The sequence below is a fragment of the Catharus ustulatus genome, chromosome 3, assembly GCF_009819885.2.
Source record: "Catharus ustulatus isolate bCatUst1 chromosome 3, bCatUst1.pri.v2, whole genome shotgun sequence".
NCBI classification, from domain to species: Eukaryota; Metazoa; Chordata; class Aves; order Passeriformes; family Turdidae; genus Catharus; species Catharus ustulatus.
The window spans coordinates 56,963,188-57,018,283 of record NC_046223.1 but is presented as its reverse complement, the minus strand read 5'-3'; the positions used below and the strand labels follow the sequence as shown (position 1 = coordinate 57,018,283).

Here is a 55,096-nt window from a genome sequence, read left to right as displayed (position 1 = left end):
TTTTGCCAAATTTACAAAAACACAGTTTAGCTCTGATTTTCCAAGGACCATTCAATTTTTTTTTCAGTGACCTACTTCTGCATTACTTGATTTTTTCAGAACTATGTTTTTAAGATCATGTTCTCTTGAATGACTTTTTGTACAAACAAACTGAAAGACGTTCTTTCAGTTTTTGCTTTGCACAAACATTTTCTTCAACGTGTAGGATCAAAGTGATGACTTTCGTGTCAGGACTGTTAACTGCTTGGAAAATATATCATCTGGGAATTGCCAGTACTGAAATTTCCAAACCAGCACTTTACTTTCTATCCAGCTCCCAATTTGACCAGCTGCTGTTTCTCCTGATCTTTTTAAAATTTCCTCTTGATTTGTGGTTCCATGTACTACATTTTCTCAAATAAAGTAAAGGCAAAAGTGCTTTGACTTTCATATATTTTTGGTTGAATTTTTTACCTGACACAGGATCATATTCTTCTCTTTTCCCCCCACCCCCCAGCCCCTTCTAGATTTCCAACAACTAGTTGTTTTCTTTTGAATTTTTCAAAGAAGCAATATATTTGTGAATAAGATGCAGTTTAGTTCAGGATCATCTGAATTCTCTCTCACTTCTTACCAATTCTGAGAACGTACATATTCAAGCCTCTTATATTAAATGTTTGCTTGATTTACTCAGTAGTGCAGAGATGATACAGGCTGTTCAAATGTAATTGCTTTTTTTTGTATTCCTTCACTGGGATATTTTCTTGTATCTGATGTTCCAGAGAAATGAAGACAAAAGAACAGGGAACTGGCAGGCTCCAGGCATACACTGTTCACATGTAAATGATGCATCACGTTGTTTCTGCACATCAATTTACTCTCACAGTCTCTTTCTGTAAATATCTATTTTATTTTTCCCTTGTAATGCTGTCAGTAGGCAGGATCAGAAGAACTGTACATTGAGTCAGAGGGATAAATACAACCTGGAAGATCCAAATGTGATAAGGGGTGTGATGATGAAGGGCAGGCAAAATGTCTTGCTCTGAAAGATTTATAGATCAAGATTGCTTCCATGTATCATAATGCAATTAGATAAAAACAGAGAATGGTAGCGTTATAACACTGACTAACACAGAAGTTATTATACAACATTTATGAGACTTTTATTTTCAAGAGAGGATCAGACCGTATCATAGTATTCACTTATGATGGGTCAAAATTTCACACATTTACATTAATTCTTGGTAATGGAGATGATGAATCTCATCACCAGATGAACTCTGAATGGGAGGCCTCCCATTGGTGTTGCTAATAACTATAACCTCCCTCTGTGCTGATGGTCTCTGGCTTAATGCAGTTCATTACAGAGCAACAGAAGATTAATTTTTTTAAGTGTTTGATAGAGAATTTATATTGCCTTTTATACTGCCATCATCATCTCTGTAATTTGGAAGTTGGATATGGGATAATTGTAGGAAAATTTTTCTTCTCTCCCAAGAAAACCATGCACGAGATGTGGCAGAGAAACCCTGTGTTAACAGTGTGAAAGTAGAAGTAGCAGTGGAATTAGACATGTAACTGTACACAATACCTGTACTTCTGCATATTGGTCCAGCTGAAGTAGAATCGCAGAATCGTTTAGCTGGGAAAAGAGCTCTAAGACCATCAAGTCCAACCATTAACCCAGCAGTCCCAAGCCCTCCACTAAATCACATCCCCAAGGGCTGTATCTACACATCTTTTAAATACCCCCAGAGATCAGAACTCAACCACTTTCCTGGATAGCCTTTTCCAGTGCTTGACAAGCACGAATGGAACAAGTTTTCCTAATATACAATCTAAACCTCTCCTGGCACAACTTGAGGCCATTTCCTCTCATCCCACCATTTGTTACCTGGGAGAAGAGGCCAACCCTCACCCAGCCACAACCTCCTGTCAGGTAGTCGTAGAGAGCAATAAGGTCTCCTGTGAGCCTCCTTTTCTCCAGGCTGAACACCCACAACTGCCTCAGGCACTTCTCCTAAGACGTGTGCTCCAGACCCTTCACCAGCTGGAAATTTTAGTCCTTTTAATAGCAGAGGGTCTTTAAACAGTCAGAAAAATAATTGTAATCAGTAGGAAGTGAAGCAATGGCAAATTCAGGTGGTTCCCCTGTATACATATGTACTAGAGACATTTTAGACAGAAGCATCATGAAGGTATAATGGGATTTCAACTTATTGAACTAAGAATACCCTCCCTCCACACTTTTGTTAAAGCAAAACATCATGCATTGGGATCACTTGGACTTGGTGAAAGACCAGTAGGATGCTTGTGTAGAAAGTCTGACCAAGGTTGTAGCATCTAAAGAAATCTTCACATGTTTTGGTTTAAAAGTAATAATGCAGGTAACCAGTTGCAGTAGATTTTAAGTAACAATGGCAAAACTTCAGCAAATCTCTTCCAGGCCCTAAACTAACATACATCAATAATAAAATACAGTCTAGAAGTGAGTAGACAGAAGAAAGCAAACAGCATAAGTAAATTTATTGTTCAGGAAAATTCAGTGAAATCAGTATTACCTATAACAGAGTAAAACTTAGAGTAAAATTTAAATGTCACACAGGTGATTACCTCCGTAGGCTGTCTTACTAAGGTTTTCCCTTTCCACTCCTCCACTCCTTTCCCTTTAACATTACTGCCTCTGCATTGTAGCTGCTATTTTACCTTCTTCCTGGTGTAAGTTCAGTGGAACTACTGCTGTCTCTTCTCCAACACAGCAGCAATCCTCTTTCTTGTCCTATTCTTTGGTAGTGATTCCTCCTTTTAAGTGCATAGTTTCTAATAATGTATTTGATGGTTGCTGCTGGGCTTTTGGCAGAGATATCAATGAGAGTGTTAGAAGGAGTATTATTTTTTTAAGTTCATGATGAAAAGAACAGCGAAATAAAATGTTATATTAAAAAGTGTTATGAAGAAAAAAGGAATTGTGAGTGTTTAGTAGTGTACAGGCTTTCTTCAAGCTCAAGGTGTTTTGTTGCAACCAACATAAGCACCTCTACTTGTGAATCTGTGGGTATGTGCAAATTCAGGTGTCCTCCAGAAAAGGCTGCTGGATTAGAAAGGATTAATTGGAGCAATACAGAATAAATGCCTCTCTTTCATCTTGATCTGTATTGCTTTTATATTCCTCACTAATGTAGCACTTAGGAATTTAGCCTGATACTGCAGCTACTTATTATTCCAAAACTTACACTGAATCAAAGAAAAAACTATATCTCTTTCTTCAGCTAATGCCAAAGGTGAATTTGGTGCAATGGAATTAATTGGATGCTACATTATGAACGGAATACAGGTTTTTGTGTAGTTATTTTTCTGATGTTTGTGGTAAATTTTGACAGACAAAATAGGAGGACAAAATTGTTGCAGAGATTCTCATCCAAAGTCATTATACTGTGAAAATCTGGGAGACTGCTGATAAAATCCCAGTGATAGATACATCTTTCTAGGCAGTTGTGCAGTGCCTTTATAGCTTCTCTTGAATTATAAACAGAATTTGTCACTGTTTCCTATCCAGGAGGTAGAGAGTATATCAGAGAAGGTGCAAACTCACACAGTAGGATTTCATATCTTCCAAAGAAACAAAATCACTGGAAGACTGAAGGCTGGAGAAACTGAATTGTGAGCATTGCCAAAAGTGGTATCATGGTTCAGGCCACACTCCAAAGCTCACGGTCAGGGTGCTGACCTATTGCATCTGCCTCTCACCTACAAACATGTCTTTGGGAATTGAACCTGCTGTGGTTTCCCTCGTATCACCTTCCCATCCTGTCTTGACACTAAGATATGGTTTACCATATCTGGATGCTCTGCTCACCTTACCAGCTGGTGTTGATGAAACAAATGGAACTTGGGAACTAAGGCAGTTTTGCATCCTGTTTTTTCTCTCCATGGGATCCTCTTGTCATTAAGCTAGTTTCAAATGTCAGATGATGTGTTGTCCAGTCCTGCCTGGGCTGTGGCCCAACCAGGTCACCCTACAATCCTCCAGAGCAGCCATGCTGCTAAACCAGTCCATCCCTTCCTGCAGCTGAACTTTATTCCCAGGGTTTACTTCACACACTGATTTTCTCTATGAACAGCATCATCACACAAACTCTGCCTTCATCATTTCTCTGATTCCTTATGTGATAGGCTTCCTTTCTCTCTTTAATTAGTGAAATTCCCACACTCTCTTTTAAAGATGCCATTTGTGTCACTGTCTCCAAAGTTCTGAGCTTTGTTTGCTGCCTCAGTCCTGAAGCTCTGATCTGCTTCTTCCAAATAGTATCAGCACTATAAGTCATTATTTTTCTTGTGTTAGAAAACACATTTCAGAAACAACACAGGCGCCTGAATTGCCTCATGTCATCAGTAGCAAGACGAACAGAATAAATTGTTTCACAGAAAAAAAATTATGTTCATGATGAAATATCACATCTGTCTGGGAAGTTGATATGTGTGTTCTACAACAGTATGAAATCTGATTTGGAGCTCCTCCTGACATTTGCAGAGCAAAATTTCCAAATTTCACAGCAAATGACACCACTATCAGAGTCATCTTCATAGCTGCTGTAATATATGAACTTAAGTGCTAAGCAAGGTGAACTGAATTTACTGTCTATAAAAAATAAGATTTAGGAAAATACACCTTAGAAAGAAAGATTCTACTTCAGCAACAGGACTGCAAGAGCACAGGCAGGCCTGTCAATTACCAGCACATGGCTGCCATTGCAAGGGCTGAGGGCATTGGAAATGCCTCTGACTTTTCAGCTATTTTCTTGTGACAAACCATGATAGTGGCTTTGGGGTTTCACTAGGCAGGCACAGAACATTTCACAGGGGTCAGAAACACATCATGGGCCTTAAATGCATTTTCCACAAAATAATCTCTGACATCTGAACCCTCAACTTTTAGGGTGCTCTGCAAAACAGCTTTCATAAATTGCTGGATGAGACACATGGATATGAAATAACCAGACACTAAAAATCTTCCCCATCCATTGTGTGGCCAAATGGAGTATTCCACTAATCTCATGCCATCCATTTTTCATCAGACAATAACTACCCCTTTCCCACACCCCTTAATTTAACAGCTCTTTTTTCTTTGTGTCTGCTGCTCAGGTGCTCACAGAGCATCTTTATCTCTAGACTGACCTGGGTTTAATTTTACTGTTTCTGTTTCAGGTCTGGAGAGGGTCTGTGTCCCAGACAGCATCTCCATTTTCACACTTGCAGTAAATGCTGTCACCTCCCTGCAAAACTTCCTCAAATGTAGGCTGAGACCATCACAAACTTGTACACATGCAGAAGAGGGGAAGACAAAAATCCAAAACAGTACTGAGGATAATGAAGCCAAAAAATCATGATCCTGCAGCAAACTCTCTGATTTTTTTTCCCCTCTTACACACAAACCTGTGATTTCCTCCCTTGCTTGTGCTGCCAGCAGCCAGCAGGCTGTGCTGAGGGATCAGTTTTCTCCTTCAGTAAGTTGCTGAGGTCCGTTTGCAGAAGCTGTTTTCCCACCGGCAGTACAAGAACTTGTTTGTCTGCCCAAGACTGAAAGCACTTTGCCAAGAAGTGGAAAGGGGAAAGATACGGTTTCCCCATCAAAATAACAGAGCAGTTTGTCACTGTACACAGCATCCCATGTACTGCCAAGGCTTCTATTAGACAATTTGAAACAGCCCCTAGTGACAACGAGGTTATTTCTGAGAACAGGAAGATAACACAGGAACTTTCTCACTGACAGTAGGCACCTTCTTCCAGCAATAAGAAAAAGCCACGATAATAAGAAGAGTGATGATGGAGCCATTCCAAAGAAGCAGTGATGAAATAGTGTCAGATGCCAGGGACCACACCTTTGCCCTCTGTGTTGCCTGCGATGATGCTCGTCGCAAGCTCTCACAAAGCAAGCCCAATAAAACCCAACAGGTTTTTTTAAGCAGACAAAAGACAAATGTCCAAATAATAATGAGTAACTCAATGATATCTTTATAAAACATTGGAACAGCTTATGTTCTGTACCACCACAAGAGGGTGTAAAGCAAAATCAAGAGCCAAACAAGAGGCAGGCCAAGCCAGTGAGGTGAGGTGAGGTGTCACAGCAGGTATAAGGGTAGACATATGGTGTCTCACTGCCTTTCCTGTCAGCATTCCCTCAGCAAGCATGCCAGGAAGGATCCTAAAGAAAGATATCATTGGATGCTTTTTTGTAGAGTCTTGTTTTCAGGTCCAGAAACCAAATGTTTGGCTGCACATTAGGCACTGAAAGCAAGAGCACAGGTTGAGATCACATGAAAACTGTTTGCTCAGGTTGTCTTCATGACTCCCTGTCTAGCAGGGGAAAAAAGAGAAATCATTGCTTGGTGGAAGCAAAGGTATAACTTTGTGGGAAACTGAACCAAGCTAATGTTCTGCTTCTGAAAGGAAACTGTCTCCCTCCTCCCTCCCACTTACGCAGATCTTCTTCCTTCTGCTTCTGCCTACAGAATCCAGCTGCATCCCTTCTGAGGGGCACTGAGCCTCTCCATAAGGCAATTTCAGTTATCATCACTGCCGATGAGTATCCAGTTTGCTGTGTCTGTTCCCTGCTGCCTGACTTGGTTGAGCAGACAGAGGTTCCAAATGATGATCTGATTAGCCCAAGGCAAGTAGAAGAAGCATGTAGGAGGCTGGGGGAAGAGAGATGACAAAGACAGGGACATTCTTTTTTCAGCTGAGCCCTTAGGACAAGCTCATTTCCTAGGAAACACACCTTCACCATACTGCTACCTGGCTAGCCTATCCAGTTAAACTGAAATCCTTTTGACAAAAATATCTGTCTTCTTTTAATTGAAACAGGCTGCTCTGTGACCTTAAAAAAAACCTAGTAATAGTCAATACCTGTCAGAAGAGACTACAGTAATTTCATGATTATAAGCCGCACCATTTTGACTAAAATTTTGCTCCCACTCCGGAAATGCAGCTTACACTCAGGAGCGGCTAATATGTGAAAAAATTTCTGACATTTCCAACCCCGGAAGTGCAGACGAGGTGCTGAGCTGAGCATCTGTTGGTAATACCCAGGATTTCACAATTGTTACAAATTGGTTACTCTGTTGCACGGCGGGTGGAGGCGGGCTTAGTGCTGGCAGCGCGGGGTGGGGGAGGGAGGCGGGGGAGCTCCCTCCTTCGGCAGTGCAGCCTGGGGGAGAGGCGGGGGGCTCCGTGTTGCCATCCCTGTGGTCCAGGTGGGAAGTGGGGTGTTCCTGCCCGCTCTGTCCCCGCCTGCCGCTGCCGCCATGGGAGCAGGGGGGCTCCTTCCCCTCCTGCCGCCCGCTGCCACGGGTGCCGGCAGGCTCTGTGCCCCCCTGTCACCGTGGGGTAGCACCAGGCCGGGGCAAGCGAGCCTGGCGGCAGCGGCGGCTGGCCCTGAGCGGCCCCGCCGAGTGGTAGCGCCGGGCTGGGCCACCTGGCCCCATCAGCAGCCCCTAGCAGGCCGAGCCTGCACAGCCCGAGCCAGTAAACCCCGCCATCCCGCGATTCTGTTACTATTTGGCAACTTTGTTGCACGCGGGTCCTCGCTGTGAACGACAGAGCAGTTTATAATCAGGTGCGGCTTATTTATGGACAAAGAACGAAACGTTGCCAGCACCTGGAGATGTGGCATATAGTCCATGCGGCTTGTAATCGTGAAATTACTGTAATCTTCCTAAAGGGTACCTACAATAATCAATTAAATTTAAAAGCAGTTTTAAATATCACATTGTGAACTAGTAGAGGGCATTCCTCAGTCAAAACATTCATTGACTCTTCCTGGTTCCAGATTATACAACTTAATAATAATATTAGTCCCATAGGGAAATTCCTTGTTTAAAGAACCAGCAAAATTTTATTTTATAGCAGTAAACTGAAAAATCTGCAGTGAAAATAAAAAAAAATTAAAAGGCTGAGCAAAATATTCTCTCATTTCAGTGTTTAATTGACAAGTGCAAACATAAGGCCCTCATTCTGCAAGATGTGTGTATCATTCCATGAAAATCAATTCACACGTGTAGGCAACAAGCAGTAAAAAGGCAGCGCTGAACGCCAACATTGTGCTGCGAGTTTTAAACCAATGAAGGAAAAAAAAATACTCAGCAAATAAAATACCGAATTTGGATTCCATGTACTTTCATGGTGCTGCAGGCTCTGCCACTGCTTAACAGAAGTCCTTGGAAATATAGATAGTCCAGGGGAAATATTCCTGTGTGCATGACCTTTCCTCTCTACACAGAACACAGTGGGACAGACACACCCATTCTTCCTTTGGGCCAGACCTCAGCACTGAAAGCTGAAAGTACAAGAGTACTGCTATTTGCATGCACAATTGGATTTTCACCAGGTGAGTTATTTTGCTAAACACTCATAAATAATGTGACTTACATTAATCTCTGCTAGACTAGAGCTAGTTTTTATTCATGTGCGAGTGGGAGATGTGTTTTCATATCCTCTTTTTTATTTTTACTTGGTAGAAGATAAAACTGTCCCAAGCAACTTCAAGAGTCAGAATAATTTGGGCAGGTCCTAAGGCATCTAGGACAAAGAGAGTGGTTCCTAAGCTATGGTATGATGACACAAACTATTTGCCCTATAGAATGGTCATTCACCTACATCTTCAAAATGGACCTCGTGGACCAGATGGAGTGAATCAGCTTCAGACACTGGTAGCTACAACACTTTCCCAATGAAATGGATTTTCTGTGTTACAGGCTGAGTAATCTAAAGTCAACCATTTCCAGATCATACATCAAGGCTGTTGAGCTATCAATGAATTACATGCACATTTCATCTTTAACTTGCTGCCATCTTATAAACTACTCCCTTTGGATTTTTATCCAGAGGAAATAAATTAGGAAAATATTAAATTTTCCAGAGCAGACAGGTCTTGGAACTTCTCCCATAGCAAATTTCAAGGAATGTAGTACTCTTTTCAACACCTTACAATCATTTTTCAGTGCTGAAATGCTTAGCTTTTGGCAAGCTCAGCTCCTACTACCCTATGCAGAGATGTGAATTTCAGCATGATCTTAGCTTCAAGATTGTTCAGTTCTATTTTCCTTTTCCCACCTCAAATTTTGTTTCAGTTCAGAATGAAGGCAGTTTTTAAAAAATGCAATAATGTTGCAGCTTGAAGCAAGCCAAAATGGGATAAATCTTCAAACATCGAGGAAATGCTCACTGACATCTTAAAATGTCTGCTGCTTTGAAATGCCCCACACAAAACAGGAAATTCCACTTTGGCTCTACTACTGTAAGAAAACCACTTTGGCTTCCTGTTAGCAGAAAGACATGTCTCATATAAATGAACTCAGGCCCTCACTTGGTTACAATTTGTTGCTTTTGTATGACTAAAGAGGCAAAAAAGTGAAAAAAAAGTCCAAAATCCAATCACGGTACATGGAGTTCCCCTCATAAAAGTAAGCTTACATGGGCTCCTTTGCTACATGAAAAGTTTAAAAACACAGGTTTTGGTATCAAATCTGTAACAGACATGTAAGCTTACAGGCTCACACAAATAGACATAATACACACATAATTTTTCTAAGTTAGAAATCATTTTAAATTCTGAAATTCCACAGCATTTTAAATCAAACACCAAGTTTTTTCTTTCCCTTCCTCCTTGACTTCTCAAACCAGCCTTTTCTCTCAATAGGATGGATTCCTCCAAAACTCAAACTATTTAAAAAAAAGAGAAGTAGCACATTATTTATTCCTGTTTATTCCTGGTATCAGCTAGGGTGGAGTTAATTTCTTCTTCAGTAGCTGTTACAGTGCTGTGTTTTGGATTCAGAATGAGAATGGTATTGATAACACACTGAAGTTTTGGGTTTTTGATAAGATGTGCTTTTACTAAGTCAAGGACATTTTTCCTTGTCTCATTCTCATGTGAGGAAATACACAAAAACCCACACTGCAGGGAGCATAGCTGGGACAGGTGACTCAAACTGACCAAAGGGATATTCCACACCACAGAACATCATGCCAGGTACACAAACCAGAGAGAGCTACCTGGAAGTGGGGGTTGACAAGGGTTTGGGAAGAGGGGTCTGGCAGGTCAGTGGGCTCATCACTTGTTTGGGTTTCTTTCCTTTTTATTATCATTGCTATGATTTACCATTATTGTTGCTGTATTTTATTTTATTTTAAATTATAAAACCATTCTTGTCACAGCATATAAGTTTTACTTCAATTCTGCTCCCCATTACACAGGGATGGGGAAAGAAAAGAGAGGGGGGCTGAGCAAGCAACTGCATGGCGTTTCATCTCCAGCTGCACTCAAAACCATGACAAGGTGAAACCCTAGTATTGATTGAATCATCAGAGATACATGTAAAAATTATTCACAATCCCCACATGAAATCTCTTCCATCATAGGAAAGGAAATGTGACCCCACCTCATTCTGGTATCTCATGAGATGTACACCACCAGAACAGAGAGATTTGATATCCAGAAAAGTTGCAGAAACAGTTGGAATTAGATATTGTTACCAGGAATTCCAAAATCTCCATTGCTTGACTTGCTGCACCAACTGCTTTACAGAGGAAAAATTGTGCATGTGCACATATCCACACACACATACTTTCACCCAAAAAAAGTATATAAAACATGTCCCTTGAGGCAGATGGTTAAAGACTTCTTGACATTCACACACTAGGGATGCACAGCTCCCTATGCTACGAGTCAATAGTGCAGGTCTTCCAAATCCAGACCAAGAAATAGCAGTTACTCCAAGCATCACTGAGCAGAGCACAGACTTGTCCAAATTTCTCCTGTAGAGGTGGCTCCCTGCTGTAGCTGCCAGCTTGTGCGTAATTCTGTCTCTGATTATGGCTTTCACGCTGCTGATAAACCCAGGCAAAAACTGTCACTGTAATTAGCAATGCCAGAAAATTAATCCTGTTTCACTGCAATTTTCACTTTGCATTTTCCACGCTTTCCATTATTTTGAGTCTAAATAGTAGCTGAAGAGAGTGGAGTTAGACTTCCTGCACATTACTTGCATAAATCCCACACATTTGTTTTCCTGAACAAAAAATAATCGTTAAATTTATAGCTGGGACGACAGTAACCCCATTCAAGAATTTTCTGTTCTTTTCCAACTGGTGATAGAGCCCACTCTCAGCAGGTCTTCAAAACCTCAATAGTTCAACAATAAGTATCTACTGACCATCTGAAAGACAGTAATTTAAAAGCAATTTTGGGCTCTGTAAACTGTCAGAACCAATAGTAGAGTTTGAAGGCAGAGTTGAGTAGAGTCCAAGGGCATCTCTTTGTCTCTAGATTTGAGGAAGCTGTTTTGTATATGCTTATACCAGTGCAGTGTGAAAAGAGACAACACAGCATGTACAGACCACATGGGCTTTTTTCTGTATACTGCAAATCTACCTCAGATAATGGAATTGACTCGGACTTTGCTCAGAACTGCAAGGCACTGACTTGCCTGGCCCACCTCCACAGGCCGCTTAAGCATGTGCTTCTTTTCAACATCTAAGTGAAGATGCTTTTGAAGGAAAATGGTGTTTACGTGCTTTGTTTTGCGAGAAACTCATATGTGTGATAGAAAATGTACATGCAATTTGACCTTCAATATTTCTCAATTACTTAGCACCAGGTAGTTAAAAATGAAAAGGACCAAGCAGATTAATCCCTACACTCCTAATTTTCAGTGAATTGACAGCATTTCAACGGAAATAGTGGAAGAATTATTTAAAAAAAAAAAACCAACAAAAAAAAAAGCATAACAAAAAAAGTAAGCTAAAAATGGGTTCAATTTTTAAGATGCAAAGTTTGGAGTTGATTACTCCAAACCAAATTGCACCAGGCATTAAGCTTGCTTAACTTTTAGTTAGAATTAGTGAAGTGATTAAATCACCACTCATATGATGATTTCCTGAAAAGAATAGCTTTTTAACCATCCATGGTTTTGTGTCTGCTTCCCCATTTAGTCATTTTCATCTATTTCCTTGCCTCTATCTAAAAAGAAAAGCTTCTGAGTATTAAAAATGTAACATCAATGGACAAACCAATCACTACAGAGGTGGAAAAGATTTCATATGTTTCCCGCTAATATCCTTATCTTTTGTTTTCTCAATCAAGCTATGATAAAACATAAAATGTATAAAGACAGATGAATATGGCTGCATCTCTATAGAGTATTTTTCTTTAAAATATAAACCGTATTGAAAACTAATGGCAAAGAATATCTTTATGAAATAGCAACAGAAGTGCAGATTGTCACAGATCCTGTACTGGCATTAATTTGGAAATGGTGGACTAATTTTTGCTTTTCAAAATTCAGCACTTTGCAAAATTCTTTACACTGCAGAAGAGGGGAAGACAAAAGCCCAAAACCTTGTACTGAGGACAATGAAGCCAAAAAATCCTAATCCTGCAGCAAAACCTCTTATTTTTTTCCCCAAATGGAAATTTTGAAACTTTCTAGAAAACTTTTTTAAGGTCCTAAGTCATACAGATTTTCTTCATCTAAAACTCAAAGCTAGAAAAGCACAAGAAAAAGTCACAGCAGATATCTCAGGGTAGTCTCAGCTCTAGAGCCACTACTGTGCTCTACAATGGGGGAACACAAAATAAAGAGGCATTTCAAGTCAATCTCTAAGTGCTTGCAGCTAGGCTTGGTCCACATGGGCATATTTATATTAGGAAATTCAGCATATATAAATATATAAATAAAACATCTATACAGTACATAGTCACATTCATATAAGCCATAAAATTACGTATATTTACAAAAATACTTGCAGCTTTGTTTTAAACTTCCAGGTCCACATTAGGAGTTTAGTTATTTAGCTTCTGGTTTGTCAATATGATCACCTTCCTCAAGTTGGACTCTGGGATGAACTTGTACCTTATACACTCCCAATTGTCAAAAATAAGAAAGAAGAACATAATCTTCCAAGGAATTCTTCCAAATCCATAAGAAAAGTTGAAACTTGTCTCACTGAAGAGTAAATTACATGTTAGCAAAAACTGAGACCTCTTCTTCATGTAGAAAGACAGTACCTTCTTGGTCTGGACCATAAATAAATTTGAAACTCATAAAACATCAGGCAGAGCCCAAACTGGATGCCTGGCAGCTGTCTACAGTATGAACTCATGCATAATTACTCTTCCATTTGTTGCGGCTTAAACTGGTAGAGTGGTGAAAGTAAATGGGTGCAGAGACAAAAATGTATACGTTGGGTTACCTTAGAGGGCAAAAAGGTACAGTAGGCTACATCCTGTTGGTATCAGTTTAGCTTCATTTCAAGGTAAGTTGTATGGTTAAAGCAATTCCAAGGATTTCATATTTATACAGTATATATTACATAGTTCTGTGTCCTCCAGGATATGGACACTTCTAATTTTCTTCAGAAACTGAAAAACGTTTCTTTGCTGCTTTTTTAAATAGTCTTCTTACATATGCAGGCCGTGTTTAGGCATGCTTTTTTGGGGAACTTGGGCAAGCTCGGGGAAGTTGCCCTTTTGAGAATAAACGAGTTGTGCAAGACCATTCAAAACTTTGGAGAATGGGTTGTTTTCCTTTTGAAACACACTTGTGAAAAACAAACCCCAAGATACAGCAGCTTAAATTGCTCACACATGAAGACCCGTGAAGAAAAATCTTGCCATGTGCCATTGATCAAATTGCACTTTCAGTGATTGGCTGTGGAGTCATCTCTTGCTCCTCACTATTCCCTGTGGACACATCCCGGGCCTCCTGCTGTTGATAAATATCTTGGACCAGCATGATGTTTGTGCTCCTCCACTCTCTGTACTTCACTGCTGTCAACTTTGGGTCCTCTAGCAACTGGTTAATTGTGGCCAGGTCATGTTCCTTACACTAGGAAGAGAGCAAGTGGTTATTTTCACAGAAAATGTCGAGACAATTGTCCCTAACAAAAACGCTCTGGGAACATTAGACTCATGTCACAAGGAGACGGTAAATTACCCATCCTCCTGGTAGCTTGTTCCCATTTTCAGAGCATAGGTCATCAAAGTTATGTCTACAGCAAAAATTCTTCCCTGTTAAAGGCAAGTTATGATTTCATGTGGATTCTTCTATAAACTTCTTAACAAAACTTGATGAGAGAAGATGCATGTGAAAATTACACATTGTTATGCTGTCTCTCAACAAGACAGTACTTGCATGAAACTAGACACAACAGCCTTTATTTCTGTAATTCACAGTCATTCTAGCTTTCTCAAAAAACACTTATTCCATGCAATAAATGTCTCTTCTCTGAGAGCTGGACTGAACATAACCTTGGATATAATTTGTGCATAGGCAGTAGAGTGGCTATAGTACATGTGGTTGTCATCTACCACCAGCTACTGCTAATAAATCTGGTATCTACTTTTAGGCAAGAGCAGCTCAGACCATATATTGCAGGCACCCTGATTCATTCGTAAGATGTGAGCAGTGATTGATGCAGGGACACTGAGACACTGTATGTCACAGAACTACAGAATGGTTCAGCTTGGAAGGGACCTCTGGAAGTCATTTGGTCCAAAAACCTTCCTCAAACAGAGCCTCCCACTGCAGGCTGCCTAGGACTCTGTGGAATTAACTCTTGAATATCTCCAAAGGTAGAGACTCAACAGCTTCCCTGGACAACCTAGGTTTGGTCACCCTCACAGCAAAAAAGTGTTTCTTGATATCCAGGGAAAACCTTCTGTGTTTTAGTTTGAACCAATCACTTCAGGTCCTATTGCTGGGCACCACTGAAAATAGCCTGGCTCTGTCTTCATTACACCCTCCTTTCACACACTGATGTTCTCTGATGTCCTCACACATTGTGGCATAAACCGTTTTGCTTTTCCAACCCACATTGCCTATCCATGCAATGGACCACAGAATAGAGAAGCCCCAGCTAGCAGGTATCATTTCTTAATGAAGGCACCATGCTGCACTAACAAAATTTGACTGCTTTTGCCAGGCTCCATCCTCCAGTCTGTATGTGAAAGTGATGGAATAGTTCTATCTCACTACCACCCTAATGAACCTTCAACTGCTCCAATCTCTGTGAAGTCTTCGCTGCTTTTTAAACCCAAAAGCTCATTCAATTGTATTTTACACATGTCCTACCCTCAAGATCCAGTGCCAGTCCCTTTAAGAAGACTTCTGGCTTTGATGCAGGGACATGTGCAGCTAGCTTAAAAGAAGAAGAGAGGAGATAGGGAGGTGGAAGGGAGAGGAGTGTTTCTATTGGACAAATTTGGTAGCAAAAAGCCATATCATGAAATTTCTCCTGTAGCACTAAAACCATTTCCCACATTCACTAAGACTGTGATGCATTCCCACATAGTTTCCCTCTCTTTCCAAGTATTCCAAGCATGTTTTGTTAATGAGATATTGTGGCAGCAACATTAATCTGTTGTTAAATACTTGGAGTCAAAAGTCTAAAATTAAAATTGCATTGAGACTTACATAAATCACTTCTCAAACTAATACGGTTTTAATTAAAGCAGAGTACATATGGATCAGAAGCAAAAAAAATCCTGATTTTTAAATTTCCATTAGATTATTTCAAATTATCTTATGTCTTATATTACACATTGAGAAAATTGACTTTAAAAGCCTGTAATTCCACTGATGTAAAGAATATGACACTTTCCCACTGTAGACACTTGACTTTCAGACAGGTTAACTTAAATACTGCTGTGTACAGAGCTCTGTTTGTGTCTATGAGGAAGTGTCTGTGCTTTCTTTATTTGTCTTGTCAATACTCCAGTTTCTTAGTTTGAAGAGAGGGGAAAAAAACCCAAAAAACCAAAACCCAAAGAGATCAACACATTTTATATGTTATGAACACTCCAAAACTTATTTTTTCATATTAAATAAAAGTGTTAGACAAGCCTAAGTTAATCACAACTTATATAATCCTCCCATGCTAAATCAATGCACCATTGTCCTTCTTGCTCATGTCTAACATTAAAGCTTTCCTTCATCTCCATACTAATGAAAGTGATTGTTCCACAAAATACAACTCCATTTTGCACAAACTGGTACTTAGATTTATTAGTGAGGCTCCTGTCAGGGAAAACGCTGCAGAATGTTTCTGTACGTAGCTTCCTATCCTATAAAATAAGCATACTTTTTAAACTTTGTGTGGGGGACTCACTTTATTGCTGATACAAATGAATACTTCTGTAGTCACTGCCACATCACTGAAAACTCTTCAAGGATACTAAGGAAAGACTTCACCAGGTCTCATATGAAGCTGTGAAGAGTGCCTCTCTTCCCAATTCCCTTTACAATTGTACTTTTCAGGAATTTCAATACAGGCTGAGGTGCCAAACCCAAGCCTCCCACTACAATTAATATTCAAACCCATGATTGTGTTGACACAATAATTTCTTAGAATCATAGATCTGCTAAGGTTGGAAAAGAACTCTAAGACCATCAAGTCCAACCATTTTACATGGATTTCTCCAGCTTACAGTGCCTGAAGCCAAATACATCCATTTGAAACAAGATATTCAATTCCTGCTTCTAATGCGTATGAAAAGAAACAAGTGAAACCCCAAGTTTGCATTTATTCTTTCTTTTCCTTACGATGTAAATGCTATGGTTAAGCTTTTTGTTTCCCTCAGTACCATTCAGAAGCAGGCTTTGAAATCCCGTGACACTTGATGCTGGCAAGTAAACTGCTTAATAAATTCCCGTATTGCAGACAGATTTACCAGCCCTTTCATGTAACATATCCTGAACCCCTGTACCCCTCCAGTTCGTGATATATTTCCAACATAAAAGCAGGATGCTTTTGCTATTAAAAATATTTTAGTTACAGGAGGTCTTTACAATAGCTTTGGCATATCCTGTACATTCTCTGATAATCACATAAGGAAAACTTTTTTTGGCTCAGGGTCATTTTCATGTCCTTTATCATCAATGTACTTTGTCTGCTCTTCCTTTTTTAAGGCTCCCCTGTTTCGTGTGCTTAGCTGAGCTTGCAAGTTTTCCAGTTAACTAAGAGTTTTCTTTATTAAATTTTCCAAATGGGCTGGAATTTCTGCAAGAAGAGTCCCTCCTGAGCTATTACCTCTGCTTCCAGTTCAAACTGAACAACGCAATGCAGATCAGTATTCACAATGAAGCAGAAAAAAAGAATTCAAAAACTTAACAAAATTCTCTGGGGCTTTCAGCAGATATGTAATTAGAGTTTGGCTGAAGTCTATACTGCTTCTTTTTCAGCCAAACTGTTTTTTACTCTTAAGTTTTCCTTGGCAAGATCTGCATACTCACCTTTAATGTACTGTTCAGCATTCGAATTTTGTGGAGTTTCTCATTAATGGAGGGGTTTTTGCTGCGCTTGATAAATGACTTCCTAAGCTCCTTCTTAGTTGACAGCCGACGATCACCAATGGGAGACAGGCTTGCTTGCTCCAATGACTTGTAAAGTCGCTCCATCTCATCATCATCATCACATTTTTCCTGGTCTGCAAAGAAAAGAATAAATTCTTTATTATGTATGAGAACGTGAATGGGGCAGCAGATAACAGAAAAGTTATTGTCAGCCATCAGGAGGGCTCTGAACCAACTCCAAAAAAAAAGGTATTACAGTTAAAACTAAGGGCAATTAGGGTAATTTCTAGGGTAATAACGCCTATGAGACAGAAAAACTTCCAAACTCACATGTTGTTAAGAATCAGGTAATGTTCCAAACAGATGTGAGCCTGTACCTCCACTAATAGAGTACTGCCTTAATGCTCTGAATATACCACAGACTTTGAACTGTCAGTAGCTCTATGTTTGAATGAAACAACTCTGATAGCATCTACACCCATTCACCCCTCCCTGCATGCTACACATGGTGAATTATGCTTCTACCTGGCAACTCACAGGGCAAATTCTCTTTGGTGTGCTGATTCATCACCAGATTTTGTCAATTATTGAAAACAGAGCTTGAAAAAAATGAGCAATTAAAAGAAACACAGAAACATTTCAGGGGCCCCAAGAGAAGGTCCCTAGAAAACAGATTAAAGCAAGAACCCTTGGGGCATCCAGTGTCTTGTCTCTGAGTTTCACAGATTGCAGCAGAGAATTTGCTTGTAATGCCTCACAACAAAGCCTTGATTATCCCCACCTTAATTATTCTGATGGCTCCCATGCTACAGGACCATTTTCCAAGATACAAAGTACACAAAAGGAAAAGCAAGTAAACAGCTGAGAATAGCATAAAATAAGATGAAAATTGAAGCAAAGGCTTCTCAGAATAAAACAACTTTAAAATGAACAGACAGGAACTAAAAATGTGCCAGGCATATGTAGGGATATTTTAGCAGAAGGCCATTTTTAGCAGCAGACTCACTTCTTGTCCTTCAGTCCACACAGCCTCAGTGATCTCTAAAGGAAAATCTTACAGCTATTGCTGTTTTCAGGGTGCTAATGAATCCCTCAAGATGCACTTTGGATACTGCTTGGTCTTTTATCACTAGGGGCAGTGGTGTTAATTCCTCTCAGTTGCAGTCTTTCCTATTCCATTGAACTGGCTGGGCACTTTCTCGCTTAAAGTTAAGCATTTACTTTTCTAAATCATCTGCAGTCAGCAAATATATTCCGAACAAAAGGAACAAGTCCTTCTGCTCACTCATGCTGCTGCAAAGACTTCTGCAATATGTCAGCATGCTAAGGAGGTGCTTCTTATCTTTTCCATGTTTTATAAAGTACAGCATCCTCCTACATCTCTGTTCTTTCTAAATATTTAGGTTACGAGAAAGGTTTATGATATGCTGCAAATATTTGCCTTCACTGTGTTTCTGGCCTATTCTTCCCTACTGTGTGATTATAAAAAGCCTACCATAACTTGACAAAAACTAAATATAACTTCCAACATTGGTACATTGCTGGGGGAGGAAAAGGAGAACTGTTGTATATTTAACAAGCTGCAGGAAACAGGAAAAAAAAATGGAAGTGTAAGGCATAATACAGGGCATTAGTATTTCCTGAAAGCTGTTGGCACATGCCATGAGGCTCGTAATGACTAGTTTCCTGCCTTCTTTCTTGGGATGAAGCAGCTGTTTGTTTCATTAGCCAGCTTCTCATAGGACTGGCTCAGCTCTGCTGTAGATATCACCCATCAGGACTATGCACAGTAATACTCTGAGAGATGAATTAATTTTTATCAGTTATCCAAGAAAGACTGTGTAAGAAGAAATAAAAAAAAAAAAAAGTTACTTCAATCCCATTCAGCAACTTTTAGATAAAGTCAACCCACAGGGGACTTAAGGTCCCTGCTGTGGACACCTTTTGAGGCTAACTACTTTCTTCAGTATCCTTTAAGGGTTACAAAGCAGCAAGCATGAGACAACACCCTCACTGAACACTCTTCTTCCATGCTAAATATTCTGATATCTTCCATTCACTTGTGAGAAATTGTGAGGAGCACAGTAACATTCAGCACAGAAAAAGATGGAGCCAAACTCAGAAAAGCCCAGGAGAAGGCTCCCAGACGATGCACTTGCCCAGCAAAGCGTACTTAGCTCCTGCAGACTTTCAAGACTGCTACTTTGAAACTCCTTTCCTATTTCTTATTCTTCCACCATTCTCATCCTCCAAGGCATTAATCAAGGTCTGGCAATTTCAAAGGGAAAGGCACGTGTCAGATTCTTCATATCAGGTGAGTAAAGGAAGTGACAGTGAAGCAACTAAATAGAATTCCAGCAAACTGCTGGAGAACAAGAGTGACTGGAACTTATGGGTTGTGTAAAGCCAGTAAGAGTTACATAACACTTTTGTCTCCATCTCTGATTAATTTCAACTACAGTCAAAAAACAAGAGTATCCTAATGTTGTGTGTTTGTGTAGAATGCTGTTGCTTTCTGTCAGCATATAGAAGGATATGTCTGCCAACAAACCTCTATAAACTGAGGCCAGACTATCTGTTACCTACCTGGAATTTTACCTTCAGTGTACTGAGTACCCCTGAGCCAAGCTCAGAAAGAAAAAGCCCATGTTTTGCAGGCTTGAAGCTGCCACTGAATGCACTAGATTGATGCTGTAAATCTGAAAGGGGGAGAGGTAATGGATGAACTGAAAAAATCTGATTTAGTGGAACTAAAACACAATTCTGAGGCTTGATGCCATTTATCTGGAATTTCTCTCTAACAGGAGGTATCACAGACAGAACAATCTCCCAGAGGTTCAACATGCCTATTCTTCACCTCCTCAATTTTCAGCTTCTGCTCTCCTGTCAGCCAACTTGCCACAGGCTGGAGACATTAGGTTATTGAGACTCCCCATCTTGGAGCATCAGTACAGGAGCCTGTCTGAAATCTCAGCTATATAAGTGAAATTATCCAGAACTTTCAAAAAGCAGCTGTGAAAGTTGATTGTTTCCCAGTGTAAAGATGAAGAAATTGGAAATATTTGGCAGAAAGAGCATTTTGCACTGAAAACCTCCAACAAAATATATCTGACTAAATTTATCTGAAATGTAAATATTTGTTCTCCCATTCTGCAACTGACATCTCACAGACCCCCAGTTGTGTATTAATCACAGGGGGAAAAAAACTCTGCTTCTTCCTCCTGTTCTTGCTACTTTTATGAGCTTCTTGTAGTTTTGCCAGCATCCCTGTTCCTGATTCTACTAAAATTTTTGATGGTGTCAGGAGAGAACATATACACACAAGTCTGGGAAGAGCAAGGAAAAAAAAGTCATAAGTGATTTTTTGCCCTTTCCTACCTATCCAGCCCATAGCCCTTCTCCATAGTGGTAGTGGACTTTTCAGTGGGAGTATGAAGTCATCTCAAGGAAATCACATTTCCCACATAATTATGGAATAGAAAATATAGAAAAAATTCAATTAGCTGGGCATAACTCAGGCAAACTCCTCACTGGCAAATGCAGAAATAAGGGAGGAAAGATTGGAAGAAAATAATAGGAAAACTTGTTACCACAATTAGATGCTATTGCCTGACAGTATAGTAGACTCAGCAGTGAGGGGTGGAATTTTAATAGACTGACTGAACTGGAAACAACATAAGTAAGTATCTCTTTTTCAGAGGGTTCAGAAAACCATAGCACCATAATTTTCACTGTGATTTCTAAAGCTTTTTTTGATGAGAAACAAAACAATTTTTCAAGTTGTTTCTGTACGCAGTTGTTCTCACCATAGGCACATTTCCTCAGCTAGTTGCAGCCATGATCTAGCTATTTTCTATAACTTTTGCAGAAGGAACAAAGGGGCCAGAGCACACCAGAGGATCTGTTCTGGCTATTACTGGCACAGGCAGACTCCAGAGAGGAAGAGGATGTCAGTAGCGAGAACAGAAGGAATTGAATTAATCCAGCTCCTATTTAACCAACTCCTTCCCACAAAACCAACCCAGATAAAATCCAAGATGTATTTGAAAAGTTGTCCAGGTTTAAAAATATCAGCACACACCAGATTTTTCACAGCTACCGTGAACTAAGGTAAAATGAACAAGAAGTTATGAAGTAAGAATACCTTTCCAAGACGAGTTAACTTCATATGATCATGAAACCCTCAGAAAATGCAAGGAAGAATGATCTTACTGCTAAAATAAACTTATTCCCTAAATAAATAGAAACACACATTCCTATTTTCATGTATAACCTCTCAGTTGCTGTGGGCTCCTTTAGCTGTTACAGTTTTTTATCATAATGGTGGTGCATCAGTCATATACTTTTTCTTCCTGTGGCTGCCAGAAGAAATTCAAAAGATGGAGCTTGGCTGGGGAGTGTATCTAGCCATCATAGAGGGGTCAAGGCCAGCTTCTGGATACAGTGCACGTAGTCAGACAGCTGTTTGTATTCTCAGTTGTTCCTTGTTTACCTTCCAGTTTCTTTCCATCACAGGCAGCTTAGAATCCTTTGTCACTGTGCATGTAGCAAGCTGCATCACCAAAGTCTCAAATATTCCCAAAAAGTAAATGGATGCATAATGGTCTCCTTTCAAAAAAGAAAACTGATAAACTCCCCTTCCATGTATCACTCTCTGGTAGTTAACATCTCCCCAGTAACTGGCGCAGAGAATTAATGCTGACAATGTTCATAATGCCACTAGGAGTGGTCAGAAAGACTGTTAAAAATAGCATATGTCAGGCCCCTTGCACCAGATACTCACAGCTGCTTAGCAGAGTTCATTAAAAAATTCTGTTGAAAAAATAATCAATTGTCATTTAGTTGAATCTGTAGCTTTTCTTATGGAGATTCATCCATTTATTTTTGAAAAATATTTATTTCATTGTTTAGGCCATCACTAAGGTTTCTTCACTATTTTTGTATTTTTTCATGGTAAGCTCTTCCCACAAAACCACAGCTACTCTTTCTTCCTTCTAGGTATCAACTTTTATCAGATTGGTCTCCATTCCTAGACTTTGTCCAGCAAAACTGCTCTTCAGTTCTAGAAAATTTTCTCCTCAACTCTAGACTCTTATCAGCTGCCACAAAAAATTCAACTTACGGTTTTACCTTGAAAAATGTGGCCAGAAAACAGTGTGGCAGGGGGTTTTTTATCCTCACCAGAGAGCACAGACACACCTGTAGGTTCTGTGGGGGACTGGGATGAAAGACTATCAAACAACATAGCTGTTCTGATGACAGCAGGGCCATCTTTACACACAGGGAACATGTGCTTTCAGGACAAATTCTGACAAAAGACAGAATTGTCTCCTCCCGGATGAAGACTCATGACTGAAATGTGTCAGAAATGCACTGCAAAGTAAATAATACTGACTACACCTGGGGTATGCCTTCTTGTTTTGCACCAGGTAACATAAAAGTGTGCTCTTACTAGTATTGCAAATAAGTAGAATTTGCAGCTAGATTTTACCCAACAACTTGAATTCATCTCACAGTATTTGTACACATGCTCATCAACTAGATGGAGAGGGAAATTCTTGGGGAATAAGCCACAGAGCCAGAATTGCATCCTTTTCAGTAAATTTCATTTGGAACTGAATTGTTACTTTACATTAATCCTTCTTTTCCTACCTCATTCTCAAATTGCAGTAGCTTAATCTCCTTGCAAAATATTTCCTTAATGTTTTCAGTGCCCATTGCAGGAGAGGGCCCCACACAGCAGCCCTCTCCACACCCAGCCCATAATATGCAGACTGATACAGGAAAGACAAACCTGTGTATGGTGTACATTTACTTGTCAAGCAATGGGTTATGATGCAGACAAGGACTAGCGAGGTTATACAGTTTCCATAGTGACTGTCTTGGCAAAATAACCTATTTCTGGAATTCTGTCAGTGATCACTGCTGTGGTTAGGAAAAGAGTGTCCTCAGTTTGGCCATCAGGGCTGCCCATCAACTAAGCAGTGAGCAACAAAAGAATTAATTTCCCCAGGAATAATCTAATCAAAATTAAACTATCTTGCACACTGTAGGAGTGTATATCAAAATATGCCTTGATTAACATTTTAGTCCCATTTTATTGGTTAATATGATTGAGCCAAACTATACTTTAAGTGATCATGCATGTGTTATTATGCTAATTCTGTGACATCCATAAAATATTTGTCACCCTTACACTACAGTGGAAAGCAGTAACCTATGCATTATTGCAGGATTTCTGACAATACCAGAGGAATATATTCTAAGCAAAAGTTTAGACTTAGAAGAGCAACCTTAGAAGAGCAACCACTGAATCTTTGTCAACAGGATCTATAAGCCACTATGCCATTTATGAGCTACATTCCAACAATCAACTTTAATGTCCCTAGTAATGTTTTCCAAAGACATTACTTTATCAAATTTAACCCAGAAGTTAAAGTTAAGGAAAACAATATATTTAATATGTCTTCGTGACATTTTAGTTAAGGTCTCCATTTCTGCCAGCCCCAGCCCTTCCACAGTTTGCAAAATCAGAATTAGGGGAATTAGATTCCACAGTAACTGAAAGCACAGCACTCTTTTCCAATACATAGAAACAGCACATATGCTCACTCTGGATTTTAAATCTTTCTGATCTTCATTGCTACAGAATTTTCTGGCAGAGGAGCCTACAAAATGGATAAGGTAGGTGAGCATAAACACTGAGTTAATTTTCGCTTTTTATGAAAACTGTTCTTTTCTTAATGTTCTTTTGTTGTGTGTAAAATCAGAAAAGGTATGACAACATAAAGCTTTCTAAGCTTAGGTAAGTGTAGCCAGCTTTCTAAGTGCTGTTGTTTGCAGAACATAGGGGCACTGACAAGGTAATTGGTGTGCCTCATAGTATCATCTTTCAGTGTCAAGTTGACCTACAGAGAAATACCCTGAGCTCCTAACAACTCCAGTGCTGTTTCTTTCCACCATTGCATTACTTTCAGCCTAAGCTCTTAGAATGGTACATACCTTTCTTTTGCATTGTAATGAGACAATCCTTCTCTTTCGGCAGTAAAGTACTCACTTTAAATCTTCAAGGATTTGGAATCATGGGAAGAGCTGAGGCACAGGAATGTTCTTGTTCCCTTATGTATTACCCCTCTACGGAGAATAATTGTATGCCAGGAACAACTCTTAGGCTTCAACTGCCTTTAATTCAGAAAGATGCTTTGCGTAAACAGCAGGAGATATTTCCTCGCTACACAGGAGAGTTATGAACAGTAACAATGACCAAATTCTGGAACCATGCCACCTTTTTTTCCAATTAGCAGTATATTTCAGTAGGAGGATACTGTGAAGATACCTATTTACTTAAACAAAATCCAGTCTTAATAGACTTTCTGATTCAGGATTTCGGTTGTTTTCTCTTGATTACCATGAAACTTAATGAAGCAAATAGGGAGTATGTACTTTGAGTAAATACAACAGCACATATTTGTAAAATTGGACTGACTTAACCCCATGTTCACCATTACCTACATAATACAGTTTTGTTATAGTGCCCATTCTGTGACACACTTTGCTAATAAAATTATGTCAATGCTAAATTTATACACAGAGGTTATGATTTAACTTACAGATACAATTTGAGAAAAGTTGTAAAGGTACCTATCAACCAGACACCAGGTTATATATTTTATGTGCAATAAATTAAATGTTATAAATGATGTGCCACTGAAAAAACTCTTCAGTGAAGAATGCAGAGAAAGCAAGGGGAAAAGAAGTTAAGGAAACCTGTAACTCTTATATTGTATGGCTCTGCAGCAAAAATCTCCCCTCTCATTAGCTCACCTTTGGCTAGTGATCGCTGTCCTGCTGCATCTGGCACAGCTAGAAAATGTGTATCCGCACTTAGGTAAGAGGTTTGGGATCCACCATTGGGTTCAGAGAGTCTGACTTCCTGGCCTTCTGATGCATCTCCACAGACCACTTCTGGGGGCTCATCAGAATGGATCTGTACGCAGAACGTTAAAGGCTGATCACCCTCCTCTGTGGCAGAGCTGCTAACCAGGTCAAGCCAGGACTGCCTCTCAGAATAAACCACTTTGGATGCCAAGGAAGACGATGATTCCTGGGAGTTGAAAGTGCTTTCAGGAGAGGAGAGAGAACAAGATGCTTCACTTGACAGAGTTGAGGTGAATGATGACTTCTGCTGATCCTGCTTTCCAGAAACAAAAGTGGGGCGTGGGGGGGGAAGAAAAAATAAAAATTATTTGCTAATTATTCTTGTTACTAGGTTCTACATGATATATAGATATGTAGCTGAAATGCTAAATGACCAAAAATTAATGGAATCTTGTTACTTATTCATCCAAACAAGCCTGTGGTGTTGCAATCAATCTCCTTTCCTTCAGAAACCAAGCCACCAGGAAGCCAAAAGCAAAAGAGATATAAACCTGACAATGCCTATAAACAAAGACCAAGGAAAACTATTATGCTGAATGTAGCCTTCCATGGTAAGTCTCACACTCTTTCTTAATTTGTCTTCACTTTAGTGGCCTAATCAAGAGTGAAGAAGAAAAACTCCAAATTAGCCATTGAACATGAAGCACTCAGCAGTTCCACCAATGCAATAACCAGAGATGGAGAGAAGGGGTCCCAAGCACTGAAGTACAGTAAAGAAGTATTTTTCCTAGTCCATTCAAGGGATAATTGTTCACCAGGGCAAGAAGGCTTGGCAGAAACTATCAGAAATTGGGATGAGATCATCATGATATGAAAGTCAGATTTCTTGCTACTGAGAAGGTGTTGCTAGGGAAACCTGGAAAAGCTGAAAACAGGTAAAGGGGCCAGCCTGGAATACCTATTTATAACCCAGTAAACCAGAAATAAGTTTTTAAATAAACCAAACCAAGAGTAACAATTTTTTTATTATTCTTTTTAAACTCCAATTCAGTGTTGTATACCACAATGTATACAACTTCCTTCTTATATTAAAAACAGCAAAGCCTTCTTGTGCTTCTTATACAGCTGTATGATGTAAAAAAATAGTCAAATCAGAGGATGAGGAGGACCTATATCAGGAGGACTGTGAGCACTATTTGTTTATAGCAGCTTTTTCACTTTTGTAAATTTTCAAAGCCATTCATAGAATCGTAGAATTGTCAAGGTTGGAAGAGGCTCTCAAGATCATGCAGTCCAGCCAAGCACTCAGCATTCCCACTGCAGCCCCTAAACCATCATCCAGGACCAGATCCAGACACCTCTTGAACACTTCCAGGGATTGTGACTCCACCACCTCCCTGGGTAACCTATTCCAATCCCTGATCAACCTAATGGTGAAAAAACTTGTCCAATATCTATTCTGAATCTGCCCTGTCCCAATTTAAGGCCATTTCCTCCAGTCCTGTCACTGCAGGCATGGCCCCTACCTGGCTACAACCTCCTTTCAGGGAATTTTAGAAGGCAATGAGGTCTCCCCAGAGCCTTCTCTTCCTGAGACTGAGCAAATCCAGCTCTCTCAGCTATTCCTTGTAAGACATGTTTTCTGATCCTTTCATGACTCCTATAAGGCTGTGCCAAATATTGCAGGACCTATGGATACTCCCCTATGGAAAGTACAGCACTGTGTTTCAGGTGTGGTTTTGTTTCTAAAATAGAAACTTTCACATATGCATCCTCAGGCAAAGGACAAGGAGATGCTATAGAGTGCTAAAAATGCCCTTGGGAACACAGGTGATGTGAAGTATTTCATCTAAGAGCTCCTATCACAACGACAAATGGTTGAAGCATTTATAAAGCCAAGCAGAACAATTGAACGGTAACAGCTCTTGCACACATCTTGTAGTTGGTCTAATTTCAATTGTTCGAAGCTGGAAAATGACGATGTTAGATCTCACCTCTATTTTTATGGCATTTGTCCACACACACACCAAAAAAAAAGTGTTATTGAAATGAAGATCGCGCTTCACTGAGGGGAATACATTTTTGTTTTCATTTCCATCATGTGTTAATTAAAAAATATGAGTGAGAAAAAATATGACTGCTAGAAGGTGTTTCTTTTTCTCTGCATATGTGTTGTTTTGTTTTTTCTTTGGCATGACAAATGCTTACCTGACATAAGTTATTTGAGTGACTCCTTTGGAAGTTTTCAATCATCCATATGATAATAAATTTCCATTTGGGGATGTTTTAAAAAGTAGATCATAAGGATTTCACTGGAGATTAATGAGTCTCTAGATATGTTTTAGTGAAAAATTATGATCATTAAACTCTTCAACTGCTCTTTTGGCTGCTGCTGCAATCTATTGTCTCAACATATCTGCTGATTTTTTAACTGTATATCCATTCACATGGACAAATTGATGCAGGTGGTCAGTTTAACTTTTGTCCTACAGATGTTATAATTTACTTGTTCCTCTCTTGCTTTTTTCCTCCACCATACCTAAACCCATGCATACATATGGAACCTTATGACCACTCATGATTTACTTCTGCAAATTTCAAAATGGTTTGAGTCAGCAGAGAATAAAACAGCAAGTACAAACTTTGTGCTAGAAGTACAGCAAAGTGTTTGCTGCTCTAATACGTAACAGAGCCTACACCTGGGTTTCTATTAGTTTCCGGACTAATAGTTTTTGTTTTGGAGTTAATGTCAAGTAGTTTGGAGACCTTTCTGCTTGAAATAATAAAAAGAATTAACACCAGTCAATGCCTGGGACATTCTCGACGCTGAGCTGAGTTGACAGGATAAGTGTCACTTCCAGTAGCAGTTTGAGAAAATTGAAGTAGGCCAAGTGCTGCACCCACAGAATATGAACCCAAATCGACCATATTTTTGAGACTTCACAGTTTGGTTCAAGTACTTTGCAAGAAATAAACTAAAGAGCCACATTTAACCAGCTCTCCCTGAGACAACTGCAGGCTCCAAACCTAGAATTCAGTTTTTAGTAGAAGCTGCGCTTTCCCTATCATTCCAGTGTTTCTGTTGTTTCAGCACTTGTCCAGAAGTGAAAGGGGTATTAAATACAGTATTTAAAAGAGGACTCTGACTTGCAGTCAAACAGAACTGTTCCTACTCTCTATGTAAGCAAGTTAAACACAGGGCAGACCCACATCAAGTGGAGCTTATTCCAGTGGCCAGTTCTGGGGTGAAAAGATGACACTTTGCTCAGGAGACACCAACCTTTGTCCACAAGGGAAGGGATTTTAAGGGATAAGAAGAAGGGAAATCAGCTGTCAAAGGTAAAGGCTGAAGGGAAGATACACTTTAAGGGAAAGCTTGAGAAAGCAGGATCCCTCAGCATACGCACCACTGCCTGCCTCCCACATGCTCCCTGCCAAAACGTGGGGGCCAGCACTCAAGAGTGCTTCCCTTCATATGGGAAGGAGACAACCAGCTATCGCCTCTGCAGCAACAGACCAACAAGCAGCAGGAAACCAGTAAAACAGAAAACTAAAAACAGCACCTGTTTAAAACTCATCATCTGGAAAAACGCAGGCATTCACTCAGAGGTGAGCAGACGGAAAACACATCTACAGCCTCCTAAAGGCAAGCCACTGAAGTATAAAAATTCAAGACGCTTCCTTAACTGATCCATGGCCCTGAATAACTGTGGAGACATACTGCCAGAGTTCTTCTCCGATATTTATAGCCCCTCAGTCACATTTAACTTCCAGTTAATGCAGGCAATAAAGAATCACGCTCTACAGCAGTGAATGCCTCACACCCCCGAGTGCCGGGCGGGTTGTTCCAGTGATAAACGCTACATGTGTCAGGAGAGGAAGTGAAGATTGACTTATCTGACTGAAAATGAGGGGGGCAAGTGGGTGAAATCCACTCCCAGCTTCATGTGAGCTAATTAGGGATTGTCAGACAGGCAACCCTGTCCGTGACATCTCCTTTCATTAATGCCTCTGGTTGCACAAGCTCCTCTAGCTCATCTGTATATTCCAGATATTTCCTGCTCTGCTGCTCCTGTGCCCACCCCAGCTCCTGGGGATAGCCACAGAGGAACTTGTACCACAGCAGGGAGTACAGAGCAGACACTTCCCTTCCGACAGATGCCACTAGAATATTTAGTACTAAGTGTATTACCGTACACCACTCAGTGCTTACTTTGCGATAGTGAAGAGGAAGGCTTGAATCAGGATTCCTTATTACCAGTCCAAACCAAATCACTTATTTCTAAACAGGGAATTAAATAAATTTGGCCTTCCATTTTAATGGAAAATACTTTAAAAATGTGGTGACTAAAGACTCTCACAAGGCTGCTCTATAGTTTTCAAAGCATGATATGAACAAGCTGTTTACTCCAAAACTGCAGCCAAACACCTAATGCCTGTTGCTAGCTCCAGGAAAACTTACTGGTTACAGGGATTAAGGGATTGCCTCTGCTACTTGCAAGAGCTCTCCTGACTTCTACTACAAATGAAACTTTTCTTTTAAAGGTTGCAAAGAGAGGGAAAAAAAACCCACCCAAAACCTACTAGTGAAGCTACCTGTCACAGCAAATTAACAACTTTTCTTTCTTTACTTAAAAAAAATCTAAAAATGGAAAAACTAAAAAAATTAAAATAATTTTTTTAAAAATTCATTTAAATTGCGTGTAAGAGCAATGAGATCACTGGGAAAAACAATTATATAGAAACAAGATTAATAGGGCAAGAAGTAGATAATATAATAATTAGACAAGTCAATTTGATTAGACTCATGAGGGTTCATAGTGCTTATTTTAATTTATTAAATGAAGTGAGACAGGAAGGAATATTCTGGGACAATATGCTACATAGATTTTGGAAGAATGCCTATTTTCTTTCTTCATAGTCTATTTTTCAGAGGTAGAGGAAAAAGAACATATTTTTATCCCTATGTGAAGAAGCCTCTTTCCCTTCACCTCTCTTCACTGCCACAAAAGCAGCTTCAAATTCAACAGTCTTAAAAACAGCTCACTCAAATAAATAAATACTAAGCTTTTGGGTATGTTACCAAGGTCACAAAAAGAGAGAGGTTTCAGGATGGATTTTTTTTAAAAAAGAGATTAATATGAAAAAAACAGCTTATAGTGATGTGTTAAAAATCTTGTAAAGGAAAGACACAGTTTGTGTATGAGGTAGAACAACACCTTCCTTTCTCCAGCAAGATAAATAGGAAAGAGTTGATCTTTGACAGTGCAAAGCTCCCTGCCGTGCAGGATGTGCCAACTGTGTGCTCTGCCACGTGGCAGGCAGTCTGTGCATGAAGGTTTCACAGGAACACAGTGTGGACATTTCCAGACAAGGTTTTAGGCTATTCCTAGAGGTCCTCCACCTCAGAAGAGTTTTTTTCAACCTGCTTGCACCAGAAACAAGGTAATAACTGGAGCACTTACCGAAGGAGGAGGTGGTGTCTGGGCTCTGTAGGGTGGAGGTGGCGTGTCTGTTATTTCTGGATCCTCGTGCTCGCTTTCACTGTAGCATTCTGAGGTAGATATGGAAAATGAGCAAAAAGAAAGAGTGAGACCAACATATTGCTCTTTGCAGCAGTATGGCAATGAAAGATCACCAAGTAGGATGTTCTGGATTTAGGACTACACTTTAACAAGTCAGTGTCACCTAATCCACTGGTGGTGATGCTGGAGAGCTCTTGCAAGTAGCGGAGGCAACCCTTTAATCCATGTAACCATTAAGTTTACCTGGAGCTAGCAACAGACCTTGGGGGTTTGGCTGCAATTTTGGAGTAAATAGATTGTTCCTATCATGCTTTGGAAACTATAGAGCAGCCTTGTGAGAGTCTTTTGTCACACATGGTATCTCGTACAGACACACCCTACAGCATGGTAGTATATATGAACAGGTAATGCCAAAAGTAAACACAGTACTCTAGGACTACCCTACTTGTCCCTCTCTCTTTTTTCTTTTTTTTCTTCTTTTTTTTTAACAAAAACCAACTCATAGGAGCCTCAATATCTTTTGACATATGGCAGAGGCAGTCATGCTGTTATTTCTTTCAACTATCTGTGCAGCAGGTGAAACATTTTCCAAAGATTTTTTTAAAGGTGGATTAAATGAAGTGATAACCATTGGTAGAATTAGACATAGATAAAGGGAAACAGAATGTTGCTGGTTCTTATGTCCAGGACCTGGCAACAGTAAACATTGGACAAGATCATAGAATCATAGAATAGTTTGGTTTGGGAGAGACCTTAAAAGGTCATGTTGTCCAACTTCTCTGCAATAAGCAGCATCATCTTCAACTAGACCAAGCTGCTTGGAGCCTTGTCCAGCCTGACCTTGAATGTTTCCAGTGATGGAGCTTCTGCCACCTCTCTGGGCCACCTGTTTCAATGTTTGCCAACTTCACTGTAAAAAATTACATCTTTATATCTAATCTAAACTGGCCCTTTCTTTGTGTAAAAAAACTGTCCCATCTCCAGGATACCCTGCTAAAATGTTTGCCCTCATCTTCCTTACAGGTCCTCTTTGTGCACTGAAAGGCCACACAGATGACTTTTGCTAAATCTCACAACACAAATGCAACCTTTGCAGGAGTAAGTGCTTGCATCCTGCCCTGAACCGCATGTGCAGGGAGACAGCACTGACCTCCATCCCACTGAGCTGGGAACATGAGAGTTTGCAAAGACAAAGCCGGAGCTTGATGAGGACAACTTGAGTGCCAAGAACAGAGGCTGCCCCTGCTGTGTCCACGGGATCCAGCACCGCCCTTTGCTGGCCACATGCACTCAGCAGCCTGGGCTGTCCAAGAGCCTCTGTCCAGCCCTGCCCCAGAGAGCAGGGGTTGCTTACGTCCAGCTCTGATTCCTCATCAGAGATGAGACGATTTCATCTAAAATGAACTCATTTAATACCCATGTGCTTTATTTTTAAGCATGTCAATGTGGGGGGAAGGTGGGTGTTAATAAGCACAGAGTGAGGGGAATAAACTTGTAAGAGAGAAAAATTTTGTGTGTGAGAAAGAATTTTCTAACATATTAACAAAGAGAAACTTGAAGAGGTACATTTTTTTCCCTGCATTGTTTGCAGAACCATAGGGTATTGATAGCATAGATGCTATCCTGTTTACTGGAAATGCTGGCACATCTAAGCATAAAGAACTGAAACTGGCTGCAATGAGGCCTATACCAAATTCTAAGACTCTATTAGTTCCTTTTGAGTAAGTCAGTAAAAAGCTTATGCTTTCTACAGGTCCCCTTTTAGGCACACAGAAGAACTGAAAAAGAATCAACAGCTGTTTCTGATACTCCAAACAGGCAATTGGTGGGGGGGGGCGACATTAAAAGGCACAGAAGTATCTGAATACAGAAGAAATGTCATAAAAAGAGCCAAGATTTCTGAAGAATTTTGGTGCGTGATACAGAGAGGAAGAAGTCATCTGCAGGAAGAGAAGTGAGTGGGTAGGGACAGTGTTTTAAGGAAACATAGCAATATTTCTGTCCAGCCAGGCACCAGTAGGTGCTGCACCCATGCTGAAGGCAGCTGCTGGATTACCTGTGAACAAGACATACATGAAAAGACAAGGAGGTGTTTGACAGCAGAATCAGAAGGCTTTTTTCTGAGGGGGAAATGGATGACTATCTTTAAAAGCTGAAGAAATCTTGGCTATGTTACGCTATTGCAAAGTTATTCGATAACCTGTTCCACAGGTTATTGAGATGATTATTGTATACCATTTGGTATATACTTTTAATTTTAGATTAAGATTGGTGGGATGACTAATTTTTTCATAATTCTTGATTCAACTAATAAAACCTGTATCACTTTTTTTTTGATGCTTAAAAAATTAGTTTAATGTATAAAATTTTGGCCATTCCCATTTTCCATCAAATTCTTCCATTCATGAAAAGATGGTCAACATATTTGAACACTTCCTCCCTGAGTACAAGTATATTGCAGTTCTTGCTACACAACCTAATATTCAATGTAGCCCTTTATCCTCTAGTGTTTTGATAAAGTTGGCTTCAAACAGAATACAGGCTTCTTACAGGAATTAGATGGTGTGAAAATTAACAAATTTCCTGACAAGAAACAAATGTGAACAAAAAAACTGATGAGACTTGCTGAATTCTCCAGGCATCAGTAGTATCTGTGCTTGCCCACCCTAAAGCTGCTTTTAATGGTAGAGCATAAATGGAGCCAGATCAAATTAATCAATAATGTAATTGCATGTCCCAAGCCTGGACATAAACCACAATCTTGAATTTTATGGTAAAGCAGAAGGGATGCAGAGAGGAACACTTCATTGCTTAGACAAAACAGGCTGCATCAACTAAGGTTCATACTACTGCAAATACCAGTTATTTTTCATAATGACAGTTCCTTCACCAGCTCAGCAGTTCTAAAAAGGGCACTGGGTACCAATACTCTAAAAATGGAGATTTAAAAGCCCAGATGATGACACATATGTGTCATCAGATATGTGATGACATATTCCTCAGGTTCCTGTACATTTAGAGACCATTCCAGGCTCGGTAACATAATATTACCCAGAGCACTTCTCATTCTAAACCAGCTCCTCTGCTCAAATTTGTGATTTGAGTGCTGGTATCTTCCCATCAAAGAGTTGTATTAGGTTGGTGTGCAAATTAAGACAATAAATAAATTGTTTAGAACTTGTAAAGTTTCTCATTCCATAATGAACTCGGGCTTGGTTTTGAAACAAACTGTAGGCTCCAGAATAGCAGTACCACCCCCTCATTCCCAGCATTGGTTGAAACCCCCGGGACTGGAGGATGGTAGGGATGGGTCTGCAGAGCTCAAGTTGTTCTCATGCAAGCTGCCATGCTGCAGCACAGCTCCTGTCATGTAACTCACCAGCTCAAAACCTGAGCAGCACAGCTGCTCCTCTTCACACTTGGTAGGCTTAGCAAGCCAGCAAACTGCCAGAAAGTAGTTACACATCTCTCACAAGATCACCTAGTGTCTCTCACTCACAGTTTCTCACCATTTTTTCTCTTCCTGTGATTACCCAGTACCGTGACAATGTGGTTTCTCTGAGCTCAGACAGTAGACAAACCCAAGATGACAGTTCGAAAGACAGAAAATAGCTGACAAAAATTTGGCCAAGGAAACACTGTGAAGAACACAATGCAGTTACACATTGAAACCACTTAGGAGCATACCTTCCTCATTCCTCCTGTTTGGTGCCTGAGGGTCTACAGCCATTCCCAGCTTACTTAGCCACCTGTGTTTGAAACAGAGGGAACACAGAGTCAGGGACACTCACACACTCTTCAGACTGAGTTTTGCTCTTTTCAGTTGTCTTCTACATCACCACATCTGTTTTCATTAGCCTGGAGACTAAATGTCAAAGTTTCAATTTCTTAGATCATCTGCTAGAAAGGCACCAGTTACCTCTTCATTAATATTCCTTGTAGTGAGCAGGATTAAATGCCTGGAACATCTTTCCCTGACACTGAAAAAAGAGATACTACTGATGACCCAGGAGTCACACTTGTGTAAGCTGAAGAAAAAGTCTTTGTGCTGTAACACCATGTCAGTGTATTAGTCCAATTGTTGAGGTGTCATCCTTCATCTGAGATGGAGAAAAAGGCATGAGAGCCATAGAAGATGATGTCAGCTGCCCTGGTCAAACCTATTGCAGCACAGTCTCTGCCACTTGAAACCAAACTTTTTGATCATAACATATCACATTTTTCAATGTTGCTATGTACTTTTGGTTTTAGTACGTCTCATTTCCTGTGTTGTCTTAAGCTATTAACCAGGGTGTTTTTCATTTATCTTCCTAGGTGGTTGCATTTTTCCACTGCTAGAAATATTCCCTCGTTATACTTTTTGTATATTATGTTTGCCTGTAGGTCTCTCAGGGCTATCCACATTTTAAGCAACTATCAAACTGAAAAAGCTCAAGCTTTTAGGATTAAAACACAAGGCATATATAGAAAGTATGAAGGGCAGGAATTTATTATTGGAAAAAAATCCGTTTTGTTTGATTTTGTTTCTACTAAAGCTAGTAGATCAGCATCAAAGTAACTTTTTTAAAAATGTACTTTTAGGTTTCAGTATGAGGAATAGAGCCACAAACAATTCAGAAAAACAAAGTGCCATTTCTCTAAGTGTGGTCCATTGACTCTTTTCTGACAGCTAATCCTAATAGAATGATTTCTAAATGAAAATCCAACTTAACAAGGAAAAGATTTGCTAAAAAATTCTAGGACTTAATTAATGATGAGGGCAGACAAGTCATGTAATAACTATGTACAATTGGTCAGCTAAATGCATGCAGCTAGTCAGCATGCCTTTACTTTTCATGTGTTCATGACAATAGCAAATACATGATAAATTAGTGAAAAAAATGACTGTGTTAATAAATGTACTGTTGATTTAATAGATATGTATATATATACAGGTATATGCATCTACCGATATATGCATGAAGAGTTACAAAAGGTCATGATCCATCAAGCATTTATGCACACCAGGAACTTGACACACACAAATGCTCCAGTGAGTTCAGTGAAACCATTCAAATGTGTGTTTGCAGGACTGGAGCCAAGAGAACAGATGTCTTTCAGTCTGTTTCGACATATGCGTGACTATGCGTGTACTTCATGTATTAAATGCATGTATTTTATACTTTGCCAAGGAAAACATCATTGGTTGCAACACTGGGGAGTTAGTACAGCATAGTGCAGGCTGCTCTAACACTAGGCTACCTAGCTTTAAGCCAAAATTAAATTTACTCAAGAAGTGGAGTCTGAACAAAATCATTCTGAGGCCATAAGAGCTAAGACACCTGCATAGATTTCAATCACTCACTCACAGGAGACTAAATATTTTTCACATGAGAATTTCCAGCTGGGCTCCAAACTGTCTGTTAGCACTTACTAATATCCTCCATTAGCTCTAATTTTCCTTCTCCATATGTCCTTCCATCTCTTCTCTCTTAACCAGGGTTACCCTCTCTACTGAAATATTCCTGTCCAGCTGTTCCTCATTCTCAGTCCTTCTCATCCTATCTGCATCAGGAACTTGTCATTCCATTCATTCCAGCTCTGGTGGGAAGTGCAGGAACACCAAAATGGATGGTTATCTACCCACCAGAATGTTCCGTGATGCTCCAACTTGGAAAGGGCAACAGAGTCTTTTCATCTATATTTACTTGTGGGCATCTGTAGAGTACAGATGTATTAATACATATCTATGCACATACACTACTGTAAAATTGTACATTTCTATAACTCTAGATCTCTCAGAAGCCCACACACATTCTCTCAACTGCTCTCTTTTTCTATTGTGGTAAGTATGTAAAGGGTCTCCCATTTATAGAGGGATTGATAGTCATTGCCTGTGAAAAATCACACAAAGATCGCCAGTAGAGCAATGATTAAAATCCTGGCCTGACTATTGTAGGATCTCTCCTCCCATTTAAATTGTACTGCTTTGCATCCAGTATTTGGCCATTTAATGCAATAGCATAGAGAACAGACCGCAATCTGAAGTAAAAAGGGCAAAGTTGTGAGATATTTCTAAAGCAGCCAAAATTGGATGAGCAGAAAATAATATCTTTCTGATAGCCCAGTGGTTTCCAAAATGGCAGCCTTTACATCCATTTTTACTTCTTCCATTGAGAACCATTTGGTTGCTAATCTTCTGGACATTTCTGGAAAGAAAATTTCTGACTGTCATTACGATCATTCAACTACAGCATAGTTTGATGCTAGTTTACATTAAAGAAACAGACCTTTCTATCCCTCTAACCCTCCTTGTTAGCTGATATGACACTCTGAAATCAGAAACTGTTATACTCTAGTCCTGGATCACTTCTGGGACTTTTCCCTCTCTTTCCTTTCTCCCCTCACTTCTTCCCAGGAGTTGTACTTGCTATCAAATCTTAGCACCACCCTAACAGAAAGGGATTTATACCAGCAAATGTTGGGAAGATTAGTATCAAAATTAGGCTAATTATGGGATTCTGATTTCAATTATAATTAGTGAACAAAGAGTAATAGTTTTCTTCCATTTAGTGACCAGAAAAATTAGACTCAGTAATTCCTCAAATAACTTTGTCAATGACTGCTTGACAGTGAAAGAATGAACTTTCAAAGAGTGTTCTCATGCATGAGACAGGATGAAACATAACCAGTTGCTCCTACTTACGTGTTCATTTCCAGAACATTTTCTGCTGCAAAATAAAATGTCTTGATCTGTGGGTGGCTGATCTTAATAGCACTTTAGGGAAAGAAAAAAAAAAAAAAAAGAGATATGAAGAAAATCAGTTTCCATAAGAAAGAAAAAATAATAGCTGAATGAATTAAAATACATATTTATTCCACTATATTAATCCAGATTAGCTTTTCCATTCATATGGCTCTTTCTTTAAAACCCTAGCCTATTTTTAGCTCATTTCCTAGGCCACACATTATTCTGAGAGTATAAACTACAGGAACTAAAAAGGAACGAATAAAGAATAAAACAAAGGTTTCCATTATTTCATTACATAATTCTGTTGCATTCCCATACCTCAACCACTATGTGCAGTTTTGCTTGCTCCAGAGGTAAAAGGAAACTCGGAAAATGTTGGAAGAAAGCACCAGTAGTGACCCAAGACAAGGAACAGCTTCCGTGTGCTGTGGTCAATCAGGCTAAGACCCCAAAGCATGGAAAACCAATGGCTGAGGGAAGGGACATGTGACACAGTAAAATCACAAGCAGCACACAGTGGGTGAACAGTGACTGACTCTTCTGACTCCTCCATCAGAAGAATGAAGGTTTGCTCTTGAGGGGCACAATTAAATGCACGCTGCACTTTGTAACTTTGAACAACACCAACTCCTCTCCAAACCTTTGAAGTGTGCTCAGAGGCGGCTGGAAGTCAGTGCTGCATGTGGAGTTTGGAGAGAATATCTTCAAATGTGCATCCTGCTAAAGAAAGTATTTATTCCCTGCACAACCAAAGGCTTCAAGTACACCCCAAGCTCAGTTGCACCATAGCAGCCTTAAGAATAGCCCAGGCTTGGAGGGATGCAGCATTACTTGCACTACTGCTGACCTCCTCAACTGAGAGGGGACATCTGAGAACTACAGTCGACTCATAATGAGCAATTGAATAAAGGAGAGGGAAAAGAAAGCATTTGGCACACTCATCTGGGGTTTTTTTGTTTGTGGTTTTAGCAAAGCACATCTGGCAAAGACTTTTCAAAAATATTTTTTCAATATGGTTTTCTTTCAGTAGCTCAATTAATATCTCATTATTTATACAACACAAAAGAACTCCCCACAGTTTTACTGTCAACTACTGAGATTCATTCCTTGCAACGTTGTAAAAATCATAATAAACTGGATAAAAAGATAAACTTACTGCTTTTTTTTGCATTCAATTGCTCGATCCACACTGAAGTCTGGAAGTCTTATAAATCCTTCTGCTTTTTCAGCCTTCACAAAAAGGAAAAAAAAATTAAATATCACCACATCAACCAACTGGTAAGCTAGTAGACTCCAATGTTGAATAATATTTAACATGCAAGTGCTTGTTTTTGACAGCTTTTTATACTGTGAAAATATATGCTCATCACCATGGGGACAGATTAACGCCTGATGAAATATTTCTATACCAGCTATATTTGTGCAAATCCAGGGTGCCGGAAAGCCACCACTCCTGTTGGTGCAAGTGGCAGAGTGCAAGCATAGATTTTGTTGACTAATAAGGATGAACAAGGTCTGGATGGCACCTACACTTTCAAAGGTGGTTTTGTGCCATGTTACAGCATGTGTGTATCTTACAAAGACATGTAACAGCAGACATAAAATGACCTATTATAACAGCTGAAAAATACATTTCAGAAGTGCCCCCAAGATGGTTCTACGTAGAAATGGAGGAGGGTGTCCCCTGTGTAATTGCAGCATGGATCATTTTGCAGGGTCACCTGTCCACAAGCAAGGTTGAGGCCCTGAAGGTTGCTCACATCCCATGCAGCTGACTGCTGTGGTTAAACACCGCAAACCTGCCTCAGAGGGCTTTGGTCACCCAGTTATCACTCCCCCCAGAAATTTGCAGGCACAGTACAAGAGGTAGCAAAATCCAGGCAGACATTTACATTTACAGTACAGTGCTTATATCCAGTCAGTCCTTTCTGCATGCAAGGAGCTTTACTGAGCATTGACGTCTCTGTTCTCAGTCAGCAGGACTCTGAGTCAGAGCTTTGCTCCAGCAAAACTGAAGCGACAAGCTTCAAATCCCTGTTTGTGCTGCCTGAAACTGAAACATCTGAGGCAGAAACATCTTCCTTACTATATCTTCCTACATAACACTTGGTCATCTGCAATAAGATTAGGAGTCCTCCTAAGATGAACAATATATAATGTAGACAAAAGTCTATAGGACATAATGTCAGGAAAACATACTTTCCAAAACACTTAAGTGCTCATTCCTGAATTACATTTTTGCTGCTCCCAGCCATTGCTCATAGAGTCTGTACATTAAAATTCTGAAAACGTACACTGAGTTAAAGCAGGTAAAATACACACAGCAATTACAAAGGCAGAACATAAATGAAGACAACTGACAGTATCTCAAGTCTCATTATGCATGAATATGATGAGACTGTAAAAAGATGTCTTTTGAGCTTTAATGCTTGGAAGTATGAATCTCCAAGAACTGAAATATGGATACAGAATTGATATTTCAGTGAGTGGCTTCCCCTGATATCTGCATATCTGTTCTTTGGCATAAAATAAGTAATGGCCTAACCATCACGTATTAAACATTCATGTGAGAAGTTTATATTTTACATCATCACCAGTAAATGGTTTTGCTGCTCCAAGACACACACACACACACCATCAGTGGAATGGGTTTTTCTTATTTTCTTTCAGTACAGGAGAAAAAAAGATTTTTTTATATGTGGGCTGGAAAACTTTCATTCTGGAGTATTTGTATGAGAAAGTGCTTATTTGGTACTGTGGGCTTTTAACACTCTCTGATTGTATTAGTATCTGTAAAACTTGTTTAGTGATTAGCTTGGGGAGCTTTTATTTCCATTCCACAGGTTGGAATTTCATGAGACTAGAGCCATTGAGGTAAACTAACAATAACTAAACCTAGTATTACTATGCCAGATCCATAGTATATTAAAAATTTAGGGATGAACAAATAAATACTGGTGAGTAATGAAGCAGCACTGTTCTTGGGTTGCACTATACTAGAGATTGTATTATCCAGCATTTCTGTTTCAAAAAGGTGATCACTTACTGGATCTGGAACACTGAAATTCCTGTTTAGTTCCCAAGACCAGTTGAGAATACCGGAGACAAATCTCAAAAAAGCTGTCTATGGTACAACAATCACTATTGCACATATTGCTGGATGAGAAATCCACATAATGCCAGTTGCTTCTCTGCAGTATGAATCAATACTCTCAGTTTAATAAAAAGTAATCCACTAGACCTTGGGTGAAGGAATATGCCCAGTAGCCATGCAGCAATAAATCCATGGCCTGAGCTGGGTAAGCCATCAGGTGGGTGAGTGGGTGACTTGGGTCTGGGACAGGTTTGCCTTTCTTCCATGTTTCAAATGCAGTTACAGCTCAGTCAGTTCCATCAGTGCAGTAATCATGGATCTAGATTTCACCCTATAAACAGTTTAGAGTGCTGCAAAAGCACTCCTGAGGGGATTAAGTCCATGAAATGCCATTAGATAACTCACTGTCTCTACTGTCAATGTATAAAAATACAGTAATTTCACAAATACAAGCTGCACCGTTTTGACCAAAATTTTGCTCCCACACCAGAAATGTGGCTTATACTCAGGAGCGGCCAATATGTGAACAATTTTCTGACATTTTCAACCCCGGAAGTGCAAACTGAGTCAGTGCAAACTGCAAAGTCGAGCTCCTTCCAGTAAAACCCTGCATTTACGCGGTTGTTACAAATTGATACTCTGTTGCGTGGCGGGTGGAGCTGCTCCGAGCAGGCAGCACAGGGGGTGTGGAAGGCGGGGTAGCTCCCACCTACTGGCCCCGCGGCTCGGGGGGAGGCAGGGGGCTCCGTGCTTCTGGCCCCGCGGCTCGGGGGAAGGCGGGACAGCTCTCTCCGCTTGGCCCTGTGGTTCGGGGGGCTCCCGTCCCCGCGCGCCACTGCCGCGGGAATGGGGTGGTTCCATCCCCGCCTCCCACCACTGCCGCAGGTGCCGGTGGGCTCTGTGCCCCCCCGCCACTGCGGGGTAGCGCCGGGCCGGGGTGAGCGAGCCCAACGGTGGCGCCGGCCAGCCCTGAGCTGCCCCGTCGAGCGGCAGCGCCGAGCTGGGCCACCCAGCTCTGTCGGCAGCCCCGAGCCCTCATGGCCCGAGCCGAGCCAGTAAACCCTGCCCTGCCGCGGTTCTGTTAGTATCTGGCAACTTTGTTGCACACGGGTCCTCGCTGTGAATGACAGAGCGGCTTATACTCGGGTGCGGCTTATTTATGGCCAAAGAACTAAATATTTGCCAATACCCAGAGATGCGGCTTATACTCAGTGCGGCTTGTATTCATGAAATTACTGTATTTGAGTATTAATAGTTTAGAGAGATTCCTCTACATAAATAAGGGCAGCACCCTCTAAATTACTAATAAATATAGGTCTACAGTCTTTGATTTCAGTACTTTAATTTCAACATTTGTACAACAGGGAAACCTCTGACTTCTCATACAGTATTTGGGCTGTTCCAGTTGGTAAAATATTATGTTCTCATATACACTTTCTCTCTCAATGCATTCAGATTTTACACTAATTTTCTCTGTGATTTCAAATTTTTTCATTTAAAGAAAAGTTTATGTTTCATTTAATGTATGAGTGAAATACACTATTTGTATGTGTCTAAAATGTGCCATCTATGTAACAGAAAAGAGGGATTTGATGTAGCTTCATAATCATCAGGGGAAACAAAGGAAAAAAGGAAAAGAAGTCACTTAAAATCCTAAATGTATTATTTCAGTCGCAAATATAATTCCAAATAACATGTGGAAGTAATCTTTTCTGTCATTCTTGGGATAAAAATTACATTTTAAAACATTTAAAGCATACAGAAATCCCAAGTGCTTTCTTTCTTCCAAGATGTTATCTCTAACATGACTTTAGTATGCTATTATTTCATTCACACATTTCATTCAAGAGTCCTTCAGATTTTGATGCAAAGTTGTAAAATAGCCCTAAAACCTCAAATACAAAGAACGTTGACCTGTTTTCTACTTAATCAGGAGGTTTAAAAGAATAAGCTGCTATCTCTTCTGGGTTTTATGGAGGTTAGCCTAACATAAATCTGTGCTTTTGCTATTCCAAGTTGTAGAAAAATAATTTCATTAATAACAACAGTCACTGCAAATTCTTGTGGCAAAAAAGAAAGTAGCCATTTTTTCACGGAAAAAGCTCTGCACCCAAAAAAAAAAAAACGAGTTACAGTAATTTCACGATTATAAGCTGCACTGAGTATAAGCCGCACTTCCGGGTGCCAGCAACTTTTTGTTCTTTGTCCACACATAAGCCGCACCTGATTATAAGCCACACTTTGGGTTCGGACCAAAATTTTAGTCAAAATGGTGTGGCTTATAATCGTGACATTACTTATGAAACACAATGCATGAATCCAATAAAAGAAGTTAATGTTCTTTTGAGCTTGCCTCAATATATTATCTAAATTTGTGACTTTAGGAGATTTAGTAAGTCATTTAAAGTAACTCTAATATAGCAGCAAGATTTTAAAAATTAGTGCTAGACAAATGAAATATCTTGTTATTGTGGAACAGCTCCAATCTGCAAATCAGGGAAGTCCTCACGGCTTCATCAGTGTTTCAGCACTGCCCCCAGAAGAGTCTATGGATGTTGGAGGAGCAGTTCAGAATTTTCAACTTTTTTCTCTGCCAAGTACACCAGTGAGGCATCCTATAGAACTGTGAATAATTTATGTAAGACATTGGGCTGTAGGTACCCAAGCCTCTCAGCAGAATCAGGTGCCATCAATGACTTTTTCTCATCCACATAAGCAGCTATTACAACTCAGAGGTAAAAGATTTTTCTTTTAAGAGACAGTAATTATACAGCTTCCAGGAAAGCTGTTGGGGTGAGGACCAATTTAAATGTAGTGAATGAGGAAAAAAAAAAAAAGTACAAAGATAAATAGTGATGATAGATCACAGCCTGCAACTCTTTAATTTTGTATTTATATTTCTTTTCAGCTGAATCCCCATGACAACCGCTGTTAACATATTCTGCAAAAAACTATTTCAATTCTATTTGGAAAACCAGTCAAGCTACCCTAAAGACCCACCAGACAGAGGCATTTAGTCCTTTGTCCCATTCCAGCCAACACTATCCAACACAGTCGAAACAAGCACAAAGAGCCTGGGATTACATGTGACAATCCTCCCCCACCACCCCTCTTCCTATGTAGGAGTACTAATTCCCTCTGGGGTTTCAGTATGAGAATTGAAACAGCTAAAGGGTCAGTCAGTCAGCATCACAAACTGCACTATTTACACACTTGTCTTCAAGGCAGCTGTCTACAGAGAGCAGTACTTAAAAAAAAAAAAAAAATTAACACTAATAAAGAACAGTTGTCCAAGGAGTCTGGTGTTCTTGAATGCACCCAGAAAGTCTGACTGCCCAGATATATTTTCTGACATTTCCTGTGTTTTCATTGCAAAACCAACCCTTCTGTGCTTCCTCCTAAACCAAACAGCTTCCCCTCCACAGCTGGGAGTGTTTCCATGCTGTAAAGTTTACTTGCCTCACGTTTTACAGAAAGAAGAAGGGTGTGTGGGAAGAGGTTCCAGCACAGCCTACCCAAGCCTGCTGAGACCACTGGGCCCTGACCTCAGCTAGGTCATTAAAAATTTATTCAGACTGGCCTGTGTTTTCTAGCTTTCTTTTAGTGAAAGAGAAGCTTCACTCTTGGTGTGTCTGATCTGCTCTTGCTGACATGTTTATTATTTTTACTCTTTCGAGCTGTGGCATTCACAAAATATTTTATGCTGAATTGAAGGAAATATCAGCTGCAAATGTCACAACAAGCGTGCTATATCATGTACCCAAATCTGCCTCTCATGAGAGACCCAGAACCAGAGTGACTTGAACAAAAATTAAACCATAGTGACAGAAACATCCAGAGCTTTAGAAGTACACAAATTTGACCAAGAAGATGATATTCAGATGAGGTTATCTACCCAAACCCAGGATAATGCATGTTCCCATACAAATTCCACCCACTCTCTATTTTCTCCAAATCCATTAGAAAAAAGGTCCAGCACCCTGTTGCTATGCTACAGTTGCCAGTGCCTGGTTTTCACACAGCCACAAACAAACCATGCCCATTTCTCACCAGAACCAAACTGGCCAAGCAGAGAAACCAATGCGCCCCAGTCCCTCTGAGGTCAGCCCCACTCTTTCATCACCTCCTTTGGCACCAGGCTCTGTCAAAGGGCCGGTCACAGGAAGCCTCTGCACGTGAGAAGCAGGACTCCTGTTTCAACAGAAGTTTGGACTGTCATCTTGTACACTCCCTTGGGACCAAGGGTTAACTTTACTGAAGACAGTGGAAGTGAAGGCAGTCCTCTCCTTTCCAAACCTCACAGTTACTTGACATTCTGCAAACACTGATTGAACTATAGTTACATGGAGGCTGTACTTTAAGGTGTCCCAAGAAACCTTGAGTTTTCAACATAAAATAGTAAGTTGGCAGAAGTTGAAAGCAAAGGGGCACTATCTGTTAGCATGCTTTAGGCACAGCTGTGATAGGTGAGAACTCTGGGCTGACACAAGACAACAATGTTTTGAAGCCATATGAACTCTTCAGAGGAAATAAAATAAAGGAGAAGGAGCTGATACTTATTTTTCAGCCTTGTTCATTTGGGGGCAGTCAGTGACAGCCAGGAAGTAGGCATGGACTAAAAGGATGAGTGCTGTCTAGGAGCACTGGAGCCAGCATGACCATGGTTTTTCTGAATCTCAGAAGTGGGATTTTACCAGGCCAGAACAACTGAAGGAAGTGGAAGAATTTGCACCTCTCCCCCATCACTCTTCTCTTCCCAGAGGCAAACTTCTCCTAGTCTTACCTTTTTTATTTCCTTCCATCTTGATTACTCCTCAGGATTATTCCTTTCTGATATTTTTTTTGTCTACAAAGACATGTCAGCCTGACAGCTCACCTCTCTTAAAACTGCTTGGCCAGAAGTATGACAGCAAGCACAGATTTATAAAAGCCAATATTAATAAGGTTTTGCAAGGTATTAATGCTGCTTATTAGTATTACTTCCTCACCATGTCTTTCAAGCAGAGATACTGTAAGCATTAGGAAAAATGCACCTTTTTAAAACTTTTTTCCTCAATTTTTCTACTTCTTTTCTTTCTATTATGCAGATATTTGACATGGTCTTGAAAGTAATCTATATCAGACTACCACAACATCATAAAAAACAACAGCCCAAGACCAGTAGATTTTATTTCCTTTATCCCTAAAAGAAATAGTTAATATCATCTTGAAGTACTAGTCAAAGTTTCTATTTGGATTTATAAAAAGCAAACAAAAGAAAATATCTTTCTCACACACACACAAGCAAACAAAAACTCCACAAAAAAATACTAACACTATACCCACAACTGAAGGGATAATGTGAAATAGCTTTGTTTAGGCTATGAGGATTTTTTTAAATGGCTTAAACTATTTTATTTTTTTCCCTGAAGCAGTTAGCAAAATTTTTGATGGGGATTACTGCAGTGGAAATAAACAAGTGGAAATCATCCAGATTGCCTTTGATTTGTCTTTTTTAATGCTCTAAGAATTAATAAGGGTTCCTTTAATCTTTCATCCTTTGCCGTGCCTGTGACATGCTGATTTCCAGAGCAGCTACTTTGCATTTAGGGAACCTCATGTCCATCCACAATTTGACACTGAAGCTGCTGAGTTTCAACCAATGTTTTGCTGGCATGCCCTAATGCTTTTCACCCCCTAGTTCTCACCTCTGTCACCCCAGCATTTGAATGTGATAAGAGCTTTCTGGAGACAGCAGTGCCAGACAGCAAAGTGGAGGGAATCGGAATAACTATATCTGAATCTTCCTAGGATAGATAAGAAACCCTCTCTGCCCAATCAAACAAGCCCATAGTAAAGCCAGCTGCCCTCCACCATTTGAAAAGAAAAAAGAAAAAAAATAAAAAAAGGAGGACAAAAAGTAAAAGAAACAAGAAAAAAATAGGAAAAAATAGAATTAAAAAAAAATAAAAAGTAACCAAGCAGACAAACAGAATAATCTCAGTGTGGAAGGGGATGGAAAGAGAAACAGGAGAGACATTTCTGAAAATTAAATTGATAATAAGTGAAGACGCATTCCTGTTTTGAGTCTTGACAACAAGTGTTTGCAAACTGCCTATACCCAGGAAAACATTTCTCAAATTCAAATGCCACCAGAGCCTTTTAAGAACAGCTCTTTACAGGGCAAAACAGACTGCAAGTTAACATTTCACAAGTACCTACTGAACTAGAAAACACATAGTTTTAATCATATTTCAAATTCATATAGACACTTCCCAGATCACAAAAAATGTCAGGGCTGATAAATAAACCCAGTATTTGTACTCCTCCAGGGTGCACCTAAATTGTGACCCCAGGTTCCCTTCTTTCAGTCCCAGCAGATGCTGTTTGTCTGGCACCCGGAGCTGGCTGTATGCTTTACTCACCAGCTGACTGCTGTACCAATACAGAGATGACTCCTTTAGCACACACCAGAACTTTTTCCATTTGTTGCCAATGAAAGCTCCTTTTTCCTTCTTTTTGTAGAGCCATCCTTGGCAATCGGCTTGCCCCAGCTCTTTGCAGGATATCCTCCGTCGGCTCATTATAAAGAACCCTGTGCCATTAAAAATACAGTGTTGTGCTTGCTTAAAACTGCATTACCAGGAAAGATGTTGCTGCCAATTAAGGATATCATCCTTACTTAGGAATCTCAGCAAGTCATCCAAGTATATCTTAAAATATACTTAGAAGTCATTCAGTTTTATAATGGCTGTGACAGTAACATACATTCATTTGAAAGGCTTGCTGATGTTCAGAAATAGAACAGTAAGATATAGATAATGCAGATACTAATTAATGCTAAGATAACCATACACGAGTTTTTGTAAATTAAAAATACAGTCTTTGATCCTTTTAAGAGAAGCATGCATATATTTTCCCTCACACAGCTGCACTGCAAAGAATACATCTATTTAAGTCAGCTAGAGAAAACTGTTATCCCAAGCACATGAAAACCACTAGTGTGTATATCTGTGCAGGCAGCTGATTCTACCTCACTGATTTCCAGCTTTGATTCAATTAACATACCACAAGGATTTAGTCCAAAGGAACAGCCCGTTGTCATTTTTCGCAGAATTGGTGTAAGAATCAGTGGAGTTAAAAAGCAGCTTTTCACCAGATGAGTAGCAGTACAAAATCCTCACCCTCCCAATAATAAGACATACTAAGAAAATAACAAAAGAGGAATTCAGGAGAGAAAAGGAAAAACAATCTCTCATTACCTTGGCTTTTCTTTTTTGCCTTCTGACGCAAAGGAACCTGTAAGAAATGCAGGAAGGAAAGAAAAGAGGAAATTTCAGATTGTGTTGCAACATTTGTGTAGAAAGGGGAGGGGGAAGCTCGAGAAGGACGTGGTGGTGATGCTGGTGGTATATGCAGGATGGAAACACATAACCCACTCACTGCTGAAGGGACGTTAGCAGCTGAAGCAAAAAATGTGTTAATTAAAATTGATGTATATCTAGTTGAGCAAGAGCAAACACAACCCTATTACACATGTGTCTATCTACTACTGCTTCCTGTTTCACATTCACAGGCAGCTTCTACTTCGCTGTGTTTGCCTGAATTGTATTCTGTGTTTTGAAGTTGAAAAATAGAAGTTAAACCTCCAGCATTTTAATGCTTCATTAGGCTCCACAAGGAGGATTTACAAACATGAGGAGATTAAAAAACATGCCAGATCACTGATAGTAATTTAGCTCATTCTAAGAAATCCCAAAAAAGAAAAAAAATGAATCTTCACCTTTGCCTTTTTCTTTTTTTTTTAATGCAGAACATATATTTTTCCTATGAAATAGTTTCATACTATTTCTTAAGAAAAAAATCACACAAAATATTCAGAAATTTTAGTCTCTGCAAAAGTAACACAATTGAATTTATTTATGCATTTACAGTCTACATATTTAATGCTGCATAAACACATAGAAAATGAAACTAAAAGAGAAGACCACAGAATAAAAAAGGAGGCAATTGAAAATGGAAGGTCTGTCTTTTGGAATAAATTCTCCCCCGACAGGCTGGTTGGTTGTGTGATTGCGGACAAAGTACTTGACTTCTCTTTGCCTCAACCTTTCCTTCTCTAGAGTGGGAGCTAAAGCATTCACTTTTTTCTATTTTTAAGAAGGGTTTGAAGCCTCTGGATGACAAATGCTGGATAAAGTGACGTATGATTTAATATGCTGGCCACAACGTTGCTATGCAAAGGCGGCAGCTACCTGATCCGCTGCAGAGCTACGCTATGAACATCTCCAGTGTAACCCCTCCGCCTCACCAGACAGCTTCTCAGAAACACAAAACCTCATTTCACATCACTCTTGAAAAATTTGATGGCTCTTGTCACAGGCAAATTAAAGGTGAGTAAAGCTAGACTGTCTGCAAACAATTAGAGAAGTGACCACTGTCACCAGTATTTACAAGAGCTACAACTATCTGAAGCAGGGATCTCTGCAGGGTGAACCACAGAGCACAGAGCCATGTATCACAGTCCTGTACTTATCTGGCACCTATTTGACATGACCTGAATAACACTCTTGCAGGAGGCTTTATCAGGCATGAATAATCCCAGACTCCTGCTTAATCACTGAATATTCTTTTTTCCTTTCTCCTTTTTATTTTTTTTTTAATTCTTCCACTGTCTCTCTCTCTGACTATTCTCCATGACAACACACAAAGAAATGCAATAAGAAAACACATCACCTCTGTTAGGGATTCTGCTATTTCCCCATCCTTTATAGGCCACCCTTCATGTCTTCATTCCAAAGAAACTTACATCCTATTTAGGACACATGGAAATAATATATGGCCTCAGGGAATCAATGGGTCACACAAACTAATTATTTTCCTTCAGAATTATCCAAAATGGTATTAAGAAAAACAAATATGAATCAGATCTCCTTGCCCAAAAACTACATAGTAAAGCAACATCACATCTTTGTCATGGTGCTATAGTGGGGTCATTTCATCTCTAACCAATATAAAGTCATAAAAAAGAAGAGAGATGCTGAGACAGGATGTGGCTCTCTGTACAGAACTGAGGAGGAAGCAATCTTTCCACTAACCTTGTTGATGATCTAAAGAAAAATAACACGGTCTATTGCTCATCTGTCAAGAAAGAGTTAATACCCATGTTATGTAAGTCATCTGTTGGGGCCCATTTTATATCAGATTGAGGCAAAAACTGATCACCTATTAAGAGCTTGAGCTAGCTAAAAGTATTTACAAATGTATTATTCTGTGGCAATGATGGTATCCTGCTGCAAGTTGATAGGGGTGATGAACCAACTCTCTTTTCTTCATATATTGTGGGAGAAGTTGGGAAATGAATGGTGGAAGGAAGAGCAGTTTCTCCAGCCTGAACAGCATTTAATTTGCCAGGAAAAAATCCATGGTAAATCTCTAACAAAATAACTGCTGAAGAAATTTTTTTTAATTAAGATACATTTCTCATTATCTTTCCAAGTATTCCTGAAAATTGAGGCAAATACTCAACAAATTAGCACTAAGCCTGGAATCCTGCAACTTCTGGTTGTGTTTTAGTGCTGTTCAGAAACCCAGTTTCATCCTATTAAAAAGATGTGTTCTGCTCCACACAAGAGAAATCTTATCCCAAACTGCAGCAATAAAATCTGGTATGATTCACAAAATTGCCTTCTCAAATTTTGTTGATCTATAAACAAATAAAAACAATCTCTTTCTCCAAAGCACAGTGTTTGGAGTCAGATAGATACTTTATGAAATAAACAAACAATTTTTAGTAAAACTGTTTTCATCTCAAACCAATAGAAAACCTATATTTAAATGAATCTAGCACAAAATTCATAAAATGTCTTACCAGCATAGTTTGGATTCAATTTTCCATGAGAATACAATATATTAGCAAGTCTCTAGTGGCAAACCTTTTTTCAAGAAGTAAATTAAAGTTTCCTTCACTGAAAACTCTTTTATAAAAAAGTCAATAATCTTTTATGTCAGTGGACCTGGGTGAACATTGATTAAGAGATACGTTTAAGTTCCACTCTTCTAGCGATTCTTACCAGTGCAGAACAAAGAGAAAACTGTGGGAGGCAGAGTTGTTACCAATAAAACCAGGGGCATAACAGCAGTTTCAGATGTGAGGCACTAGCAGACATAATCACTGGAAAAATCTGAAACTAAACCAAATGTCATGATTTTGCTTTTAAAAATGGTGTGCATTTTTCTACAATTTTCAATTTCCTGATTAGAAATTACTTATCTCATTATCACAGGTTCAACTGAAAAACGAACTAAGAACATCAGATGTATTTCTGTTTCTTCCAACCAAGGGAAATCTGAGAGCAATAGTTCTCAGAAAGATCTGGGATAACTGCAAAACATACACTTTTGTGCAAGATTGGTAATAGAGAGTAGGTCTTAATTATTTTGGTAGGTTTTGGTTTGCTAAGGACTGAATGGGATTGGATAGTTATCCTGCAGAACACAGACTTCAAACTTGCTATCTATTGCTCCTCCACTTGGCAAATGTACCATGAGTGAGTTGCAAAGGAACCTGTTCAACTGTGCATTGTTCATAGCCTGCCTGTGCCAGGCAGGCTCCAGCAGTGAGCAAAATATATGAGAGAAGTTAATTTCAGCAGAGGCTTCTGTCAGTTTAGATGTCCTATTTTTCCACAGAATCACAGCACGATTAAGACGGAAGGGACTTCAGGAGATCATCTAAATCCACTCCCCATCTGGTTTTCCAGGACCATTTCCAGATGGCTTTTGCATTTCATCAAGCATGGAGACACCCCACCCTCTCTGGGCAACCTGTGACAGTCATCCTCACAGTAAAAAAGGTTCCCTGATGTTCAGAGGGATCCTCCTGTGTTTTAGTTTGTGTCCATCACTTATCACCCTTCTAGTTCTGTCATTGGGCACCAGTTAAAAGAATCACAGAATTGTTAGATTGGTAAAGACCTTTAAAATCATGAAGTCCAACCATCAACTTAGCAGCACCATCATGTTGGTCATTAAAACATGTCCTCTTCCTTGCATCCTCCCTTCAGGTATTTATGCACATGGGTAAGAGCCCCCCTGGGCGTGTTTTCCAAGTTAACAGTCCCAGTTCACTTAGTCTTTCCTCATATCTTAGGTGCTACAGTCCCTTAATTATTCCTCTGGCCCTTCATTGGGCCTCTTCAGTATATCATGTGTCTCTTAGATTGAGAAGTTATTCCAGGAGTGGCCTCAGCAGCACTCAATGAATTATGACCACCCTTGACCTGCTGGCAATACTTTGTCTAATGTAGCCAAAGATACCATTTACCTTCCTTGCAGCATGGACACATTGTTGGCTCACGATATCCACCAAGATTCCCAGGTCCTTCTCTGGAAAGCTACTTTCCAGCTCTACGACTCCCAGCATGCATTGATTTCCCCTGGCAGTAACATTTGTGCCCAAATGGAATAACATCAGGGGATAGGAGTCAGAGGGCTGGGCAGGCTTTGGAAGTCTCTGCACAACATCCTGGATTCTGGTCCCACCTGGCAGCACACATCTCTAGATGGCTGGTCAGGCCTACAGATGGGTCCTTTGTCCCTCCCAGCAGGGTCACACACTGCAGGGTCTCACCATTTCTTCCTGGTAGACCTACATGTTTTACAGTTAAGTAAACCATGTCTTTTGCTAAGGGACCCTATCTCCCTCCCTTCCACTTTTTCTAATGCTGCACAGTATGCACATTTCCTCCCAAACGTCCTCCACTTGCCAGCTCAGCTCCTCCAGGATGGCCTGCAGGACTGAGACACATCAGCCTTGGCCTCAGGGAGAGGCTCCTGACACCCCCTGAAGTCTGGGACTTGGAGAGCTGCAGCCACTCTACGTGGAGGCCTCTGCCCTAGCAGGGACAGCTGGTTCTACCTTCTGGAGAAATTGCCCTGTTGCCACCATGTCTAAGGCTGTTACAGCCCCACACTTTGAGTGGAGGTCCCCTTATTTCACTCTTGCTTCACTCCCTGCTGCACAAAAACATGGCTCTGTTGGCTGCTCTTGGATAGGTCCTTCTCGAACACCAGTTGAAGGACTCTTGATCCTTTCTATTCAGAGGGAGCTGCATCAAAGGCTCCAGAATTCCGTGGTCAGGGGCAGCCTGCAAACTCCCCAGGAATAAAAAAATTGGGTGCAATATGTATATGAGGCTGTTTCAGGGGAAAGGAAAAAAAAAAAGGCAGGGGCATTGGGCTAATACTGAAAAACAGGCTTCACGTCTCATGAAGTCCTACTCACATGAGTACTATGCATGAGTCTGAGAAGGCACCAAAGGCAGCTATGATCAACAGTTATATTCTACAGAGCCATATTTTCTTTAAGCTTCCCAGGGGTTAGACTGTGTGGCTAAGAAATCCTTGGCTAAGTTCATGTATCTTAAGTCACAGTTATCTCATCCATTGAGGGGTAGCATCAGGCACGTGCAGTAGATTTCATTTTATCCGTATAGCAGAACTGGGGCAACCTCTCCACTTGGATTGGCCCATAAGAAAGATTTTTTTTGATACTGATACTGTTCACATGCGCTATTCTTTTACACTGTTCATGGTCTTTGTGACTACAAGGATATAATCCCCACATATGACATCTTCAGATGATCAATAACTCTGGCATAACTTCAATTATACTTACAAGAATATTGCCATCAGTTTCCATGAATGGTTTCAAGGTTCAGTGGAAAAGCTGTTAAAAGAGAAAATTTTGTGTACTTAAGCTCTGTATCATATTTTCATATAAAATAACTCTTGGCAGCAGAGCAAAACAATGCTTTAAAACATTCTAACTCTACCCTCCGACTTCTTCCAACCCCTAAAAAATAAAAAGTTTTCCAAAGACAATCCTAGGTTATGCAAACTGATTTTACTTGTTTAGAAATCAACAAACAGTAAGTAACATTAACTGAAAACTATCTAAGCTTATTTTTTATGAAATAAACAGAACAAAGCTCATGGATGTGGTCATGTGCTTGGTTGTGATGGGTTTTGGAGTTGATTGGAATTGGAGATTTTTGGGGTTTTAAGAGGAAATGCAAGAGAGAATAAATAAATAAAAGTGAGAGTGGATTTTTTTGTTTGTTTTGGTCTTTAGTCTGAAAGAAATCTATAGTATTTGGACTCCTGCTTTGGTTAAGTAATTCCCAGCATTTTCTAGGAATATAAATTCAGCAACCTTCTGGCTCTCCTGAAGAGGATGAGACCTCACACTGGACTACTCATTTTATAATGGATTGGCATTTTCCTTTCTAGAGACCAAAATCTGTGCAGTCCAAAATCTGTGCAGCAGACACTGGATTCTGTTTTCCAAAGACACACCAGGTTAGTAGGTATCCATTTAGGTTGCAGATGAGGTGATTTCAATTGGTTAACGCAAGCACTTGTCAGCTCCCTGTGAGATTTCCCTTTGGTTGGTAGAATGCACAGATGATGAATCTATGCAGTGTACAAGACAAATGAAAACACACCTATAAAACTCACCCCTCTCCATGTGAAAGAATCATGGAGGAAAATGGGAGAGGATACAAAGCTCTGCTGAAGCAAGCAAGAAAGGATTTCCAGAAATAGAGCCATACTTCAGAAGAACTTCACAAGAACATTTTTCCTGTTACTAGAACCAGTTATTTAAGATATGTGTCACTCCTCATACATAATATTTGTCTTAGTTTGAAAATAAAATCTTAAAAAATAAAATAAAAACCCACCTACTGGCTTCCAGCAATTTCAAAATAAAAATAGAAAGGCAAACAAATACATATTTTTCTGGCTCCCAGTCATTTCTGTTCAAAAGTAGAAAGAACCACTTTCTATAAGTAGCTCAAGTTGAAGTAATATCATGATGAGGAGAAATGTTATGGCCAATAATTTCAAGGATGTTTAAAAATCATAGCTTGTACAAACAAGCAGAGGAAACACCTTGACTTATACAAGTAAATTAACATTGAGCCTCAAATACAGAGCAAGCAAGAAAGGGAATAACAGACCACATCACAGTAATTATTGTAACGTGGCCTTTTTCCTGTCATTTCTTAACTTCATGTGTGCCTTGGGTTTGGGGAGGAACTGCACAGCTTTGAATCAGACACAGTACCAAGAGTAAGAGGAGAAGCACTAGTTAACTGGCACAGCAATGCTTCCTCCTGTGTGCTTTGTGCCAAATGGATTTCAGCTAACTCTCCTCAGTGACTTTAACTCAAACATTTGTTTAGTTTCCAGAAATTGCATAAGCAAATTTGAGCCAGCATCCAGTTCAAAAGCAGCATTGACTTCCATCCCATTCTAGTTAAAGAATATAATTTATTCTTCCCTGTGCAATGAAAGATACTTTAAAAACCACATAGTCACTGCAGAAATAACTTGTTGACACTTAATCTGAGTTTGTTTCTCCTAAGAAAGCCCAACCTGAGTGAGATTAGTTACTCTGTGAAAAGGCATTAGGATTTTTATATCCACTCAAGTGCACTCAACTGTTTCAAAACTAACATTTCAGAAGGGCATAACCTGTTTATCTTTGCACTAGAGC

The 55,096-nt window shown here is 39.8% G+C and overlaps 1 protein-coding gene across 4 annotated transcripts; it reads right to left on the bottom strand.

Annotated features, from left to right (window-relative positions):
- Window positions 1-7,939: 7,939 nt before the first annotated feature.
- On the bottom strand, window positions 7,940-53,263 carry IPCEF1 (interaction protein for cytohesin exchange factors 1). 4 transcript variants are annotated; one of them, XM_033054889.1, is made up of 10 exons: window positions 53,213-53,263; window positions 47,796-47,832; window positions 46,959-47,128; window positions 38,617-38,690; window positions 37,416-37,487; window positions 34,418-34,479; window positions 30,671-30,759; window positions 25,152-25,521; window positions 17,268-17,461; window positions 7,940-13,862 (listed from the first exon to the last, which is right to left on the bottom strand). In XM_033054889.1, the coding sequence occupies exons 1-10, from the start codon at window positions 53,234-53,236 to the stop codon at window positions 13,662-13,664; spliced, it is 1,293 nt and encodes a 430-aa protein (XP_032910780.1). In that variant the 5' UTR covers window positions 53,237-53,263; the 3' UTR covers window positions 7,940-13,661. The 4 variants fall into 4 exon arrangements, with proteins under 4 accessions (XP_032910780.1, XP_032910781.1, XP_032910783.1 ...); XM_033054890.1 differs by having other exon boundaries at window positions 25,152-25,518; XM_033054892.1 differs by lacking the exon at window positions 53,213-53,263 and adding an exon at window positions 47,977-48,046.
- Window positions 53,264-55,096: the final 1,833 nt, after the last annotated feature.

Bases quoted from the DNA above. Each gene is read 5' to 3' on its own strand.
- IPCEF1 (XM_033054889.1), bottom strand. From the start codon at position 53,236: ATGGAAACTGATGGCAATATTCTT. The intron at 30,760-34,417 runs GTATGCTCCTAA...TATCTACCTCAG, and splicing joins AAACAGGAGGAATGAGGAAG to AATGCTACAGTGAAAGCGAG. The intron at 13,863-17,267 runs GTGAGTATGCAG...CTCTCTTCCTAG, and splicing joins TGCTGAACAGTACATTAAAG to TGTAAGGAACATGACCTGGC.